The 72,089-nt window shown below is 32.2% G+C and overlaps 3 protein-coding genes, 2 long non-coding RNA genes and 1 pseudogene across 18 annotated transcripts; 3 read left to right on the top strand and 3 right to left on the bottom strand.

The window, feature by feature from the left end:
- Positions 1 to 18,742: 18,742 nt before the first annotated feature.
- LOC146909013 (uncharacterized) lies at positions 18,743 to 22,318 on the bottom strand. The gene is made up of 2 exons (XM_085729775.1): positions 19,448 to 22,318; positions 18,743 to 19,309 (listed from the first exon to the last, which is right to left on the bottom strand). The coding sequence occupies exons 1-2, from the start codon at positions 22,269 to 22,271 to the stop codon at positions 18,951 to 18,953; spliced, it is 3,183 nt and encodes a 1,060-aa protein (XP_085585901.1). The 5' UTR covers positions 22,272 to 22,318; the 3' UTR covers positions 18,743 to 18,950.
- A 13,023-nt stretch (positions 22,319 to 35,341) lies between these two features.
- On the top strand, positions 35,342 to 42,282 carry LOC146909012 (subtilisin-like protease Glyma18g48580). The gene is made up of 11 exons (XM_085729774.1): positions 35,342 to 35,490; positions 35,594 to 35,703; positions 35,808 to 35,905; positions 36,305 to 36,460; positions 38,232 to 38,355; positions 38,840 to 39,383; positions 39,521 to 39,615; positions 39,981 to 40,235; positions 40,365 to 40,491; positions 40,590 to 40,806; positions 41,314 to 42,282. Exons 1-11 carry the CDS (start codon positions 35,398 to 35,400, stop codon positions 41,937 to 41,939), a joined length of 2,445 nt encoding a protein of 814 aa, XP_085585900.1. The 5' UTR covers positions 35,342 to 35,397; the 3' UTR covers positions 41,940 to 42,282.
- A 1,405-nt stretch (positions 42,283 to 43,687) lies between these two features.
- LOC146909011 (uncharacterized) lies at positions 43,688 to 47,426 on the bottom strand. The gene is made up of 2 exons (XM_085729773.1): positions 44,533 to 47,426; positions 43,688 to 44,216 (listed from the first exon to the last, which is right to left on the bottom strand). The coding sequence occupies exons 1-2, from the start codon at positions 47,372 to 47,374 to the stop codon at positions 43,858 to 43,860; spliced, it is 3,201 nt and encodes a 1,066-aa protein (XP_085585899.1). The 5' UTR covers positions 47,375 to 47,426; the 3' UTR covers positions 43,688 to 43,857.
- Positions 47,427 to 48,980: 1,554 nt separating this feature from the next.
- Positions 48,981 to 65,682, bottom strand: LOC146909008 (uncharacterized). Of its 2 annotated transcripts, none has more exons than XR_015018163.1 (4): positions 65,474 to 65,681; positions 65,311 to 65,359; positions 65,169 to 65,209; positions 48,981 to 49,201 (listed from the first exon to the last, which is right to left on the bottom strand). It is a non-coding gene; the product is annotated as an uncharacterized LOC146909008 (long non-coding RNA). The 2 variants fall into 2 exon arrangements; XR_015018164.1 differs by lacking the exon at positions 48,981 to 49,201 and adding an exon at positions 64,680 to 64,903 and having other exon boundaries at positions 65,474 to 65,682.
- LOC146909010 (secreted RxLR effector protein 161 pseudogene) lies at positions 53,372 to 54,091 on the top strand (annotated as a pseudogene).
- Positions 60,061 to 64,658, top strand: LOC146909009 (uncharacterized). 13 transcript variants are annotated; one of them, XR_015018151.1, is made up of 9 exons: positions 60,061 to 60,575; positions 60,658 to 60,735; positions 60,878 to 60,958; positions 61,050 to 61,155; positions 61,267 to 61,333; positions 61,436 to 61,481; positions 62,711 to 62,795; positions 62,890 to 63,037; positions 63,704 to 63,816. It is a non-coding gene; the product is annotated as an uncharacterized LOC146909009 (long non-coding RNA). The 13 variants fall into 13 exon arrangements; XR_015018160.1 differs by lacking the exon at positions 60,061 to 60,575 and adding exons at positions 63,102 to 63,175; positions 64,480 to 64,658 and having other exon boundaries at positions 60,582 to 60,958; positions 62,890 to 62,944; positions 63,704 to 63,828; XR_015018159.1 differs by lacking the exon at positions 60,061 to 60,575 and adding exons at positions 63,102 to 63,175; positions 64,480 to 64,658 and having other exon boundaries at positions 60,582 to 60,958; positions 62,890 to 62,949; positions 63,704 to 63,828.
- Positions 65,683 to 72,089: the final 6,407 nt, after the last annotated feature.

The raw sequence follows: 72,089 nt of genomic DNA, 5'->3' as shown, positions 1-72,089 counted from the left end.
ATAGAACAATTAGAAGTAAAGTGCCTAAACGCGACAACACGCGCCGACAACATCACCCCCAAAATGCCTCAGCTATGTGGGATTGATCGCATAATCCAAAACACGAGGCAACCCCCGGAATGAATTGTCGATTATATCCCTCCTAAATCCTAAGTTCACTCAGCCCGGGTGCAGGACTTTTGATATTCTCACCCCACACGTTTGCAAGAAATTAAACATTTATTCACATAGGAAAGCAAGTAAAAGAAGCAAGTAAAAAGAGCGCAAGCGTGGAAATAAAGACTAGGCGTAACTCTCGAATCTCCCCAGTGAAGTCGCCAGCTGTTTTATCTTGGTTTTCGGGTGTCAAACATTGATTACGTTTGAACCTTTTAAACCGGTGATATCTTATTTTTTTCTTGGGAAGGGAAAAAATAAGCAATACCCTTGAGAATCGAGGTCCGGGAGTTGTTTTCGCTACGGGAAGGTGTTAGGCACCCATAACGACTATAGTATCCTATAGGAACCGTCTTTAATTTCTACGCGCGCGCTTTATTTTTAAATGCTATTTTAAAAGAGTTTATTTAAACCTAAGAATGTCCTAAGTGAAGAATTGGAGGGAGAAGAATGTTTTTGGATTTTTATTTTAGTTGAATTGAAGGAATTTTGTTCCTTGCCCACGTACCCGTTTAAGGGATCAAATCCACCGTAGTTCTCTTCCAAAAATGTTTTTGTTTTTGTTGGTTGATTTTAAGTTTGAAAATGAATTTTGAAGAATAGAAAGAGGCCTCAAGGGCATGAGATTATGAAATTGTGAGGTTGAATTAGTCATTTGCAAAATGTGGTCCAAGTTTGATTATTTTTCATTGAAGTTTGATTAAGGAAATAAAAGGAAAGTTCAATGGGGTTTTGACCCCAAGGTTTATTATGAAAAATGTTTGAGTGAAGTTTGTTCAAGTTTTTGGAAAATGATTTTTCTAAGTGTAGAGCCTAAACATACATCTAAGCATACAATCCTAAACATACATCTAGACATGCATATTCTAACTGTATAGTGATGTGTGTGCATGTGTCGGTGCTTGTGTCGGTGTACATTATTAGAGTCCATTGTCCTTTACATCATACCCTAGGTACATTCTATGGCCTCTTTGCCAAGAAAATTAAAAGTGCATAAAGGAAAAATATTACAAAACTCCTAAGTGTTACATTCTAACTTTGGTACAAATTAAATTGCAAGAAAGAAATAGAGATGAATATGGGATGAAATGGAGATGCTTATGAAATGATGAAACATGAAATGAAAGGAGTTAGTAGCACATGACAATATCAAAGGAAATAAAGCAAGAGAGACACTATAACATAAAGGATGGAAAACAAACCAAAGTAAGGGCAAAATGAGTGTAAACATGACTAAAAATTGTTCATAAAATGCAAGAACCAAGTGACCTATAATTCTTACATCCCGATACATTTTTAAAGGTTTAGAATCAAACCTTGGAATGGGAATTAAGGCATCATGATTTACTTGGCATTTTTAAAACAAATTTTAAGCATATTTGCATTATTTAACTACACAACTAACTTGTAAGCTAAGCAACTAACTAAATTTCACACACAAGTATCAAAATCATGTTCAAACAGTGGCTGAAAATTATAGGAACACATATTATGTATCACAAGTATGCATCAAGGACAAGAAACAAAATTGAATCAATTTTCACCACCTTTTTAACATAAAATTCAAGAAATAACACTAAAATTGTCCATATATTTTTTATCAAAATTTTCAGTGTAAAAATATTAGAGAAAAAAAACCAAGAACACATCAGGAAAACATGGAAAAATGTTTTGGAATTTTTGCAAAAGATTTCGATACACAGGAGGTGCAGGAAGCAAAGTCCAGGGGTGCACATAGCAAGAAATGAGCAAAAACGAGGAAACCAGTAAAAAGTGACCCAGGCCCAAGGTTCTTGATGGATCTTGGATTATCCAGATGCCTCAGAGGCGTTGGATTGATCCAAGTCCATCACAAACCTAGATCCAAAGGCTGGGAGTGTGCAGCGCATGGTAAGCCAAAAGAGACACACAACCAGAACGAATCAGGACCACTCATCTAATCACATAGCAAGATCAACGGCTAACATGAAGCTTAGAAGTGAACCAGACCGGTTTCCATGAACCAATCCGGTTCACATCTGTATAAAAGCAAGCAAGACCGGTTCGTTTCATTTCTAAACCTAATCTCTCTTTCTTCTCTTCAGACGCTCTCGTTCTCTCTCGTTCTCTCATGGCTTCTTTCATGATTTCTTCTCACAAAACACATGGATTCAAGCCGTAAACCACAAATTAACCATGAATCAGTATAGCTTATACACAAAACGCTTCGATTTCGCCCTTTCTTGAAAGAAGTTATTCAAACCGTTTCGTCTTTGATGTTTCTTGAAGAAATTTGTTCGAAATCGTTTCGATCTGGATGTTTTTCGAAGGAAATTGTTCGAAGCGTTTCGTTCTACACTGATTCGAACAGGTTTGGTTTTGAAACTTTATGGCTTTTAGGGTTTTCAACTTTCTTCCTAATTTCTTTTGAAACTAAACCCTAAATCTTTCTATTTCCTCCACTGATGATGATTATACACTCTGATTTGGAAAACAAACGGTGAATCTTCGTGATTTTTGAAATTAGGGTTTCGGCTTCAAAAATTTTTCAAAAGCTTTTCAGGATTTTTACTTCGATTCACCGTTTATCTTTGATTTCAAACCTTCGATGATGATTATAACAAAAACGAGAAGGTCTTACGTGTTTACCTGAATTTGTTTGGAGGTTCGAACAAATAGATCCTTGCGAGCCTTTGATTCTTCTGGTAAGCTTCGAAACCGAAAATAAATCGGTGTTTGATCTTCTTCTTCTTCGAACTGGTTTGATTCTTGCTTCAATTTCTCTTCCTCTCTCCTCTTCGAACTGTGATCGTACGAATCCTTCAAATTCGTGCTTGAATTGCAGTTTCTGAAGTTCGATGATGATGATTCAGTGGTGAATCTCTGAGAACTTTTGAAAAAATTGCTTCAATTTGAGCTTAATTGGATTCTGGTAAAGCTAGGGTTTGATGAATGTTCTTCATGTTCTTGGTTATTTCTGGATTTTTGATCTAACTGCCAAGAGAGAGAAAGTGGCTACGTGTTTGTGTGATGTGGCTTCTGATTATTGATTCCTTCTGACACTTGTGATGAGTTGGCTTGAATTTATAGGTCAACTTGTGATTTCTGATCCAATGAACATTCGACACCTGTGCTTGGACTTGAGAAACTCGGCCTTGCTGGGTTCTTGCTTTGAGGACCTTGCTGCAAATATTGAAAATTCATGGACCATTCTTGTAATTTGAGGAAAAAAGGACTGGACTGCAAATAATTAAAAAAACAATAAACTGGACAAAAAGGACTTGGTTGCAATTTGACCAAAAAGAATTAAAAAGTTTGACCTAGAAAAAATTCGAATCAAAAAAAGGACTTAAAAGAAAATAAAGTGACTTCAAGGGACTAAAATGCAATTTTAGAATTTTAGGACTTAGAAAGAAACTTAAAATAAAATTGGATTAAAACTGGTAAGATGGAAAACAACGTAAAGTGAAACGATTAAAATTGACAAAACGGACTAAAACGAACCAATGGCCTAAATGAGGTACTTTAAAGTAACCTCTCTCTGCCGAAATTTCGTGTGAAATGACCAAAACGCCCCTGGGGCTAAAACGACTGAAAATGACTCAGATACAAATTTTAAAATGGATTTTTACAAGAAATTGAAGCAAAGACTCATACAAGCAAAATTAAAAGACTCAGAGACAATTTTTAGGATTTAAACAGTGATTTAACACATGAAAAGACTAAAATGCCCCTAGGGGCAAACTGACTCAAAATGACTTCAAATGCAATTTTTAAAACGGATTTTGACATAGAATTGAAGCAAGGGCTTATTCAGACTATTTGAAAGGACTCAAACAAAATTCTGAAAGACTGAGAGAAAATTGACATAGGAAATGACTAAAATACCCTTGCATGTAAATTTTGCAAATAACATTGAAATAAAATGCAGAGGGAGATGCAATTGATCAGAGACATATCAAATGGCTTGAAATGCAAGAAAGGAAAAATTGATTAGTATTTTTAGGTCCAAAATTAGGGTATAACAACTCCGCTCCGCAAAATCCAAAATTCCATCGTTTAGACCCATTTTTCATTTTTTTAAAATTTTTCATATTCTCAGAAAAATTCGAAAAAATTTGCATTAGTTTTATTTGATTTTTAGAATTTTTTGGTGCTATTTTTATGATTTTATTTGACAGGTTTTTAGCATTTTTTACTTAGTTTTTTTTGTTGTTTTTAAAAGCAAAACTCAAAACTGCTGAAATGTGAGAGAGTTTGATGGCTGATTATACATAAGAATTGTCCGGATTATAAAATCCGAAATAGTAAACATGAATCTGAATTTTAAAATCCGGAATGCACAAGGGCATTTTTGGAAATTTTACAGGGCGCGGGAGAAGGCCATAGGGTGGGAAAAGTAATACTCTATTTTTGTAGCATTGCAATTGAGTGGCTCAAGAAAGGTTAATGGATTTGAAAAACGTGTAGAATCTGGAAAAATAGATTTGTTCTATGCATAATAGTTTTTTTTTTGTGCAACACAATTGAGTGGCTAAAGGTAGGTTTGCAGATTTGAAAAACGTGCACAATCTGGTAAAACGATTTGTTCTATGCATAATATTTTTTGAGTTGCGTAATTAAGTGGCTCAAGATAGGTTTATGGATTTGAAAAACGTAGAATAAGTAGTATCTATGAGAGAAAGTTTAAGCAGGATTAAGGTTGATAATCAAAGACATTTCAGTAAAAAAAAAGGTTAGGGTTGGTGTAGGGTTTATGAGGGAGAACAAATGAAATGGAAAATGAAAAAGACATCCAAATTGGAATCATGATCATAATTGATTTGATTTTAGTTTTGGAATGGATTCTAAGAGAGAGATAAGTGAAAAAGAAGAGCCGACCTGCGAGTGCCGAAGTGATGACTTGCTGTAATACCCCGTTTTCCCAACGTAAAAATTTCATAATTAAAAATCAGAGTAATTCAAGTTTAAACGGAATGCTACACTTCTTAAAAATTCATAAACTGAATAAATAACAATTTATTCTTCAAAATCATTGAACATAAGTAATCCAAAACTTCGCAGCGGAATTAGTTCATTCAACATAAAAAGTCTTTGGCACGCAGGCCTCATCAGAAAATCTCATAAGTCTTAGTTCAATATTTATTCATAAAAGTTCATAAACAATACGTAAGGAATAGAAGTAAAGTCAAGTCCCATCCCGTTACGTATCAGAGCACCTAGACACACATGTGAGGAGTCCACTCACGACGCCTCTAATCTTCATTACCTGCAAGTTACCCATACGAAGAGCAACATTTCCAAGCAGAGGGGTGAGATTTCTCAAAACAAAAATATTAAACATATAAATCATATAAAATACATTCAACAACTTAAACAACTTATAATTCATTAATCATATCCAACAACTTAAACTTCCTTAACTAGTGTCATTATTCTTCCTACATTAGTCATAAAACTATCTTAATACTAATCATAAACATCTTCATATATTATCAATTATTAATCTTAACATCATCATATAACATCAAATAATAGTCTCCAACAATCATCACATAGCATCAATATTAATCACAAACGTCACCACATTTCATCAAACATTATTTATAAGCATCAACACCTAATATCAAATATAATCATAAGCATCATCATAAATATATTCATAAAACATCACTTATAATTCATATCATAGTTCACGTAACATCTTATCATAAATCACATAACATCATAATCACTCATCAACATAAACGTCATAATCATTCGTCTTCATTCATCATAGCACTTCATTAATAACTTATCAACTTGACATCTTAACAACTTGACATCTTAACATCTTAAATCATCTTAGGCATCTTGCAAATGCATTTGGTACCAATACAGAGCATCAAGCTCCCAACTAACTTATATGAGCGTAAATAGGCTCTTCAGGGCATCAAGCCCCCAACATAGTGAGCAAAAGCTCCAGGGCATTAAGCCCTCACCCATCGTGTGAATGACTAAGCATTCTAGAGCATCAAGCCCCCAACCAACGTATATGAGTATGCAATGGACTCAACTTCCTACAACTTAGACAACTTCATGAACATCTATGACATCCTAACATCTTGATATCTTGACAACATAACATCTTAATAACTTGATGACTTCATAACGACTTGACGACTTAACAACTCTTATCATCTTAACGTCTTAACATCTTAACATCTTGACAACATATGGATCACACAAATAATTCATGTCATATCATAATATAACAATATCAAATGATAATAAACAACATCTTAAAACATCATATTCATCAATCATAAACAACTTCATATAACATCGTATTTAAACATCAACAATAATTCACTATGTATATTTGTAAAAACATAATAAATTATCCACAACATATTTTCATGTCAAACCAAAGCTATTGGAAAGATATCACAAATATCAACAACTTTCATGTTTACAACAAAGATCAATTCAAAACAGAAACATATGAACAAAACGCAAAAACATGAAACAGAGAAGGCTGTCACCGTACAATTTCGCTAAGACCTCCCTGTAGTATTTTCATCATAACTCAAAGAACAAACATCATTTTCACGTCAAACCAAAGCCACTGGAAAGCTAACAAAATTATCTAAAACTTTCATGTTTACGCCTAAGACCAATTCTGTACCGATCAGTACCAGTTTTTATTTTAAATTCGGAAAAGTTGTGCTGAAAGTCCATAAAAATTCACTGTGACCTACGTGCAGTAATTTGACCATAACTCAAGTTCTATAAATCGTTTTGACGTAAGACCAACATCATTAGAAAGCTAACATCCATACCTACAACTTTCATGTTTACACCTAAACCCAGTTCGGAACTTAAACTTGTCAAACTGAAACAATAAAAACGCGTTTTGCACACTGACAGTAAAATCGCAGTTCAGCTGCGATTTCGCTTTGGGAAAATCTTTCCGACTCCGTTTTCGATCCATTACTCTCCAAACTTGACCCTAATCATTACCCTATGATTACCCTATCATTAGAACACTAATTATTCATCAACCTACTGTATGCAAATTCAAAGAGTTCTCAAATCTATTAACAACCTATTACAATTCTTAAACCCTAATTCTTAAACTCACCGACATCTCATCCAATTCCATGGTTCTAACCTCAAAACTATATCCAATAATCATCCTATGGATTATCTAAGGTCTGTACACAGTTTCTACATCAATCTAACAACTTTTCATCGGTTAATCCTCAATTCTTCACTTAAAACCCTAATTCCTCAATCCTCACAAACTCTCCCCAACTTGTTAGATGTAATCTAATGATTTAACAACTTAATATTAATGCAAGATAGTCTCACCATCACCTTAGATTAATTCCTGAATCAACAGCAACGTTCTTCTTTCCTAAGGTCTTCTCCTCTTCTCTTGACTTTTCTCTTCTCTTCTCTCTTGTTCTCCTCTTTTCCAAAAAGCGGTTTAAGGTAAACTCTTTCCAACCTAAGCTTCTCTATTTATAATACTAAAATATTCTTCCCAAATCTATTTAGGCCCAACAACTTATTCTTCTTTCTATTCTAACCTCCAATTTTACTTACACTAATAATCCTCATATTCTAATGAATAATATTTCTCTACTAAATATATAATAATACACCAAATAACAAATATATATCTATAACAATTAACAAATATATTATGCTAGTAAATACAAACATATAACATAACAAAATATCACTCAACAAAATATATTAACTAAATTATAAAAAGACATCTAATCTCAACAAATCATATATCCCTCATATACATCATATAAATATATAAATATATTCTAAAACTAATTAAAATAATTAAATAAAAAGGAGGGCGTTACAACTCTCCCCAACTTAAAAGAATTTCGTCCTCGAAATTCAAGCACAATAGAAAATAAATTTAGTCATTACTTCTTCAAACAAAACACAAAAACCACATCAAGTTAGTCAGTTAAACATGATCACATAAAAACATAACTACTAACTAGAAAACACGACGACACGACACAACGACTCATCTACTTGGCCGGACGGACCGACCTGCTCTGATACCAATTGTAACACCCCGTTTTTCCAACGTAAAAATTTCATAATTAAAAATCAGAGTAATTCAACTTTAAACGGAATGTTACACTTCTTAAAAATTCATAAACTGAATAAATAACAATTTATTCTTCAAAATCATTGAACATAAGTAATTCAAAACTTCGCAGCGGAATTAGTTCATTCAACATAAAAAGTCTTTGGCACGCAGGCCTCATCAGAAAATCTCATAAGTCTTAGTTCAATATTTATTCATAAAAGTTCATAAACAATACGTAAGGAATAGAAGTAAAGTCAAGTCCCATCCCGTTACGTATCATAGCACCTAGACACACATGTGAGGAGTCCACTCACGACGCCTCTAATCTTGATTACCTGCAAGTTACCCATACGAAGAGCAACATTTCCAAGCAGAGGGGTGAGATTTCTCAAAACAAAAATATTAAACATATAAATCATATAAAATACATTCAACAGCTTAAACAACTTATAATTCATTAATCATATCCAACAACTTAAACTTCCTTAACTAGTGTCATTATTCTTCCTACATTAGTCATAAAACTATCTTAATACTAATCATAAACATCTTCATATATTATCAATTATTAATCTTAACATCATCATATAACATCAAATAATAGTCTCCAACAATCATCACATAGCATCAATATTAATCACAAACGTCACCACATTTCATCAAACATTATTTATAAGCATCAACACCTAATATCAAATATAATCATAAGCATCATCATAAATATATTCATAAAACATCACTTATAATTCATATCATAGTTCACGTAACATCTTATCATAAATCACATAACATCATAATCACTCATCAACATAAACGTCATAATCATTCGTCTTCATTCATCATAGCACTTCATTAATAACTTATCAACTTGACATCTTAACAACTTGACAACTTGACATCTTAACAACTTGACAACTTGACATCTTAACATCTTGCAAATGCATTTGGTATCAATACAGAGCATCAAGCTCCCAACTAACTTATATGAGCGTAAATAGGCTCTTCAGGGCATCAAGCCCCCAACATAGTGAGCAAAAGCTCCAGGGCATCAAGCCCTCACCCATCGTGTGAATGACTAAGCATTCTAAAGCATCAAGCCCCCAACCAACGTATATGAGTATGCAATGGACTCAACTTCCTACAACTTAGACAACTTCATGAACATCTATGACATCCTAACATCTTGATATCTTGACAACATAACATCTTAATAACTTGATGACTTCATAACGACTTGACGACTTAACAACTCTTATCATCTTAACGTCTTAACATCTTAACATCTTGACAACATATGGATCACATAAATAATTCATGTCATATCATAATATAACAATATCAAATGATAATAAATAACATCTTAAAACATCATATTCATCAATCATAAACAACTTCATATAACATCGTATTTAAACATCAACAATAATTCACTATGTATCTTTGTAAAAACATAATAAATTATCCACAACATATTTTCATGTCAAACCAAAGCTATTGGAAAGATATCAAAAATATCAACAACTTTCATGTTTACAACAAAGATCAATTCAAAACAGAAACATATGAACAAAACGCAAAAACATGAAACAGAGAAGGCTGTCACCGTACAATTTCGCTAAGACCTCCCTGTAGTATTTTTATCATAACTCAAAGAACAAACATCATTTTCACGTCAAACCAAAGCCCCGGGAAACCTAACAAAATTATCTAAAACTTTCATGTTTACGCCTAAGACCAATTCTGTACCGATCAGTACCAGTTTTTATTTTAAATTCGGAAAAGTTGTGCTGAAAGTCCATAAAAATTCACTGTGACCTACGTGCAGTAATTTGACCATAACTCAAGTTCTATAAATCGTTTTGACGTAAGACCAACATCATTAGAAAGCTAACATCCATACCTACAACTTTTATGTTTACACCTAAACCCAGTTCGGAACTTAAACTTGTCAAACTGAAACAATAAAAACGCGTTTTGCACACTGACAGTAAAATCGCAGTTCAGCTGCGATTTCGCTTTGGGGAAATCTTTTCGACTCCGTTTTCTATCCAATACTCTCCAAACTTGACCCTAATCATTACCCTATGATTACCCTATCATTAGAATACTAATTATTCATCAACCTACTGTATGCAAATTCAAAGAGTTCTCAAATCTATTAACAACCTATTACAATTCTTAAACCCTAATTCTTAAACTCACCGACATCTCATCCAATTCCATGGTTCTAACCTCAAAACTATATCCAATAATCATCCTATGGATTATCTAAGGTCTGTACACAGTTTCTACATCAATCTAACAACTTTTCATCGGTTAATCCTCAATTCTTCACTTAAAACCCTAATTCCTCAATCCTCACAAACTCTCCCCAACTTGTTAGATGTAATCTAATGATTTAACAACTTAATATTAATGCAAGATAGTCTCACCCTCACCTTAGATTAATTCCTGAATCAGCAGCAGCGTTCTTCTTTCCTAAGGTCTTCTCCTCTTCTCTTGACTTTTCTCTTCTCTTCTCTCTTGTTCTCCTCTTTTCCAAAAAGCGGTTTAAGGTAAACTCTTTCCAACCTAAGCTTCTCTATTTTGTTATACCCTAATTTTGGACCTAAAAATACCTGCTCAAAACATTTTTCCATCTTTGATATATGTCTATTACTCTTGAAAGATTGCCAATTTGCTATTGTTTTACACTGATATTTTACTCTGCTTTATCTCCCAATTTAGCTTTAAAAATCTTTTCAACTGTGTATTTGTCTATGTTTTCTTGCATTTAAAACCATCCAAAGGATTTTTCTTGCATGTCAAGTCATTTTGAAGTTGTCTCTGATCAATTGCATGTTTCTCTGCACTTCATTTCAATATTATTTGCAAAATTCATAACAAAGGGGTATTTTGGTCATTTCATGTGTCCAACTTCATTTTTGATCTCTGAAATTGCCTCTGAGTCATTTCAAGTTGTTTGTATAGGTCCTTGATCTAATTCATGTCAAAATTCATTTTAAAAATTGCATCTGAGGCATTTTGAGTCAGTTTAGTCCTTAAGGGCATTTTAGTCATTTCTAGTGTTGAAACTCTGTTTAATCTCTGAAAAATTGTCTCTGAGTCTTTTCAATTGGTCTGAATAAACTCTTGCTTCTATTCCATGTTAAAAACCATTTTAAAATTGCATCTGAGTCATTTTGAGTCAGTTTAGTCCCTAGGGGCATTTTGGTCATTTCACACAAAATTTTGACAGAGAGAGGTTACTTTAAAGTACCTCATTTATGTAGTTGGTTCATTTTAGTCCATTTTGTGTTTTTTATTGGTTTCACTTTACGTTTTTTCCAATTTACCAATTTTAATCCAATTTTATTATTAATTGCATTTCAGTCCTTCAAGATTTTAAAATTGCACTTTAGTCCTTTCTTCCATTTTATTTTCCTTTTAAAAGTCTCTTTCAATTTACGTTTTAGCCCTTTTTCTAAAAATTGCAGTCCAGTCCCATTATTTCTAACAATTGCAGAATGGTCCTTATTTTGTATCAAGTTTGTTTTTGTCTTTTTTTTAGTTTTGCAGGTTGGTCCTTTAACTTTCAAGAATTGCAAAAGAGTCCCAAGTCCCAAATTAGTCCAAGGCCGAGCCAAATGAGCCCAGTCCAGGTGTCATGAATCCATTGGTCAAGGCAATACACATGTCAGCTATAAATAGGCCACATCACCAATGCACAGAGAAGACTCATTCATTCAATGCCATTCACAAAGTGCCAACTCAACAAACACAGTTTCCCATTCTCTCTCTTCTCCCAAGGATCAAAATCCTAACTGTTTTCAGAAATTGCCAAGAACACGAAGAACGTTCACGAAACCCTAACTTTACCAGAATCAAAATTAAGCCAAATTGAAGTAAATTCATCACAGTTCTCAGAGATTCACCACTGAATCATCATCATCGAACCTTAGAAACTGCAATTCAAGCACAAATTCCAAGAATTCGTACGATCACAGTAAGAGAAGTGAGAAGAAGAGAGAATAGAAGCAAGTTCTGAACCAGTGAAGAAGAAAGAGAGAAGAACACCGATTTATTTTCGGTCCAAACTTACCAGAAGCTTTCAAGGATCTTTTTGTTCGAATCTCCAATTCAAAGTTCAGGTAATCATCAAAACTTCTTCGTTTTCATTGCAAAAGCTCAACGAAAGTTCGTAAGCACAAATAAACGGTGGATTGAAGTAGGTTAACAAGTTTTTGGACTTGTTCTTTCAAAGAACTTTGAAAAGATTCGAAAAAGTTTGAAACGAAACCCTAAAAATGTAAATCTACAAAGATTCGCCGTTTATTTTGTAAATCCAAGCTCATATTCATAATCAGTGAAAAAAATAGTTTAGATTAGGGTTTCATTTCAAGAAGTTTCGAAAAGTTTTGAAAACATAGAAACCGAAAGATTCAAGCGTAGATCTGTTCATATCTAGGCATTATTTCAAAAAACGAGTTTCAGAATCATGAAGAGGAGTCAAAGACGAACACAACGATGTAAAAATTTTCAGAAAAAGTGTCCAGGTACGGCGGGGCCACCGGCGGGCCACCGTACCTCCGTCGTTGTGTTCATCGGAGAAGGTGATAGGAGAAGAAGAGAGTTGCAGAGCTTCTCTCACTAGGAGAGAGCTTAGAGAGAGAAAGAGAAGTGAGAAGTGGACTGAACCGGTCCCTTAGCCTTTTTATAAACATCTGAACCAGACCGGTTCAGTCCTGGTTCACCTCTGCTTCGTTTTCAACCACTAGATCTGGGGTTTGATGGAGCTGGATCAATCCAACGCTCCTGATGCGTTTGGATAGTCTAGATCCATCAAAGACCTTGGGCCTGGGCTTCTTTTTACTGGATTTCGTTTTCTTGCTTTGGTTTTGCTATTTCAATATTGTTTCTTGCTGTTTGCACCCCTATGTGTTCAAAACTTTGATAAAAAAAATTCCTAAAAATTTTCTACATGTTCTTGACAATTTTCTTGACATTTTTGTGATATTGTTATATGTTAAAACCTGAGGGAAAATATATGTGGTATTTCTTGCTAAATTGTTTACTATTTTTGTTAAAATTTGTGAAGTTTTGCATGTTCTTGAGTCTAAAAATCCATTAAAATTCTAAAAAAAATTTCATGTATATTTCTTGTTAGTTTTGTGATATTTTTGTGATGATTTTGCACATTAAAAATTGAAAAAAAATAATGTGGTGCTTTTCTTGCTATTTTGTGATGTTTTATATTAAAAATTTGTGAAAAGTGCATGTTCTTGATCCCTAATCATGATACATGATATTGATTTGTGAAGTGTGAATTTGTAATGAATTTCTTGCTGTTTTGAAGTGTTTTTACTGCATGTGAATATATTGTATGTGTTTGCTTGTTTTACAAGTCATGTGAATGTTTGTTTGTGAAAATAAAGTGCCAAGTATGTCTAAAATATATCATGATTCTTGACTTGCATGTGTTCTTATAATTCTCATATCATTGATTGTAATAAAGCCTTTAGAAAATTGTCATGATGTGAGGATTATGGGTTATATACTTGTTTAGGTTTTATGATAAATTTTAGGCACATCTTTGCCACTTTTATGTTAAGATTTTGTGACCTTTTGTCAAAGTTTTTTAGTGTTTCTTCTTGCTTATAATTTCTATTCTATTATGCCTTATGCTACTAACCCTTTCATTTCATGTTTCATTCATCCACGAGCATTTCATCCTCCATCTTATATTCTTAATTCCTTGTTTCTTGCACTTTAAATTTTGCCAAGGCTTAGCATGTAAAACTTAGGGACTTTGTAATTTCTTTTATGCAATTTTAATTTCTTGCAAGACCATAGAATGTAAACTAGGGCATATGTAAAGGACAATGGACTCTAATGATGTACACCGACACATGCACCGACACATGCACACCCACATCACATGGATACTTTAGATGTATGTTTAGGGAATGTATGCCTTAGATGTATGTTTAGGAATCGCGGTACTTAGAAAAATTCTCTTTTCCCAAAAAATATGAACAACTTCACTCAAATCATTTTCTAAATAAACTTTGGATCAAAATCCCATTGATTTTCCTTTCATTTCCTTAAACAAAAACCTTAATGAATTTTAATCATACTTAGACCTTTTTTGCAAGATAACTAATTCCACCTCACATTTTCCAAATCTTATGCCCTTGAGGCCTCTCTCTCATTCTTCAAAATTCCATTTTCAAACTTAAAATCAATCAACAAAAACAAAAAAAACATTTTTGGAAGAGAACTACGGTGGATTTGATCCCTTAAAAGGGTACGTAGGCAAGGAACCAATATTCCTTCAATTCAAATAAAATAAAAGTTCAAACATCTTCTTCTCCCTCCAATTCTTGACTTAGTAAACTTTAGGTGTGAATATCATTTTTTCAAATAGCATTTAAAAATAAAGCGCGCGCGTAGAAATTAAAGACGGTTCCTATAGGATACTATAGTCGTTATGGGTGCCTAACACCTTCCCGTAGCGAAAACAACTCCCGGACCTCGATTCTCAAGGGTTTTGCTTATTTTTTCCCTTCCCAAGAAAAAATGAGATATCAAAGGTTAAAAAGGTTCAAACTTAATCAATGTTTGACACCCGAAAAACCAAGATAAAACATATTTATAATACTAAAATATTCTTCCCAAATCTATTTAGGCCCAACAACTTATTCTTCTTTCTATTCTAACCTCCAATTTTACTTACACTAATAATCCTCATATTCTAATGAATAATATTTCTCTACTAAATATATAATAATACACCAAATAACAAATATATATCTATAACAATTAACAAATATATTATGCTAGTAAATACAAACATATAACATAACAAAATATCACTCAACAAAATATATTAACTAAATTATAAAAAGACATCTAATCTCAACAAATCATATATCCCTCATATAAATCATATAAATATATAAATATATTCTAAAACTAATTAAATAAAAAGGAGGGCGTTACACTTGCTAGTGAGGAAGGAGAGATTGAGCTTTGAGATTGATAGGATTTTGAAGATTGGGAATGAAAGGAGGAGTAAGAGGAGGTTTAATGTGTGAGATTTTGCTTTGCATATGAAATTAGATATTATGTTTTACTTACCTAATGCAGAACTAATGCCACTTTTTTGGAAATAAGGTAAAAAGATTTGTTCAATGCATATTATTTTTTTGAGCAGCGCAATTGAGTTGCTTAAGATAGATTTGTGGATTTGATAAACGTGTAGAATCTAGTAAAAAGATTTGTTCTATGCATAATATTTTTTGAATAACAAAATTGTGTGGCTAAAGAAAAGTTTATGGATTTGAAAAGCGTGCACCTATTATTAAAGGACGTGCATAAAGTCGTGCACCTATTTACATATCCTAATATTGAAGTTTTTGAAAACTATGCAATTGAGTGGCTCTAGACTTGACAGGATAATTTTGATAATTCAAAGACAAATGTATTATTTTGAATGCTACGGTTGTTAGTTGGGTTAGAGTTTTGCTAGGGTTTGCTAGTAGAACTTCCTTCTTTACGCACACACATACATATATAGAGGGTTGCTAATTTACTCCCACCTAAAAATATAAAGGAGTAAGTTAACAGACCTACTCCTACTTGCTTTTGAATAAATGGCTGCTTAATACTATTCAAACTATCTCTCAATATAAGGATAATTTTGTTACTTTATTTTAATTTATTTATTAATTAAAACAAGAACAAAATCCCTTTCATCATAAAACAAAAAACAAAGCACATTATTGTTGTCGCCATGCTTAACTCCTGTGTATAATTTCTGTCAAAAACTCCACTAATCTTTGTCAAAAACAAAAACGGTTACGCTGTTTTGCAAAAAAACTTAGTTTTCGCAATCATAATGAAATCGAGACTCACAAATTCTCTATTACGTTTTTTTTCCCTGGTGTTATGTTGATTTTATTATGTTAACAACAATATAGAGTTCTCCAACAGAGTTCTTTTTGCAAAAAAGAAAGAGAATAAACAAGAACATATAGTGGTTTTTTTTTTGTTTTTAAACTAGTGATGCAAAGCATCACAAAATATTTAACCAAAAAAAAAATTATTTAACCAAAAAAAAGCATCACAAAATATCATATATAAAAAGAAAGAGAAATACAAAAAGGATAGGTTGGAGGATTATACCAAAGCCAACCTAAAAAATTTACAAATCTGTAGTTAGGAAGTCCTAACTTGTTCCTAATCATTTCACGTCTAATCTCAATTGGAGCTTCATCCCACCATGCTGTATCATTGATAGATAAGCTCATAGTAGCCAAAATATCAGGACAAGTGTTTCCCTCTCTAAAAATCTGACTAACTACGAAGTTCATTTGTCTGACCTTGATCAAACAGCAGGGCCGGCCCTAGGCATAGGCCGGGGGTGCAACGGCCTAGGGCTCATGCCATTAGGGGCCCTAATTTTTTTTAAGGTGGGGGGGGGGGTGTAAGTAGAAATATTTGGTTTTTTGAGTGTGTATATAGCAAAGTTTACTAAAAGGCCCAATCATTGTCATGATGAAAGGCTGGGCTGAAGCCTGTTAAAGTTTTTGGCCCTTTTTTTGGTAATTTACTATATATACCCCCGTATACACAAATATTTCTATATACACCCTCCCTATAATTTTTTTTTTTACTTCTTAATAATGTACCAAAAATATTATTCTCGAACAAATTGGTGATATTTTTTTTTGGCCTTTTGTACCTAATAATGTGCCTCACTAATTTTAAAAATATTGGTAATATTTATTATCCAAGAATTTGGGACAATTTTATAACTAAACAAATTATATTTTAGTTGAAAATGGGCTTACTAGAGAAATTAATCTTAATGTTGTTTTTCAAAGGTTCCAAAAAATTAAATTTTATCATTATTGTAACGTCAACTTTCTTGAATTGTTTAAAAGGATTTTTTATATGAAGTAATTGATTAAAAAGATTGCAAAATTGAATTTGATAATGCAAAATCATACGAGACATAGTAAAAAGCGGGGGAAAAAATGAACACATAAAATCACAACAATGAGCTAAAAAAAATTATAATGTATTATATAAGAGACCCTTTTCCATATTATGCCTAAGGCCCGTAATACTCTAGGAACGACCCTACCAAACAGTTAGACCATCTGTTTCTTATGTGCCAAGGAACAATGAAAAATGAAGAAAATGCAAGCATAACAATCTTTGAATCTGTTTTCTAACCAAAAATTCCTCCAACCTTTTTCACATCAAAAGTGCACTGAATTCTGCCATAATGGCTGAGCCATGCCTTAGGTTTTTTGCAAACCAACCCATACAGTCAGCATTAGAACTTCTAAAAATTCCCCCCCACAAGAAGATTGCATGTGATTGGCAATTGAGGCACCATCTGTATTACATTTAGTCCAATTTTGATGTGAGAGAGATCAAATGACTTCTTTAATCAAGGGAGCATTAGAGGGATGCACTTTAATATTGAAATGTTTCAGAATTAAAAAATCTTGCATCGGGAAATGGCCAGAAGTTTTTGAAAAGTTACCTTTACATGTGAAGTTATGTGATTAATTGAAGCTAGATATAGCGGTTAGTTTAGTACACAACCCATATAAAGAAAATAGCATGTTTTGTCTTTTTTGGGCGGATTTCATGTGTCTTTCATAAATTATTCTCTAACTTTAAATACAAATAACACATATAATAAATAGATAGTAAGTAAATTTAAATATTAAAAAAAGTGTAACAAATTCAATCTTTATAGTCCATGATATATCAATTTTTTTCCTTATCCTTTATTCTTTAAAAAAAGATAATTGATGGGAGTAAATTATAAAAAAAAATGTAACAAACACAACATGATTATATGTCCAGTTTCTTTCCCTTTTAAGCTTTAAAAAGTGTTACAAACTAGACCAACTATATGCATAAAATTTTGGACTGACTTTTTTATTATTCCAATTATACTCTAAAACAATTTTTTCTATAATAATGATTGTTGTTGGTGTCATTAAAAAGATAAAAATTTAGATTATGTTTTTTTGTTATATCGCTGGTGTCATTGAAATAGATAAACAATGTTAGTTTGATTTGTTATAATTTGAAAGCAACAATCATTTATATTTATACTTTTAATCAAAATCAATTTTTTTTTATAGAAAAACACCGTTTATAATTTTCAAACTTTAGCACAATTAAAAAGCCGAAAGACGGATACGTGAGTACCCGTCTTTTCGCCGGCATAAGATAATGTCAATTCTCATATTTATTTTGACATGATCCAAACAAAAAATCAAAATACTGAGAAGACAAAGAAAGACTAAAACAATGCTTGGCTAATGCATCCACATTCAACCATATGGTTGGCTTCTCCGAAGAGTGAAAATATGTTGCCAGCGAAACTCATCACCGCTCTCCACAATAATATGATGAAAGGCTCTTCGAAAAGCAAGCTTTAATCCAAGAATTTTCCATAGCTCAGTACTAACATCACTATCAGCATCCGTATTGAGTTTAATCTAGGAATTCGATAAAACCAAATTCACATTGAAATGTTATTTATATCAACTTGATTATATACAAAACTTACAACAGAAGAAACAATTAATATGCAAAGCTTACAACAGAAGAAACAAGAAATATTCAAAGCTTACAACAGAAGAAACAAGAAAAAGACAAGGATATTATTATATATACAATAGAGTGTTTCAATGAGTTAATGAAGAAGTTGTCCTAGTTTGATCGCGTGAAGTTGATCTTCCAAAGGTGATTTTCCTGCTCCAAGCATCTTACATACTTGATCCATGGTTGGACGAGAACGTGGCTCTGGATTTATGCAAGAAAATGCTAACTTTGCAATCAAGATAACCTCCTCATTGATTGGTTTCATAACTTTTTGAGGTCTTTGATCTAAAACATCTGCCAATAATGTATCATCAGCCAATGGCCTTGTAGATGGTGACAAATATAATGAAATGAGATCTCCAGGATGTTCTCCCTTTATGATTTCCAAAGCAAGTACTCCAAAACTGTATACATCACATTTCTCATTCACTTTCATTGTTTGTGCCAACTCTGCAAACAAATGAACTTATGTTATATTTTGCACAAATCAATGAGTTTCAATATTAAATCAAGTGGTGTATTTTATGAAAAAAAATGATATGATGATTTTAATTTCTATATAAGAGAGGAAAAGGAAATGGTTCTAACCTGGAGCTGCATACCCCAGAGTTCCTGCAAATTGGGTCCGATTAGTTTCATCAGGCTTTAGAAACTTAGCGATCCCGAAGTCGGAGACATGAGCTTCATAGTCAAGATTGATAAGAACATTTTTACTCGATATATCACGATGAACAATAGGAGGTGAGCAATCGTGATGCAAGTAGGACAAAGCATTGGCGACACCTTTGACAACATTCACCCTCTTTTCCCAATCAAATACAATGGCTTGTTTTTCATTGTTTAGTATTTGATCTAAGCTTCCACCTTCCATGAACTTGTAAACCAAAAATGAGAACTTAGAATGTTGGCAATATCCTTGAAGGTTGATGATGTTCCTGTGTTTGATTCCTCTCAATGTTTCAATCTCACTCGTAAAAGACTTTGACATTTCATCATCTGTTACTAAATGAAGCTTCTTCACAGCATAGATGGCACCAACCGAACCGCTGGACAACTCTGCCTTATAAACATTTCCTTGACTTCCAACTCCAATGAGATATTTGTCATCAAAATTCTCAGTAGCTTGAATGATACTTTCAAACGTCATTTTCCCATCATGACTCCAATTTGAAAATAGTACTGCCCTTTGTGCTTTTTCTTCAGTTTGGCTTTTTTCCTTTCGTGGTTTTCTTTGACAAAAAATATAAATTGAAATTCCAACACCACACAACACTAATATTAGGGCTCCTAAAGCAATGAATACCGATCGAATGACATTTTTTCTCTTTCGACTATTGTTTGTTGGACAAGGAACCAAACCTGTGATATTTCCGCATAAGCCTTTGTTATTTTTTAATGATTGATACGGAGCAAGAAGAAAAGCTGGAATTTTAGGAAGTGGGCCTTCTAACTGGTTGTCTGATATATTAACAAAAACCAAATTCCTTTCAAAATTTTGAGGAATGGTTCCTGAAAGCATATTGTGTGAGAGATTCAACATTGACAACTGCAGCAAGTCTTCAAGAGCTGTTGGTATTGTTCCATTCAAAAGATTGCCACTAAGATCAAGTGACTCAAGAGCTGAACCAAACAGAGATGGAATATTTCCTTCAATTTTGTTTCTGCTCAAATTCAACATTCGTAACCTCGGTAGCTCCGCAACTTCTTTCGGTATCGTGCCACTCAACTCGTTTCCTCCGAGGTCCAACTCGTTAAGTGTTTGTAGCGATCCAATTTCTGTTGGGATGTTTTCCGAGAAATGATTGTTACTAATCTTGAGTTCCATTAATGATGTCATGTTTCCTAATTCCTTTGGAAGTTTCCCAGTCAATTGATTTGAATAAAGATGAAGCCTACCTAGCTTGGTCAAACGAGTAAGTTCTAATGGTATAACACCAGAAATATTATTGTTAGATATTATAAAGTTCTGAAGATTAAGACACTTTCCCCAGTTTGGTGAAATTTGTCCATGGAATTTATTATCACTCGCCTCAAAGTATTGCAAATTTGGATACACACCAAAATCTTGTGCTATATCACCTTCTATTTGATTTGCCTCAATTCTGATCCTTCGGATGCTAGAACAGTTTTTCAAAGTTGTTGGTATTGGACCAGTGAAACGGTTATTATCAGCATTTAAGAACCTTAATTTTCCACCAGAACATATTTGAGACGGCAAATGGCCAACAAAATCATTCTCAGACACAACAAAGGAATACCAATTGGTATTGTTATTGAGTTCATTTGGAATTCTACCATGAAGTTTATTGGTAGATAGTTCAAAGACACGAAGCAGCTTCAAATTTCCAATTGTAGGTGGAATTGTTCCAGTGAGATTGTTTGCTTGGAGACTAAGGATATCCAAATTGATCAAATTTCCTATAGAGGCAGGAATTGATCCAGAAAAACGATTGAATCCCAAAAACAAACGTGTGAGACTTTTCAAGTTTCCAATTGTGGAAGGAATGGTTCCAGAAAGGCGGTTGTGATCAAGTGCAAGCTCATTCACATTAATCAAGTTTTCCACAGATTCAGGGATTGAACCAGAAAGACTCATGTTATAGAGTAAGATAATGTTCAAGTTAGACATGTTCCACAAGGAGTGTGGAATTGGACCAGAAACCTTTGTGTTATTAGAAAGGATAAGTAAATTTAATTTACTCATGTTGCCTATGGTTTCAGGGATAAAACCAGATAGAGAATTTGTTGACAAATCAATATAAGTAAGGTTTGTCAAAAACCCAATTTCTTTTGGAATAGAACCAATAAGGTTACAGTTTGGAATTGATAGAAACCATAATTTGTTCAATTTTCCAATCTCAGGAGGAATAGGAGTGCCAAAAAAATTGTTGCCTCCTAAATCTAAATACAATAGGTTGGTTAAATTTCCTATGGAATTAGGGATTGCTCCACTTAATTTACAAAACAAAAAATCAATATTTTGTAAACTTTTTAATGTGAACATTTCTTGAGGGATGGGACCATCAATAGGATTTAGAGAAAAATTCAATGTATTTATTTTTGAGATGTTACCAATTTGTGGAGGAATGGTTCCATAAAAGTGGTTATTATAGATATTTAGGGTTGTGAGGTTTGTGAATGAAGAAAATGTGAGAGAGTGAAGTGTACCTTTTAGTCCAAAACTTTCAAGGTTTATGGTAGTAATTGAATTGGACTTGTCACAGTGAATTCCTTGCCATCTGCATGGATTTGTGGTATTTTTCCAAGTTGGCAAGAGAGCTTGGCTTTGGTTGTCAAAGCTATTTTTCCATTTTAATAGAGCTGATTTTGCTTCACTGTCTTGAGCTACAGCTTGTGGCCATGAAGTGAACAAAATTATGAACAGAATCATGATGAATGTGGATAGTGCCATTATTCAAGTAGATGGATTGTTTTCTAATCAATATTGTTAGATGATTTATGAATTTTTCAGGGATCTGTATATATTTATAAGTTTGAGTTTAAAGCAAAGAATGAATATGTGGGTGTGTGTGAATAAGCATTATAAAAAAAATAACCATGTGGGTGTGTGAATATATTTTTTTTATTGGTAATAGTGGGTACAGTATGTGTGAAAATGAGATTATGTCAAAAGTCTTCCTCAAATTTTATGGTCATATTTTTCCATTGCTCTAAGGGAACATTAATGCAAATTTTATGGTCATATTTCCTAAGTCTTTCTCAAATTTTATGGTCATATTTTTCCATTGCTCTAAGTCTTCCTCAAATTTTATGGTCATATTTTTCTATTGCTCTAAGTCTTCCTCAAATTTTATGGTCATATTTTTCCATTGCTCTAAGTCTTTCTAAAATTTTATGGTCATATTTTTCTATTGCTCTAAGTCTTCCTCAAATTTTAGTGCAAACTGACTAACTGAGTGATAAGATGAAGACTATTTTTTTAGGAAATTTTTTGGTCCACTGGAATTTTGTTAAGTACGGATCTATGTCGATAAAATTAATTTTAAATTATTTTAAAATAATGAAATATCAAAAAATGGTATATATTAAATGAATGAATGATGAGTAGGTATTCAACTTATATTAGCAAATTATCTCGAGTTCGATTTCCACCTTCAACTTAAACTAACAAATTAACTTAACATACTAATGTTGATTGTTCAAACAAAAAACAAAATCCAGGGCACCAAAGTGTTCATCTTTTTTTAATTGATTAATCAAATGAACATGGCAGCAGCAACTCAATTATAAAAAGGTTAATTTCTATAACACCTATTTTGTTCAGAAAATTTTGAATTTTTTTATGTCCCTCCTCATTATATAAAGGCTCCAGCTATCATCCCGGTTCATTGTTCCCTTCTAGCAGAGCTAATGAGGGATATTTGAGCTATTGAGCTGGCTGTTCAAAAGAATTGGAATCATTTTTGGTTTGGAAACAGATTTTATTATTGTTAGGCAGGTTTTTACTAATATTCATTGGTACCTTGGAGTTTAAGGAACATATGGTTTATTGTATTCATTCGATCAGGAACATGCAATTTAAATGTTTTCTTGAAGTATCACCGATAACTTATTAACATAAGTTGAAAACAACTTATGAACATATCATAATATGTTCTCAGAAGTTTCCACAAACAATGTCACAATTGTTTATTTCAATAGATAAATACAAATAAGCCGATTTAAAGATGCCTGAATATTTATTGGACGGAGCTTAATACCACTTTCTTTTTTCTTGCCATTCAACAAAGAATTGATTATTCTTCCAAAAGAAATAAGAATTGATTATGTCATTCAACTGTTACTATATTATTATTTTTATTTAATCAAACTATCCACACCTAAAAATGGGAATTAATTTTTCCTTTCAACAAAGACTTGATTTTAATTTTCTATACGGTAAACAAAAAATTGATATCTATTAACAAATTGTATTATTTTATATGCATTGACCATCGACCAAATGATTAATATAAATCGTGTGTTAATTATCACTATAACTTTGTTCTTATTATCTTGTTCTTGCTCTACTGACTAGGGTTCTGCATAGCTTTGGCTCTGAGGATTGAACTCGGCAAGAATCATGAAGAACGCAGAAAATCTATCGCAAACTTAGATAGCTCAGCTTATTTGGGTTATAAATTAGAAGAAGAAACACTATTAGACTGATCAAGAGTGTAGAAACAGAAACCGATAGATATTTCTTCTGTGTAGGCTTTGTTTGTGAGTTTGGAGGGGAAATAAATGAAATATTTGAAAAAAAAAGGAAGGAGTGAGTGGAAGAAATAGAAGACATTGAATTGGAAGTATGGGCTTTGGGGGTCTTATTTTTCTTTAAAATATAAAACTCTCCTCGTTTGAGGACTAAAAAATTGTATTGGAGGAGAGTTTTGGGAGGGATCGTATGAATTTTCAAATTTAATATATGTTTTTTTAGGAATATATATATATATATATATATATATATATATATATATATATATTGTTATATGTTGTTATAATATTCTTAAAATTAAAAATAAATTAATCATAAGTATTAATTTATCACTTTTTAAAAAAATACTCTTTTAAAAAAATGTGAAAGATTTATCAATTATCTTTTATATTTCTCTCCCCCAAAGCCTTTTCTTCCCCTCCCTCCAAACTCCCAAACAAAATATTAGATTAAAAATCGTTTTTTTGTCCATTAATCATCTAACTTATTTTTGGGAACATTGGTCATCTAACTACTCTTATCAAACGAACAAAAATAATCCAGTGACTGCTATTTTTGTTTGTTTCTTCTTATTCGTATTCCTCTTACATTAACGTAGTTTAATTGACTCTGTTAGAATATGTTATTTGTTGGAAAATATGCCTGCCTCGTGATTATAAAACTGTCACTAGATTTATGAAGAAAGATGCCTGCCAATTTTTTTAATAGACCAAATTATTAATTTTTAATAAAGCCTTATTAAAAATTAGGATAAGAGGTTCCAGTGTTGACATCTATTGTATTCTATACCAACGTATAAAATAAATATATTAATTTTGGATTGACTTTTTATCTTTTAATTATCTCCTTTAAATACACTGTTTTTTACACATCTACTATATATATAAACTATATATAAAGAGAATAGGGGATTTTGGGTCAACATTTTTGCAATTCTAATTATCCTATAATTTTTTTTTAATAATGTTATAGTGTTGGTGTTATTAAAAAAGATAAGAATTTTTGTCATATTTTTATATTATTGTTGTCATTAAAAAAGATAAATATGATTTATTGAGTTTGTTACATATGAAAGTTATAAATATTTATATTTATAATTTCAATCTATATAATTTTTTTTATATAAAATATCGTTTCTAGTTTCCATGCAATTTTTTTTATAAAATATTGATGATAATCTACTCACGTTTAATTCTTTCTATCTCAATTGAATAAGTGATTTCACATATTTTCTGTTTTCTTGCGTTTGTTTTTGTGATTTCGTCGTCTCTGAAAAACTCTGTTTATTTTGATTTCCCGTCTTTGTGCGGTGTGTTTTTGAAAAACTCTGTTTATTTTGATTTCCCGTCTTTGTGCGGTGTGTTTTTGATTTCCCATCTTAGTGCGGTGTTTATTTGATTCAGGTTGAAAGATTAGCTTTGAGCAAGTGCAGATCCGATCAATGACAATGACTTTGGCGTCGTCAACGTTGCAGATCCAGAGACATGAGTATTCCGGAGACTTGAATATAGTCATATTAGTCATATTTGTAGGCATAGATACTTTGTCGTTTTATGCTATTAACATGGATGCTGTGAGTTTGTTCATAGATTCATCCCTTTTGTTTTTAGCGACTTTGGATTTGTATTGTATCGATGTATTCTATCAATTTGAATGAATGAATATCGTTTACTTTTGTCAAATAAAAAAAAAGAACGGAAAGACAGACACGTAAGTGTCCGTCTTTCCGCTAGTGTATATAAAGGGGATAAGAAAGTTTGGGATGACTTTTTATCTTTCAATTATATCATTTATTTAAACTATTCTAACTAGTGAAAAGACGGGCACATGAAAATTATATTTTTTATTGCGCTAACGTTTGAAAATTATTAACGGTATTTATATTTATGAAATTTTGATTTTGATTAAAACTAAAAATATAAATGTTTTTCTTTTGAACCTAAAAATATAAATGTTTGTTGCTTTCAAGTATAACAAATCAAACTAAACATGATTATTTATTTCAATGACGCCAACAATATAACAAAAAAATATAATCTAAATTTTTGTTTTTAATGACACCAACAACGATCTTTATTATAGAAAAAATTGTTTAAGGGTATATTTGGGATAATGAAAAAATAAGTATTAAATACTCATCTAATTTGTTACACTTTTTAAATGATAAAGGAAAAAAAGATCGTTGTTGGTGTCATTAAAAACAAAAATTTAGAATCCATGCCAGTAGCACCCGAATACCGACCCACTCCAGCTGAATTCGAAGATCCAATCGAATACATTTTCAAGATCGAAAACCAAGCTTCCAAATTCGGACTCTGCAAAATCATCCCTCATTTTCCACCTTCCAAATTCAAGGGCCAAAAGGTCTTTGTTAAGGTTTATGAAGGAGGAGATACCGGGAGTTACTTCGCCTATGGTTTATCTTGCCATGCTTTTTAGTTGGTTTGCTTGACATGTGGAGGATCATGATTTGCATAGCTCGAATTATCTTCATATGGGTGCTTCTAAGACCTGGTATGGTGTTCCTAGAGATGCTGCTGTTGCTTTTGAGGATGTTGTTAGAGTTCATGGTTATGGTGGAGAGATTAACCCTCTTGGTTAGAGTTCATGGATTTTGAATGATGGTAGTGGTATTAATTATAAATTTAAATGTTTGATTTTGTGGTTTTTGTTGAAGTTGAAATGATGAATTATTGGAAGAACAAAAAAAAGTTGAAGATGATGAAGATTGATGAAGGTTGTATGAAGATGAAGATGAGGGAAGAAGATGAAGAAAAGTAAAATAAATCAGGTGTTGGTGATATATAGTTAGATCTGATAGACCTCCTTTATCCGACGGTCTCCTTTTTTTGGGAGTTAAAATGAATAAAATAGGACCATATTGAAAGATAGAAAGAAGATAAAGGATCAATTTGGAACGGTTTAATAGTTAGGGGACCAAATTGAAAACTGAAAATAAGTTAAGGGACCAAAGGATGTATTATGCCTTAAAAAAATCAGTTAAACTCATTATAATATAGGAGCAATTCCACTACAATAGAAACAATAAGTTAACTAGTTTTTTTTAGTTAGATAAGTTAAATTTTTAATCGACTGTGGTATGTTCGTAAAAAAATTATAACCAAATACGATGAAACAAAAATACACTTAAGCTCAATAGAAAAGCAGAAAGACAGGCACATAAGTGTCTGTCTTAACGCTAGTAAAAGATAAAAAGAAGAGCTGTCAATTATTGTATATACATATTACTCGTTAACTCGTTAAAGGTCACATACCAATAATCAACTCAGCCAAAATATAAGGTTTATTGGTGGATCAGATGAGTTATTGGTCGATCCGTATAACTATAAACCGTATAACTCTTGATGCATCAATAAGAAGCATTATGAATTTGTCAAACAAAATAGGTCAAATACCACTTTTGGTCCTTTTAGTTTGACAGAATTCCCAAGTTAGTCCTTTAAGTTTCAAAAGTTTCAAATAGGTCCTTTTAGTTGATAATCTATTTCACTATTACCCCTGTTGTAAGTCTCCGTTTAACTGATACTAATGAAGCCGTTAAGTTGTTGACTTGGATCAAAATGCTGCCTTTTAAAAGCTCGAGGGTGTCAAAACGTTACGTTTATGGTCACAAATGATCATTTATAGTGTTAGAAAGACAGTCATGTACAACAACAAATGCCTTTCTAGCATTATTAAACGATATTTATAGTGCTAGAATGATCATTTGTGGTGATTAAACGTAACTTTTTGACACCATGGAGCTTTTAAAAGGCAACACTTTGATCCAAATCAACAACTTAACGACTACATCAGCATCAGTTAATTATTAACTGGCAGCAGGGGTAACGGTGAAATAATTTATCAACTAAAAGGACCTATTTGAAACTTTTGAAACTTAAAGGACTAACTTGGGAATTATATCAAACTAAAAAGATCTAATTGAAACTTTCGAAACTTAAAGGACCAACTTGGGAATTATGTCAAACAAAAAGGACCAAACGTGGTATTTGGCCAACAAAATAATATAAAGTTCTAACATTGTTCCTCAAGTTAAAGTTTACTAAGCTTTATGCTTGTTACAAATTAACCCAAAAAATAAATCAAATCAGCTAATAGCATAACTAATGAAGAGCAACAACCAAATCTAGTTATGAGCAGCAAGAACCATCACCATGAACCAGCCAAATACAGTAACCATCCAAACAGAAGAACCAAGTCATATAAAACCAAACAAAAGAACCGAGAGGGAGAAGCAACCATACATAAGAACTAATAGAGAGAGAGAAGAAACCAAACAAAAGAATCAAAAGGGAGAGAAGCAATCAATAAGAAGTATCAATAGAGAGAAAGACAATCAAATAGAAGAATCAAATAGGGAGAGAATCAATCATAGAGAAGAACCAAATAGAGAGACAGAGACAATCAAACAGAGGAATCAACAGGGAGAGAAGCAATCAATCAAAAGAATCAAAAGGGGGAGAAACAATTAATGAGAAGAATCAACGAAGGAGAAGCAATCAATCAAAAGAATCAAAATGAGGGGCGAAACAATCAATCAGAAGGATCAAACGAGGGAGAAACAATCGATCAGAAGAATCAAAATATGAGAAACAATCAATCAGAAGAATCAAAGGAGGGAACAAAATCATAGAGAAGAATCAAAAGGGAGGAGAAGACAATCAAACAATGAATCAATAGAGAGAACCAATCAAAGAAAGAAGAGTCAACATATGGAGAATCAAATAAAAGGAAGCAACCAAAGACCAAAGAGTGGAATCAAACCAACAATTGGTTAAACCGAACAATGATTGACCAATGAGTGGATGGAATGAACACTTGAAGCCACAAATACAAACTAGAAGCAATCCTCCAATTTTACTTCCAATCACATTTCCAACACGTTGAATCAAGGTTTTAAACTCGAGAGTTTACCTCAACTCGTTTTACCTAGGTAAAATCGATTCGTAAATTCGTAGGAGTTAATCTAAAATGAAAATTATATAAAATTTATTATATACATGACATATGTAACCTAATATAAATATTGTAAATAGTTCAATCGTGTAAAATATGATTTAGTTATAATAAAGGCAAAGTGCACCCAACCACCATAAGAAAGTGTTATCCTCAATTAAGCATCAAAATACAAAATCAACTCGCTCAATCATAAAAATGGTGTGTTGTGTTGTTTGTTTAAGGTTTCATAAGAAAGAAAGGTAAGACAAGGCAAGAAAGTGTTAACAGTAAAGGCAATATACACACTTTGCGCTACTGAGTTAAAAAAAAGGAATATGATTTTAACAGTCCCGGAAAAAATGGCCCAAAACTAGAAAAGTGTGTTTTTTAAGTATTAAGTTGTAAACTCGGACGATTTTACCCGAGTTTACCAAGTTTACCACGTGTTAACTCACTCAAAATTGTCAAACATTCCGATTTCAACAAAAAACTATTTTACCTCCGAATTAACATGATTTTGACACCTAAAAATGTAAACTCATCTGAATTTATGAGTAACACTCAATTTATGAGTTAAATGAAGGCCTCCGAGTTAGCAAACAGAACAACTATCGACCATTGAGTGGATGCGGGGGCGAATGCTTGTATGGCAAAGGGGTAGCTATGGCTACCCCAAAAAAGATAAAATTATTGAAAGAGGAGGTATATTTTTATATTTAGCTACCCCTAATAATATATACTTGGCTACCCCAAATTTGATTTTTAATCGGTTACTATTCGTCAAAACATATATCGCTTACCCTTTAATTTTTAATCGGTTACTTGGTTATGGCTTGGGACCTAGGAGTGTGCTCCTCCTTGAGGTCTTAGGTTCGATTCTCCTCGGTACCAATTTGAGTGGGCTAATTGTACTTCTTAAAAAAAAAAAATTTAATCAGTTACTATTCGTCCAAACATATAACACATCGCGGAACAACCTCCCCCATTATTATTGTTATATTAAAATAAAAATATTGTAATTAATTTATTAGTAAATAAATTAGGCAAAGGAAACGAAACGACACTTTATTTACACTGAAAAGAACACTGGAAGTCAGTTTAGCTCATAGACAATTATCAATGAATTTGAGTCTTTGAAAGGTCGTCGAGTTCAACTTTCATAAATAGCTAATATTAGTTTTTATTTCCTTTGTTGTTGCTTTTTAGGTACAATCCTCAGTTATGTTAATATTTTTTTGGTACAATCCGTTGTTGTTTTTTCGGTATAATCTATTCTTGTTGTTTTAAGTGTATTTTATGAAGTACATTTTATACAAGTAATAGTTATTGTGAATTTTTTTTTCTTATTGATTAAATTTACTGTCAATTTTTTCAAACAAAATTATACATGGCCAACTCATAAAAATATTGTTAGCTTCAGCGCCGAGTGGATGAAATGAATACATAAAGCCACAAATTCAAAGTAGCAACAGTCCTCCAAATTTACTTCCAAACACATTTTCAACACGTTGAATTGCTTCAACAACAACACGTGATACACAAATCCAAAAGCCACACAAATTCAAACTAGCAACAGTCCTCCAAATTTACTTCCAAACACATTTTCAACACGTTGAATTGCTTCAACAACAACACGTGATACACAAATCCAAGAAGTCCAAGGAGGTGTATCAACATGTGATGCACAAAAGGCTTTTTTTTTTTTTTTTTGAAGAAATGCACAAAAGGCTTATCAACAAATTAAACTCACCTAATAAATAAAAAAAAATCAAACTCACAAAACAAAAGAAAGAATCAACGAGCACTTTTTATATTATAAATAAAAAATCATCACTATACATTTTAGCAAGATACTCTAGGATTTTGATTCGTACCCTTATTTTAAAAGGAAAAAAAAAATACTAATAAGCAAACTCATACACATATTTAGAGTCTCGGTGAGAACTCATATTTATTGTAAGAAATGAAATTTAGGCGAGAAATTATAGGGTGCGTTTGTTTCAGCTTTAAAAAAAAATAAATTTTATGTTAAAAGAATCTAGAGATTTTATTTTAAAGATTTTAAAAATAATCTGAAATTATTTTTGTTTGTCTACTACCCATAAAAATCCATTTTGAGTTTTAACACATTAAAAGTCAAAATGGATCAAAATAGATTTTTTTTGATAAAATAATTTTTCTAAAAATCCTAAACAAACACAAAAAAAGAAAAAAAGTGATTTTATAAGGAAAAAAATAGATTTTTTATGAAAAGAATCTTAAACAAACGGGGCCATAATACACTTTAAAATCAAGGGCTAATGATATTTCATTTACTACTAACTTTAGGGCCCGTTTGATGGTCATGATATGATAAAGACATGATATGATATAAAACTAGATAGAGATATGATATGATAAGAATATGATAAACATGAATCATTTCTCGTGTTTGATTTGCACATGATAACAAACATGATATCATTATAATTAAATGAAAAAATTGCTCTCATAATTAATTAAATATTGTAAAAATGGCATGTTATTAATAATAATAGAAAATACATGCTATCATTATTTTAAAAATGACAATATTTTAAAAATGGCAAAATATCAAGATAATAAATAAGGAATGATCTCCAATCCCATCAGGATAATTTCTAACCCAACTTATACTCAAGATAGAAGTTACAAAGGAAAGTAGGATAGGATAGGAAAATGGTTTATTTTATCATATCCCTTTGGTGCATCAAACATGTGATTTAAGCAGGATATGATTAATGTATCATATCCTGTCTCCCTATCTTGTCCATCAAACGGAAGCATTAGCATGTAATGTAATCAGCGGTTGTTTTCTATGCCATTCATTTTCTGATGCGAAGTTTTTCCATCATTTTTACATGATTTTGAATAACTCTTTTTTTACTGGTAATTTTAAATTGGATTAAATAAGTAAATGGTCCCCTTAAATATACAAACATTTGATTTTAGCCCCCCTAAAATATTCTTTAGGTTTTTGGTCCCTCTAAAAATTTTCATTTACAAAATTAGACCTTGCCCTACATTGAGTTATATTACACTAGAGCATGGACTAATTTCATAAATGAAAAACTTTAGAGGGACCAAAAACCTAAAAAATATTTTATGAGACTAAAATCAAATATTGGTATATTTAGAGAGATTATTTACTTATTTAACCCTTTTAAATAACTCTGGTATCATACAGTTTTGGCATAATTTTATGAAGATGCTAAATATCCATTTTGTGACAGAAGGTCTATAGTATTTTTTTTAGGGTTTAAGGTCAAAAGTCTTTGTTAACCGATTATTACGATTATATGTCACTGGATATAGTTTCTAATATATTATATGCTGTCATTTGATTAACATCAAAACAAACTACTTATTTATCAATCAAAAAGAAGACTAACAGTCCCAGTTGGTTTAGTAAAAGATAAATAAACGGTAGTTGTTGTGGATAAGACAATAGAGATAGAAACAAAAAGAATATATTTAAAGAGACTGTGGTTTTTAGTAAAAGAAAAAAGAGACTGTGTGTTTAAACTAATAAATACAGACAAATTCATGCTTAAATTATTTAGTATATTATTACAATTAGGGTAAAATTCACATTTTGTCCTTGTAATATAGTTTTTTTTTCCTTAGTCCATACATTTTTTTTTTTAAATTATGTTCTTGTAATTCAAAAGCTCCCACTATTTTAATATCTATGTCAGCTTTCCATCCATTTTTATGATGTGGACAATAGAAAGTGGTTTTTTCTAGATTACCCCTTAATGATTTAGGGGTAATTTGCCCATATCAAAGAAAAATCTATTTTTTTTTTTTATCTTTTAATTTTCTTGCAATCAAATACCATTTTCATCTTCAGAAACATCAATCTTCTACATCTGATTCATTCAACATGTGATCTCCATATCTTTCGTTTCATATATAATCGAATCCTACTTGTTATTAGAGGTAAATTACCCCCAATTCATCAAGTGATAATGTAGACTTCATCATTTTGGTTTTTTCTTACAACCAATTACCATTTTCATCTTAAAAACATCAATGTTCTTCATTTCTTTCGTTCAACATCTAATTTCATCTTCTTCATTCTATAATCAAACCAGACTTGTCATTAGGGATCAATTACCCCCAATTCATGAAGGGGTAACGTAGGCCTCACCATTTAAAGAGATAAAAAAACTAGCCAACTATAACTTACAAGGATAAAATAAAATTTTAATTTCGTTTTTCAACTTCAACTATCATATACGCAAGTTTATAATCAATGTAAAATAATCAATATTTTGTATCTCTTCTATCATTTTTCTTATTTTCTTTTTAATAGTAAAAGTTGTCTTTAAACCATTTTCTCTCTTTTTTTATTGTCAAAACCACTCCCAAAGCATGATTTTGGGTATACATTTTCTTATAGTTCATAAATAACAAAGCATCATAGCACCATTTCAAGAAATAGAGCCCTCACTTTCAGATACGACAATTATTAGGGTCACCGTAGGTACTATACCACTTGCCTTCATACACCAAGGTTTTCTAAAAGATTAGAATATGCACAATAATACACACATTTAGGCTTTGTTTGCGAGTTTAGAGGAGAAAGGAGGAGATGGTTTTGAAAAAAAGGAAGGAACAAGTGGAAAAAATAAAAGACATTAAAAAGGGAGGACTTTGGAAGTTAATTTTTTCTTCATATATAACTGCTTTGGAAGGGGAGAGCAAGTGGAAAAAATTAATAATATTTTATTTGCTACTATCTTTAAGAATGTAATGTATGTAATCAACTGCTGCTGCTGGTATCCTCGTGAGCTTAGCTCAGTTGATAGAGATAATACATAATATATGTAAGGTTTGGATTCGAATCCTGGACACCACCAAGAAAAACTGCTGCTGCTGGTATGAAAGGGTGTTGGTATTGATTTGAAATTTTCCACGTTACGTTGGTATTGATTTGAAATTTTCCACTTTACCTCAGATTAAGAATATGTGGCAAGGAGTCCAATTCTGTTTTGTCCTTTGACTCTGTTTGTATTCCCTTCATTGTTTGATGTGGAGGTTTTACATAATTTTTTCCTAGATTTTGAATAAGTGTATGTTTCGAACTACATTTAACTTGCAATTCTCGCGTTCCAAGATTATTTTCACCGTGGTTTCTAAAAGATACAAGTTGTAGCTTCTAATAAAACGCATGTCTTGAGTACTAAAGAGGCTCTAACTCTTGTATCACACAATATTTTGGCATTATTTTGTGAAAGGTACCAAACATCCATTGTTGTTAATGGTGGTTCTTCAAAGGAAAACTTGTAGCACACAAGATGAATAGTGTTTACTAACCAAATTGTTGTGAATTTGAATTTAAAATCACACCAATAAATTTAGATGTGTGGTGCAAAAGAAAATAGTAACCAAATCAAAGTAGCTTCAGAAAACAACAAAAACAATAGACCTAGATTTAAGTGTAAAGTAAAACCACAAGAATAACAAAAACAACAAAGATAAGAGGGTAGAGAAAACCAACACACCAACATTTGTTTACCCAGATCAATATGTTCTATGACTGGAGGAGAGAGAAACTCTCCAGTCTATTACGAAAGATGATTTATACAAAGAGGTTATAAGAATTTAGATCCCAAACTATGAAAGAACAAATCCTAATATTTATCCATTTTCCAAGTCACTCAAACTCACTATGAATCATAACAAGAAAACAAGAGATAAAGCTTTTGGATCTTTCCTCTAATGAAATCTCACTACCCAATGTGTTTGCGAAGTGTTTCCCAACCCAAGAATCTAACACAAAGACACTTAACCCTTAGCCTCTAAGTTCCATCCCTTGGTTTGACAAAAATATTTCTCTTAAAGCCTCTCCAAAAATTGATTAATGAAGGCTTATGTAGTGCCCATACTCAGCGACCCAGACAATATCACACCGTAATTTTCTTGGATTGCATCGCGATCTTCAACACAATATCATTGCCAACCTTATCCACAATCGCGCCATGATTGCATGAAATCGTGCCGCGATTTTCAACAAGCCAAACAAATCTTCAAGAACCCAAACTGCAATTCTCAACACAGATTTTTTCATCTTAAGGAGCCAAGATGACAAATCTATTGTCACAATTTTTAGATAAATTATGATATGATATGATCTTTCTTTTATTGATTTATGATATAATATCTTATTCAGCTTACCAAAAGCTCAGAATAAAAATACTCTTGAACTGTCCAACACAACAAAACAAAAACTATTGAGCTGTCTTTAAACCCATATAAATATTTGTTCCTTTCATTACATAAGGAGATGAATTAGCATAGATCCTCTAAGCTAAGCTAACCTCTTTCCATAGACGGAAAAATGGGTCGCTCCATTTTATCTCTTCATCATCTTCTTTTCTCATCACTTCTTATTTTCATCTTGATGCTGAATCATGTTCACGCAAGCAAAAAGGTAAGCTAGTTTTGCTTCTTAATTGCATATATACTTTGTAATTAAGATCATGATTTCATTAATTTCATAAGCTATTGGTTTTTGGTTTCCTATTTATTTACAGTGCTACATTGTATACTTGGGAGCACATGTACATGGTCCAACTCCTTCCTCTGTTGACCTTGAAACTGCTACATCTTCTCATTATGATCTACTGGGTTCAATCTTGGGAAGGTATATATATAATAATGAGAAAAAACTATTAATTACAATATTCAGCTTAAGCTTTTCTCTAGAGGACATTGATCGATTAACTAATATATATTGATCATTCACAGCCACGAGGACGCAGAAGAGGCAATAATTTATTCATATAATAAACAGATCAATGGCTTTGCAGCTATACTTGAAGAGGAAGAAGCTGCACAACTTGCAAGTCAGAAACATAATTATCATGCTTCCACTGTCATAATTAATTAGCATATTTGATGTTTTTTAAATGACATAAACACTTAATAAAATATTTGAGAGAGCTTATGAAAATAACTTATGATATATTTATAACCCACTTTTAGCGTATTTCCATAACCTTTCTAAGATAAGTTATGGAAACAACTATTTGAAAATAATTTGTCAAAAAAAAAAAAACAATTTGAAAATAATTAATTATACTTTATTTTATCTTTTGTTATAATAATAGCTTATACATAAGAGCTTACATAATAAATGGTTATTTAAATTGTTTATCCTAAGTGGCCAAGTGTTTTACATTAAATCATAAACATCATTTTATGTTTGGTTTTAAATTAGCTAAACAATGTTCCAACATATGCAGAAAATCCAAAGGTGGTATCTGTGTTCTTGAGCAAATCTCATAAACTGCACACTACACGTTCATGGGAATTTCTTGGACTAAGTACAAATGATGTCAACACAGCTTGGCAAAAGGGAAGGTTTGGTGAAAATACCATTATAGCTAACGTTGATACAGGTACACACCTTTATAATTTTACCACATTCTATATATGTTATATAATCCAATAAAAATCGTTTATTTAGTTATAAGAACAATATTCAGTGTTTCCCTCAAAAAATTAATATTCAGTGTTGAAATTTGGGGCATAACTCATCTTTACAAAATCGCAAAATTGGTTTGTAAGGTGAGAAGTGCATCCTCTTTATAAACTCTTATCAAGAGTCCTATCTATCCGATGTAGGACTAAATCCACCCCTCAAAACAAACACGAAGCAACTCAAATGTAGCAATTAGGCGACTAGGGACAGACCATAGTGAAAGCTGAATTTCCAACATTTAGAACAACATTCTTTGTTAGACAAAATAAACGTACTTTTTAAGGTTGGAGAGAATAGTCAACATGACACATCATTAGTTGTTTACATGGGTTCGTGGTATAGCTGTGTACTTTTTGTCCTAGTTCTCATCAAATGTCAATTATAAAGGCATCTTGTGTACCTTGCATATATTTGTTTTTATATACTTTTGGATTTATGTCTTATGCAGTATAGTCTTTTTTTTACTCGGGGTTTAGAGTCTTTCTTTATTTCTGATAAATACAACTTGGTTCTGCTTATAAAATAGAATAAAATTCATTCATTTTCATTCACTGTTATGTTTTGGTGCCTTATTGTGTAGTGTTTTTCATATCTGCCACTTTTTCTTCTATTCAAACTGTGTACTTTTGTTTAACGTATACTTGTGAAAAAGTGTTCCCATTTCTTTTAATATCTTTTCTTATATAAAAAACATTTGCAACTTAGTTTGGATATTTTTATTAATAGCACAACCAAGCTTGGTATTCCAGATTTACAACACATACACGCACGCATCAACCACTTGAACTAGGTCTAGACCCTAGTGCTACATTATTTTGTACTTGATTGGAGTTGTTATGTTACAATCATGAAGTAAAATATAGATAACTTTACTATTGGTCCCCTAAAAAAACGAGTCAATCTCTATCACTAGCAAAAATAAATAACAACATGATATTTATGGTCCTGTGTATTATTATTTAATATTTATGGTCTGTTTTTTTTTTTTATGTGAATATTAATATTTATGGTCTTGTCATCTTGTGCATAGAAGTCTTTGCAAATAGTATAGTCTTAGTGACTTGATAGACCGCCAAAATTGACATAATGTTTTTCTTTTAAAAAATTGGTGAAGAGGAAATTTTATTAACAATTGTGGTTATAGAGTTAAGCTTTAAGACACCTCTTGGACAAAAAATTATGATATAATGTGGAAAAAAAATTGACATAATGTTGGTTATAGAACAACCGGATGATCAGCCTTTTTTCTTAGATATAATGAACCTACATGGAGACAAAAACTACATACTTTCTTTGAATTGGTAACATGTTTTCTTGAGTTCCCTTTTCTTTTCTTTTGTTTTCTTTTTTGACACCTTGAGTTCTTAATTAATATGAAAAAAAAATTATTTAATTTGCCACAATATCTCGTGCTTTGTTCCTTATTTGGAAATTGAAAAAAGGGAGGATTACACAGAGGTAATAATTAAGTCAAGTAGGTCACAAGTAACAAGAATTTCAACTATTTTATGAGAAAGTGAAGATAACATTTACAGATTCAAGTTCAATATTATAATCTTCATGTGAAAGGTCTATTTCTTTTTTAATTAATTAAACCTAGATGACTAATCCCTTAAAATAAACACCTAGAATAGATGACTAAATAACTCAAAAGATAATTATCCTATTTTTTGTTTTGTTTGTATTAGGTGTTTGGCCGGAATCGGAGAGTTTTAACGACAGAGGAATAGGTCCAATTCCAGCAAAATGGCGTGGGGGTAACATTTGTCAACTTGACAAACTCAATACTTCTAAGAAAGTTCCATGTAACAGGTTCTCTTTCAACTTGCTTCACTGTCACTTTATTTTGTATATTGCACAATATAATTTAAGTAATATTGAAAATCATAATTCTACTTGAAGTTAGTAATTAATATTGCAAAATTTTGGAAAAACCGACGGTCAGAGTCTCAAAACGTGAAGAATCAAATGACTCAGGCAGTTTGGGGCCGCCAGAAATTATCACGAAGGAATCAGATTACTATAATGATTTTGGCGGTTTGGGGCCGTCAGAAATTATCATGAAGTAATCAGATGACTAATAAATAAGTGTTAAAAATTGTTTTAAGAATGCAAAAAATAAAATAAAATAACCAGTTTAACTAACAACAGGTGAACCATGGTTGAACCAATCTGTCAATTAATAGAGTAACCGATTTCTGGTTTAATCAAATAAACAAACCGGTCAAGTCCAGTTTTACAACATTGATGACATAAACTCTAACAGTCATTTTGTTTATTTGTTTGGACTACCTAGAAAGCTAATCGGAGCAAGATTTTTCAACAAAGCTTATGAGGCATTTCACGGTAGACTCCCAAGTTCACAACAAACAGCACGAGACTTTGTAGGCCATGGGACACACACACTATCAACAGCAGGTGGAAACTTCGTACAAAACGCAACCATATTTGGTATTGGCAACGGTACCATAAAAGGTGGTTCACCAAGATCAAGAGTTGCAACCTACAAAGCGTGTTGGTCTCTAACAGATGTTGTAGACTGCATTGGTGCCGATCTATTAGCTGCTATTGATCAAGCAATTTACGACGGTGCTGATTTGATTTCTGTTTCGGCTGGAGGCCAACCTAATACAAATCCTGAAGTTATTTTTACTGATGAGATTTCAATAGGTGCATTTCATGCACTTGCTAGAAATATATTATTAGTTGCATCGGCTGGAAATGAAGGACCTACCCCTGGAAGTGTTACTAATGTTGCTCCTTGGGTGTTCACTGTTGCTGCTAGTACATTAGACAGAGACTTCAGCAGTGTCATGACCATTAATAACAAAACACTCGCGGTATCATCCTTAACTTATAGTTTTTTTATCATATTCCCCTTATTGTTTATATTTGTTACAAATTATTGTTATTGTTATTAATTTATACTTATTGTAGCATTGAAATTAATTGTGTTATGTTTTTCTTATCTTACTAGGGAGCCAGTCTTTTTGTAAACTTGCCACCTAACCAAGACTTTCTTATAATAATTTCTACTGATGCTAAATTTGCCAATGTGACAGATGTAGATGCGTAAGTGTGAATTCCAAAACTTTTTTTTCTTGTATATTGATGAAAAAGTTAATTGTATTTTTGATTGACTATTTTTTAAAATTTATGATTTTGGTGCTCCTTTTATTGCAAATTTGGTCCCCACACTTTTATAATGTAGTTTTGATCTCTCAAAATCGTGGACTTTAAAAACTATTTGATTGCAAAAATAAAACCGTCCAATTTTGGGAAAGGGAAGACTAAAACTTCAAACACTCACGATTTTGAGAGATCAAAACTTCAATAACAGAGTAGATAGTTGCGAGAAATAATTTGCATAGAGATTAAATTTGTGAAAAATAAAGGATGCTAAGATTGTCAATTTTTTTATATGCATATTTTTGCAGCCAATTTTGTAGACCACGAACACTTGATCCCTCAAAAGTGAATGGTAAAGTAGTGGCGTGTGATCGAGAAGGGAGAACAAGTTCAGTTGCTGAAGGTCAGGAAGCTTTATCTGCAGGCGCAGTAGGAGTGATTATGAGAAATCAACCAGAAGTTGATGGAAAAACACTTCTTTCTGAGCCTCATGTTGTGTCTACTATCAACTATTATAGTGGACGTTCAGACACAACCGTAAAGACTTCAGAGATAACTCCTCAGTAATAATTCCTTATACATATCTTTCTTGTAACAAGCTTTGAAAAATTTGGACATTATTATTAATTAAATTACATGTTACAAATGAAGGGTACCATTTATACATAATCTTATATATTTTTATTTTGCAGAGATATAAAGACGAATGCTACAATAAGAATGTCACCAGCAAATGCTTTGAATGGAAGGAAGCCAGCTCCAGTTATGGCTTCATTCTCATCTAGAGGACCAAATCAAGTTCAACCATATATACTCAAGGTGTTTATACTACACTTGAATTTGTTTGTTATTATGTAATACTCCTCATTAATTTTTGTTGATATATTAACGGGATTGCTTTTGTTTTTTGTTTTCAGCCTGATGTAACTGCGCCGGGTGTGAACATACTTGCTGCCTATTCATTGTTTGCAAGTGTGTCTAATTTAGTAACAGACGACCGTCGAGGCTTTCCATTCAATATACAACAAGGAACTTCTATGGCTTGTCCTCATGTTGCTGGCACTGCTGGACTTATCAAAACACTTCATCCTAATTGGAGTCCTGCAGCTATTAAATCAGCTATCATGACCACTGGTATTTTTTCTCTCAACCCCAACACAAACTATATATGGAGCAAATCCTAATCACATATACATTCATAGTTGATAGTGGATTTAAGTTGAAGTTAATAATTTTGCATATTCATGTATGATTATTTATCAAGATAATATATGATTAGTTTAGTGAAATCCTAGTCATACATATAACTAAAATCATAACTAAGTACATATAACAACTTAATCATCAAAGGAAATTAGAGACATAAAAAAATGAGTTACATGATGCACTCCTTTTGCTTGCGTGAACTCAATAGGTGCTATATAAATATAAGTGACTTTTATAGGTGATAAGTAACATTCTAATAAATTTTATAAATAACATCTTTAAATGATTATAGAACTCAGTATATAGCTAGAATTTTTTTCCCAATGAAATCACATACTTATAAGATATATCACTAGATTTGATTATAGAAAAATCATATATATTTGTCTAATACTTAAGATGAGTACTTACTTGCGAAGAAATGTGACCTTGCAGCAACTACAATAGATAACACCAACGAGCCGATAGAAGATGCATTCGAAAACACAACTGCAAATCCATTTGCTTATGGTTCAGGACATATTCAACCCAACAGTGCAATAGATCCAGGACTTGTTTATGATCTAGGGATTAAGGATTACTTAAACTTCTTATGTGCTGCTGGATACAATCAAAAACTCATCTCATCACTTATTTTCAACATGACATTTACTTGTTATGGATCTCATAGCATAAATGACTTGAATTACCCTTCAATCACATTACCAAATCTTGGATTAAATTCTGTTACAGTCATTCGCACAGTCACCAATGTTGGACCACCAAGTACATATACTGCAAAAGCCCAATTGCCTGGATATAAAATTGCTGTTGCACCAAGTTCCTTGAAATTCAAGAAAATAGGTGAAAAGAAGACATTTAAAGTTACTGTCCAAGCAACAAGTGTGACTCCACAGGGGAAATACGAATTTGGAGAACTGCGATGGTCAAATGGAAAACATATGGTAAGGAGTCCCATTACTCTTCGAAGGGAAAATACGAATTTGGAGAACTGTGATGGACAAATGGAAAACATATTGTGCGAAGTCCCGTTACTGTTAGACGCAGATGAAATGATTTAAAGTGTTATTATTGGTTTATACTAGTATGCTTTTGTTATTTCATCGATTTCGTTGTTGTTGTTTCGCTATTGTAGTGTAATAAGTTTTGTGATAATTAAAGTATCTGTGTTGTAATAATTGATAAATGGGAGTCCTGTGACAACTACATCTTGTGCACAACCATAAAATGTGCCACATTTTGATGGCTCCATTTAATACTCAAATCCTAGTAAAAGATGATATCAAATTATATACACGATCAATGTAAATGTGTTCTTGTAATGTATCACATTTTGTCAGTACAGTGAAGGGTAAAGGAAATGTAGTAAGAATAAAGCTGGTCTATCTCTAAACTGCTAACAAACTATCTTCTTTGAATGCTGTTTTCTGCTTAATTCCCATATTTCATGGTTACATATATAGCACTCAAGAAACCATTCATAAAAACTTATTCAAAAATTTGGTAGAATCCTAAAACTAACTATGACGCATCATAAGACAGAAGAAACATATAGAATATTTTCATGATGAATCATGCAAATAAACTCAAGGGCTCATAGAACTTTGGCTTAGTATTTGGGTCCAACATCCATTCATCCTTGTAGAAACACTTTGTTAGCAAGGATGATTGTTGTTTTTTGCATCCGAGCATAACTTCCGATCAGCTTATTTATTTTGTTACGGTGAAATGAATGATACTCAATGATCAAATGTTACTAAATCAAATTAGTGACAATTGTAAAGTGTTACTAACTCCAGTCTCTGTTGTTGTACCAGATGGAGATTGAGTCAAACAAATTTATAACATGTCATAACTGTGTATGGACTATACAGTGAATCACAAACAAATTTCATCTTTTTACATGAATAAATGATTGTTGAACCTTAACATCAAAAACTTATTTAACATTTAATAAATTTGAAAACATGGAATACTACACCTTCTTTACCTTTATCCCTAACTCTCAGCAAAACCACAGAATCTACGCGTGGACTACCACTCGCCAAACCTTGTCTCCAAGAAGGTAAGAAACTCTTCTCTGTGTGATCAATTTTATTCGCTCATTCTTTAGATATGTTTTGTAAATTTAAATTTCTTCATTAATATTTCTCCATTGCTATAATTTTCTCATTGAGAAATTTCATCAATTACATTGTTGTCTCCTACTTTTCTCATTTTATTTTGAATTTAGTATATACTCAGGTCCGGGTCTGGTTGAGTAACTCAGGATAGAGAGAATCCTTCATTTCTAATATAAAGTATGAATAAATAGTAGATATGTATCTGCCTTTTAGGTATTGAATCCCTGGTCGGGAAGCGTGAATGATAACATGCGTCTTTAAGAACAGAGTGACCCCGTGGATTGTCCATTCTTTCGGGTATTCACTCAAAAATCATTGAATTGAATAAGGCTATTCGACTTAGGACTCCCTTACTAAGCTTTCAGGAAAGTCTGAGATCTCATTGTCTTCCTAAAGCCTTTTTAATCCTAAATGAACAGATATAAGATAGATGCAGAGACTCATCCTTGATTCCTATGGAAAGAGCAAAGAAATTTATTGACAGTATTGTGCAAGAAAAATACACGGTTTTTGTTGTTGTTAACCCTTCGGTTTTTAGAGGAAGGGACGATGATAATCCAGAGTTCGGTCGTGAGGTAAGTATAGTCTGCCTAAGAAAAAGACAGATGTTATTGTTATATACTCCCTTCGTCTCAAAATAACTAACGCAGTTGACCTACTCAAATGATCTAAGAAAAATGTATAAATAAAAGAGAAATAACAATAGTATTAATAAAGTACTGTTATCATATACACACGTTCACCATAAATGCAAAGTGATTTTTTTTGTTACAAATGTGAAAGATATTGAAAAGGATAATTGATTTTGGGGTCATTTTGGGATGGAGCAAATAGCACAATAAGTTATTATATTGAGTTAGTTAAGTTGGCCTAGTCTGATCATGTGAAGTTGCATTCCCACCAAAGGTGATTTTCCTATTGCAAGCATTTTAGATACTTGATCCATGGTTGGTCGAGAACGTGGATTTTGATTCAAGCAAGCAAATGCCAACCTTGCAATCAAGATAACCTCCTCATCAACTGGTTTCACAACATGTTGAGGTCTTTGATCTAAAACATCTATCAACAACATATTATTGGCCATTGGCCTTGTAGATGGTGACAAAAATAATGAAATGAGATCTCCTGGATGTTTTCCGACTATGATTTCCAAAGCAAGTACTCCAAAACTATATACATCACATTTCTCATTCACCTCCATTGTTTGAGCCAACTCTGCAACAAAACAAATGTACTTATATAAGTTATATTTTGCTCAACTCAATATGAGTTTCAATATCATATGAAGGGATTTAATTTGTATTATACAACACTGTAATTTTTTTTTACGCTTGCATCCAGTTAAATCACACTATGATGCCACTTTTTAATGTTAATTCCTAAATTATCTATAAAATATCATCTACTTGGAGTGATTTGATTGGATGCACGTATAAACAAGTTTTACACTATCAGTGCATGGAAATTACTCTCTATAAGAAAAGTGATATAATCATTTCAATTTTAATATGAGAGGGGAAATGGATCTAACCTGGAGCTGCATACCCAAAAGTGCCTGCAAATTGGGTCCAACTAAGTAAACCTGGCTTTAGAAACTTAGCCGTTCCAAAGTCGGAGACTTGAGCTTCATAGTCAAGATTAAGAAGGACATTCTTGCTCGATATATCACGATGAATAATAGGAGGAGAACAATCATGATGCAAGTAGGACAAAGCATTGGCCACACCTTTAACAACATTCACCCTCTTTTCCCAATCAAATGCAGTGGCTTGTGTATCACTGTTTAGTATTTGACCTAAGCTTCCACCTTCCAAGAACTGGTAAACCAAAAATGAGAATTTAGAATGTGAGCAAAATCCATGAAGCTTTATGATGTTCCTGTGTCTGATTCCTGACAAGGTTTCAATCTCACTCATAAAAGACTTCGAACTGAAATGTGAGATTTCTTCATCTGTTATTAGATGTAGCTTCTTCACAGCAACAACCATACCTGAAGACAACTCTGCCTTATAAACATTTCCTTGACTTCCAACTCCAATGAGATATTTGTCATCAAAATTCTCAGTAGCTTCAATGATATTTTCAAACATCATTTTCCCATCATGACTCCAAATGGAAAATAGTACTCCCCTTTGTGTTTGTTCTTCAGTTTGGTTTTCTTCATTTGGTTTTTTTCTTTGACACAAGATATACATTGAAATTCCAACACCACACAATACTAGTACCAGCGCTCCTAAAGCAATGAATACCGATCGAATGACACTTTTTCTCTTTCTATGATGGTTTGTTGCACAAGGATCCAAACCTTTGATATTTCCACACAAGTCTTTGTTATTTTTTAATGATTCAAATGAAGCATTAAGAAAAGCCGGAATTTTAGGAAGTGGACCTTCTAAGTTGTTGTCTGATATATTAACAAAAACCAAACTTCTTTTAAAATTTTGAGGAATGGTTCCTGAAAGCATATTATGTGAGAGATCCAACATTGACAACTGCACCAAGTCTTCAAGAGCTGTTGGTATTTTTCCATTCAAAAAATTGCCATTAAGATCAAGTGACTCAAGAGCTGAACCAAACTGAGAGGGAATACTTCCTTCAATTTTGTTTCTGCTTAAATTCAATTTTTGTAACCTCGGTAGCTTCATAACTTCTTTCGGTATCCTGCCACTCAATTTGTTTCCTCCGAGATCCAACTCATTAAGTGTTTGCATCAATCCAATTTCTGTTGGGATGTTATTTGATAAATGATTGTTATTAATCTTGAGCTCAACTAATGATGTTATTTTTCCTAATTCCTTTGGAAGTTTCCCAGTAAATTGATTTGAAGAAAGATGAAGCCTACCTAGCTTGGTTAAACCAATAAGTTCTAATGGTATAACCCCAGAAACATTATTGTTGGATATCTGGAAAGTATCAAGATTAAGACACTTTCCCCAGTTTGGTGAAATGTGTCCATGAAATTTATTATCACTGACATTAAAGTGTTGCAAATTTGGATACACACCAAAATCTTGTGATATATCACCTTCTATTTGATTACCCTGAAGTGTGATTCTTTCAATGCTAGAGCAGTTTTTTAAACTAGTTGGTACCGGACCGGTGAAACGGTTGCGATCAGCATTTAAGACCACTAAGTTTCCACCAGAGCATATTTGAGACGGCAAATGGCCAACAAAATCATTTTCAGACACAATAAAGCCTTCCAAGTTAGTAATGTTATTAAGTTCATTTGGAATTCTACCATGAAGTTTATTGGTAGCTACTTCAAAGATAGTGAGCCACTTCAAATTTCCAATTGAAGCTGGAATAGTTCCTGAGAGATTGTTTTCTTGGAGACTAAGGGTTTCCAAATTGATCGAATTTCCTATAGATGCAGGAATCGATCCAGAAAGATTATTAGTTGACAAAAACAAATTTATGAGGTTTTTCAAGTTTCCAATAGTGGAAGGAATGGATCCAGAAAGGTGATTGATATCAAGTGCAAGATCTTTCAAATTGACCAAGTTTTGTATAGAATCAGAGATTGATCCATAAAGACTCATGTTACTAAAGTAGATCGTGGTCAAGCTAGAAATGTTCCACAAGGAGTGTGGAATTGGTCCAGACAACTTGGTATTATTAGCAAGCATAAGTTGATCTAATTTGCTCATGTTGCCTATGGTTTCAGGAATAACACCTGATAGAAGGTTGATTGACAAATCTAAATAAGTTAGGCTTGTCAACAAACCAATTTCTTTTGGAATGGAACCAATTAAGTTACTTTCTGAAATTCCTAGAAACCTTAATTTGTTCAATTTTCCAATCTCAGGAGGAATAGTACCACCAGAAAAATGATTTCTTCCTAAATCTAGATGTGATAGGTTGGTTAAATTTCCTATGGAATTAGGAATTGCTCCATTTAGTTTACAAACGGAAAGATCAAGGCCTTTTAAACTCTTTAATGTCCACATTTCTTGAGGGATGGAACCAATAATAGGATTTTCTGAAAAGTTCAATGTATTTATTCTTGACAAATTACCTATTTGTGGAGGAATGGTTCCATAAAAGTTATTGTTATAGATATTTAAGGTTATAAGGTTTGGGAATGAAGAGAAGGTGAGAGACTGAAGTGTACCTTTTAGTCCTAAATTTTCAAGAATTATGGTAGTAATGGAATTTGAGTTGTCACAATGAATTCCTTTCCATTTTTTGCATGGATTTGTGGTATTTTTCCAAGTTGACAAGAGACTTTGGCTTTGGTTGTCAAAGCTATCTTTCCACTTCAACAGAGCTTTTTTTGCTTCAATGTCTTCAGCTGCAGCTTGTGGCCATGAAAGTGTTGGAATTAGGACAGAGAGTATGAACAAAATTTGCCAGCTTGATAGTACCACCATTATTATTCAATTCAAGTAGCTAAATTTTCTTTTAATCAAGAATTGTTAGAATGATTTACGAATTTTTCATGGATCTATATATATAATTTGAGTTAGAAGCATAGAATAGCCACGTGGTTATATGTGTGAATATTTTATTAATATTGGTGATAGTGGGTGGGTGGGTATGTGTGAATATATGTGATTAGTGCTTGAAAAAATGATTGTGATTAAACTTTTTGTGGTCAAATTAAGTCTTCTTCAAAGTCTTCAAAGATGCCACAGTCTTTCTTTAATCAAACTGTCCCCACGCGTTAATATAGGGATCAACTTGGGTTCGGACTGTTTGGCTATAAGAAACGACGGTTTGTTGGTTAATGAAACTACTCTTGTTGCTGGATGTTAGATTCACGAAAATTGCTTTTCTGACTTAAAAATCATCCTAATAACACATGGAAATTTCGAAAAAAGCTCCCAACAGTAGTTAACCACCGTTCAGGAAACCGGCAGCAGTTAACTACCGCTGAGATCAGTGATAGTTAACTACCGTTCACACCAGTAAAAAAACCAGTGCAGTCTGCACTGTGAGTTCCAGCCAGTTTGGCTTGTTTTTACATGTAATTTCAAACGGCAATTCCGCATAAAATCAAACCGAAACAACAACATCTAGCAATTATAAACATCAACATTTCATAGTTTATCAATTATTCGGTAACATTACACAAAATCGATAGTACGTTAACGTAACACAATTGTTTGAAATTCGCCAAATTTTCTACATTATACAAGACATTACACTAAAAGTACATTAATTTATAATAAATGTGAAACTCAAATATATATATATATATATATATATATATATATATATATATATATATATATATATATACTAGTTTTTCCACCCGTGCAACGCACGGGCTAGAAAAGATTTATTGTGGCTTAGATCAAATACTTATAGCCGCCCATGTTTTTTGAGGAATTTGAAACTGTAGACTTAATTAAATAGTAACTTAATTGAAACACATGTAATTCGATGTTTTAGAGGAATATGAAACTTTGGACATTTAATAAAAATTTAAATCAAATACTTTATAGCCTCCCTGATGCATAAATTGATAAGTAAAAAGTGGCAAAATATTTAGTTAGTTAACAGTATACAATAACGTAAGATATGACGGTAGACTCGTGTTAATAGAGACCATCTATTATTCATATATTATTTTTCATTGATGAAAGAAAGACATACAATTTTAGAAACTTCCAGTTTCTTCGCTCAGTCATCTAAAACCAAATTGCATGATTTTAAAGGAGTACTCAGCCTATGATGTATATAATGATGGATAAAAACAAATAGGATTTCTCATGCTACTAAAGACTCGTGGCTAATTGGAAATAGTCAAGAGAGGAACCTTGATAATGCACCAAACTTAGAAACATTTTTAAAGTTTTGTAGTGATTTTTCTCATCCTTTTCAATTCTTCCCTTTTATTTTCTTTTGTTTAAACTTTCGTTCATCTTCTGGATTTGAAACATGTTTGTGTACAATAGGTTCATATAACATTCATAAATGGTCTAAAATAATTAAGTACATAAAAATGATAATTTACCTAAAAGAAAAGGAACGAAAGTAACATCTTCCAAATTTTATAGTCCTTATTGATACATAGAGACATACATGTTGAGTATAGAGACATTGCATATGTAATCTAAACTTAAATAAAAGCATATTCTCAAGCAATGATGCGCTTTGAACTTGGTCCTCCATAGATAAACTCCCTCCATGCACATAACTCCACATGTACATTAATTAATTAATATACAAAGCCTTCCTAGAATATCTTATTCCTATTACTGTTGAACCAAAATCTCTTTTAATGTTTTAAGGATTACAAACATATATTAAATAAATCATCTTGTTATTACTAATGACTTTTGTGAGAATTATTTCATCAAAGAATACTCTCAAGATCGATCTTGTACTGTAAGCAAGCTCATAAGCAAGAAACGCAAGAGGACAAGGTTGAACTTTTTATTTAAGAAGAATAAATCATGAGGATCAAGAAATAAATGTTGTTTCACCATTTTAAGGAATATCTCATGTATTGATTAGGACACATTTATGGGCTTTAAAGGCTTTTTGATCCATTAAGGATAAAGACCCATAAAAAGAAATATCTCTTATGACATACACATGATATCATGCCATTACATCACTCAAGATACTTCTCATGGGCTGTACAATGCAAGGCAAACACTCACATCTTGCAAAGCATGTGATCTTTCTTTGTTGCACATGCTGAATTGTTTCAAGATCAATCTGGACAAAGCAAGATCAATCTGGTAGTGCAAATGCTCATGGTTTCTCTCAAGCAAAAAGTTTGGAGCGCAAATGGGATTTGAATTAAAGCAAAGACAGCTGTTTCTTCAAGTGTGGGCAGCAAGCATTTTACTTCTATAAATAGAGGAAGGCTTTGATGTTTAAGACCAAGAGTTTGAAATACAAAGCATACAACTTTCTCAAAGCAAGAAAAACTATCAATCTCTTCATCATCTTTAGTTCTACATCTTTAGTTCTACAATCACAAAGCAAACTCCATAAGCTTTCACTATATTTATTTTCCTTATCTCTTTGAGATAACACTTTGAGTTTGTGTTTGTAAAAGTCTCTTTTGTTTGAGACATTTAGTTCTAAATCATCATCCTACAAAAGTGTAACTTAGATCTCAAGTCTATTGGGCTTAATAGTTTGAGATAGGTGTTCTGGACTGATCTGGTGTGATCAAGACCTTATAGTGTTGGTTAGAAGTTTCTACCAACTGTATACTATAGTGGATAATCTCACACGAGGTGTGTGGGGACTGGAAGTAGCCGGATTTGGTGAACCAGGATAACTCTCATGTGTTATTCTTCTTCTTTCTATCTCTTTTAATTTACACAATATACACACACTATCACACGTATTTATTTTTAACTATCTCCAGAACATTCTGGTCCTAATTAACTATAATCATATTAATCCAGAGTTCTCTGGTCCTAACTTAATTCGTACTTTACAAATTAAACTGCCTCCAGAACATTCTGGTCCAAGATAAAACAACTGCTTAAATACTTAACTAAAGTTTAAATTCAGTCTATTATATTGTTTTATCATTCTCCAGAACAATCTGGTCCTAACTAAATCAACTTTATAATTCAGCTTAATATCATTTTTCTCATTCTGCTTATATTATCACTCTCCAGAACATTCTGGTCCCTTATATAAAATCAATTAATTATCTATCTATTAAACTAATATTCACCAAGAATTTTTTCTTGAGTATAACTTAAAGTTTCAGGAATAAATTAAAAAGGGTCACAATTCAAACCCCCCTTTCTTGTGACGTTCATTGCTACTTCAATTGGTATCAGAGCCCGGTCTCTGAAAGAAGAAAAGCATTTAACACGTGCTAGAGGAAAAGATTCAGGAAGAAGCAATGTCTTACATACCATAAGGTCTTTCATGCACAAAACCACCATTGTTCAATGGAAAGAATTATTACTTCTGGAAAGGGAAAATGGAATTATTCCTAAAGTCTCAAGATGTAGATATGTGGAAAGTTATTACTGAAGAAATCAGCACTAATCACATGGGATGACCTTGAAGATTCACAAGCAGAGGAAGAAGGAGAAGCAAATGTTTGTCTCATGGCAAACTCAGAAAATGAAGAGGAATCATCACAAAATGCAAGGAGAAAGCCATGGTATTTAGACAGTGGCTGCTCTAGACACATGACAGGTGACAAACACTGCTTTATTTCCTTCATAAAAAAAGAAGGAGGAGCAGTAACCTTTGGTAACAATGACAAAGGTCAAATCAAAGGTAAAGGAATTATAGGTAAAAATGATTCTGCTAAAATAGAAGATGTTCAATATGTTGAAGGATTAAAACACAACCTACTAAGCATAAGTCAATTATGCGACAGTGGTTTTGAAGTAATCTTTAAACCCAACATATGTGAAGTCAAACAAGTTTCTACAGGAAACGTTTTCTTCACTGGATCTCGAAAGAAAAATCTTTATGTTTTATACTTAGATGACATTCCAGCTGAAACTTGTTTCATGTCCATTGACAAAGATAAATGGATTTGGCATAAAAGAGCTGGACATGTTAGTATGAAAACTATTTCAAAAATTTCACAACTAGACTTGGTAAGAGGTCTTCCAAAAATTAATTTTGATAAAGATAAAATATGTGAAGCATGTGTTAGAGGAAAACAAGTCAAAAGTAGTTTTAAATCAAATAACATTGTCTCCACTAAAAAACCTCTTGAGCTTCTTCACATAGATTTATTTGGACCTGTTAGAACTGCAAGTCTTGCTGGAAAACAATATGGTTTTGTTATAGTCGATGACTTTTCCAGATACACATGGGTTTTGTTTTTGAAACACAAAGATGAAGCGTTTGAAGCTTTTGAAAATTTTTGCAATCTTGTTCAAAATGAAAAAGAGTCAAACATCATCTCCGTGAGAAGTGATCATGGAGGAGAATTTGAAAACTTATCATTCAAAACATTTTTTGATAAAAAGGGAATTTCACACAACTTTTCATGTGCAAGAACTCCTCAACAAAATGGAGTTGTTGAAAGAAAAAATCGAACTTTACAAGAAATGGCAAGAACAATGATAAATGAATCAAATGTTGAAAAATATTTTTGGGCTGAAGCCATTAACACATCTTGCTATATTATAAATCGAGTTTCAATCAGAAAAATTCTCAACAAAACCCCCTATGAACTCTGGAAAAACAGAAAACCAAACATTTCTTATTTTCACATTTTTGGTTGTTTTTGTTACATTTTAAATGATAAAGAAAATCTAGGAAAGTTTGACTCAAAATCAGACAAAGGAATATTTCTAGGTTATGCAACAAATTCTAAAGGATATAGAATCTATAACTTAAAAAATCAAACTATGGAAATAAGCATGCATGTTGTATTTGATGAGTTTGATGATTTAGTTGTCAACAAAGAAGATGATGAGGATATTTTGAAAAATCAAGAAATTGTAAGTAATACAGATCAAGTTTCTCCATCCCAAACTCCTCCAAAAAGTTGGAAGATTGTTGGAGATCATCCTCCAGAACAGATCATTGGAAATACCTTTGATGGAATCAGGACAAGATTGTCCTTCAAAGAAAATGACAACAACATGGCTATGATATCACATATTGAACCAAAAAATATACATGAAGCTATGTGTGAAGAATCATGGGTAAAAGCCATGGAAGAAGAACTTTCTCAATTTGAAAGAAACGAGGTATGGAATCTTGTTTCAAAACCTCAAGGTCAATCTATAATTGGAACCATATGGGTTTTTAGAAACAAATTAGATGAAGAAGGGAAAGTCATCAGAAACAAAGCGAGATTAGTTGCACAAGGCTATAATCAACAAGAAGGTATTGACTATGATGAAACATTTGCTCCAGTGGCAAGGTTAGAAGCAATACGTATTCTTCTTGCATATGCATCTCATAAAAATATTAAACTTTTTCAAATGGATGTAAAAAGTGCCTTTTTAAATGGATTCTTAAATGAAGAAGTTTATGTGCACCAGCCACCAGGCTTTGAAAACTCTACCAAACCTAATCATGTGTTTAAACTTACAAAAGCACTGTATGGTCTTAAACAAGCTCCAAGAGCTTGGTATGATAGGTTAAGTACATTCCTACTCAAAAATAATTTCTCTAGAGGAAAAATTGACACAACACTTTTTAGAAAAAATGATAAATCAAATTTTTTGATTGTTCAAATATATGTTGATGATATCATCTTTGGATCAACAAATGAAAAAATGTGTGATGAATTTTCCGGACTTATGCAAAGTGAATTTGAAATGAGTATGATGGGAGAATTAAGATTTTTTCTTGGTTTACAAATTAAACAAGAATCAAATGGAATATTTATTTGTCAAGAAAAATATATTAGAGATCTTCTCAAAAAATATAAAATGAATGAAGCCAAAATAATGGCAACTCCCATGCATCCATCTACCAGTTTAGATAAAGATGAAAATGGGAAAATTATTTCTGAAAAAGAATACAGAGGTATGATTGGATCTCTGTTATACTTAACTGCCAGCAGACCTGACATTGTTTTTGCTGTTGGTTTGTGTGCACGTTTTCAAACTTCTCCAAGAGAATCTCATTTAATTGCAGTAAAAAGAATTTTCAGATATCTAGTTGGTACTACTGATCTTGGCCTTTGGTATAGCAAGGGTTCTTGTTTTGATTTGATAGCTTACTGTGACGCTGACTATGCTGGAGACAAAATTGAAAGAAAAAGTACCAGTGGAACATGTCAGTTTCTCGGGAATGCTCTAATCAGTTGGTCATGTAGAAAGCAAAATACTATCGCTTTGTCTACTACTGAAGCTGAATATGTAGCAGCTGCCAACTGTTGCTCTCAGGTATTGTGGGTAAAAAATCAACTTGAGGATTTCTCAATAAGGTACGAAAATATTCCCATATTTTGTGATAATACAAGTGCAATCAATTTATCAAAAAATCCCATCCAGCATTCAAGATCAAAACATATTGAAATTAAACATCATTTTATTAGGGATCACGTAAATAAAAAGGAAATTGAATTAATTTTTGTTGATACTGAAAATCAACTAGCTGATATTTTTACTAAACCTTTAGTTGAAGATCGTTTTAATTTTATTAAAAATAAACTACATATTATTCGAAAACCTTGAATATTTATTAATCTTTAGATCAATCTAGAAATTTCATAAGATCACTTGTCTAAGCTTGATCTTCATGTTTCTTTAATACAATGGTAATTACCATTTTATTTTTGAAATTCAAATTAAGAGACAAAATCTCTTCAGCTTCTGCGCATATCTTTGGTATAATACAACTAATTAATGAAAAAGCATCATTAGTCTGGAAAACCACCCATCAAAAATAAACCTCTATCAATCAAATCAAAAAAACCTCTCCTCTTTCTCTATTTTCGTTTCTCTCTCTCTCTCTCTCTGTACTCAGACTTTTCATTTTCTCTATAAACTCCATTGTTCTTTCTCTAAGTTAACCACAAAACCCACAAACATGGCTAGAACAAAAGGCAAAGGTTCCAAAGCCACCTTTCATCGCTATTCATCTCCTTCCCTATCACCTCCGCCGCAGCGCTCGCCGTCACCACCATCTCCACCATCCAAACCAAACTCTCCTTCATCTTCACTCTCTGCACCGTTGTTGACTCCTCCTTCATCATTCATGAATGGTAGTCCAGAAGCATCTCCAAAATCGGCACATGCATCATCTCCAGAACACTCTTCAGTGTTAAAAGACTCCAGGTTGGTCAAGGTGAATCAAAGTTTACTGAAGCTGTTAATGAAGAAACTCAGGAGCATTATGTTGAAGGTCAAGATGTTATTATGGAAAAAACTCAAGAGGTCTCTGCTGAAAAACAATCGAAACCTAAAAAACAAAAAGTCTCAAAGTCTGATCCTTCTCTGTCAAAATCGAAGGTTAGGGTTAAAACAAAAAGGTCTCAATCTTGTCAAAACCGTAGAAGATCTACAAGACTTATGTTTGGATTTGGAAAGAAGAAGAAACCTGTCATAGACACCACTGTGTATGATATTTCTGACTCTGACAGTAGTGAAAACTCTGATAGTGAAGATTCCACCTTCATACCTGAAGAATCACCAAAGAGTGATCCAGAGATTGTTCCTCAAAAGGTTCCTATAAAATCTCCTCCAAAGAAGGAAGTTCCTAAAAAGGCTCCAACAAAACAGGAAAAAGGAAAGGGAAAAGCTGATTCCTCAAAGATTCCTGTTGAAAAGGAAAACTCTCCTCCAAAGAAGAACAGAAACATCTCTGGAAACCTATCTCTCTCAAAGCACATCCCATTGATGGATCCTGTTCATTACAAAATTTTCAAAGAAAAATGGAGCAGTCGCCCAATCGTTCCTGGCAGATATTATGATTTCGAAGCCCTCAAGACAGATAAGATCGTTCTTCAAAAGTACACAGATGCAATGGGCTGGACAAAATTTCTTCAGATACGTGAGAAGCATTATCCAAAGCTTGTTCGAGCATTCTTCTGTCGTGCCAAGGCATACCCTGATAAGGCTCTTATTGTTTCTAAAATCAAAGACATAGAAATTTCCCTCACTCCGGAGGAATTAGGAACAATTCTTTCATTACCTACTGATGGAAACTGTCTGTTTGGTGATAACTGGAATGAGAAATCAGGAATAGACATAGAATTTATAAACAACAATGTTTTTGAACCAAACTCCTCTGAACTCAATTCAGCCAATCTCCAAAAAATTCCAAAGATGCTTAACATCATAACTCAGTATAACATCCTCCCTAGGAAAGGCAGTTTCGATATAGTTACCAAAAATGATCTTATGGTCCTATATCACATTTTGTTTGGAGAAAGACTAAACCTTCCTTTTGTACTCATCCAACACATGATTGCCACTGCTCAAAACACAAATAGGCAGAGTTGTGTACCTTATGGAATGATGCTAACCAAGGTGTTTCAGAAATTCTTAGTGCCTTTACATGATGAAGAATCTCTTCTCATAATTAAGAAATTCTGCCCTAAGAATGTTAAGCACATGAAAGACTCTGAAGATGTGTCTAAAAAGAGAAAAAGGAATGATGATGATACTGGAAAACCGAAACCAGAAAAGTCTAAACTGCCAGATCATCCTTCAGATCAATCTCCTGTCTTGGAAGAACATGGAGTTTTTCTTTCAAATTTTCAAACTCAGGCTTCTTCTATGATTAAGGCTACTGATGTGCTACAAAGCTTTACATCAAATGCTGTCAAAGCCACCAAAGTGTCCAAATTCTCTCATCTTTTTATTTCACCACCAAAAACTGATTTCTCTGCTCTTTTTAAATCTGATGATGTTAGCAAATTTTTCCATCCACCTGCATTTGAGTCATCTGTGCCCATGAGCTCTTTACATTCTTTCCAGTCTACGTGTCCCTCAAAATTCTCAAACAAACCATCTTCTGATCCTAAAAGCGGGTCCAAAGAAGAAAGGCCACCAAAGAAATCAAGGTTGGAGAAAAGTTCAGACAAAACCCGTGATGCTATGCGCAAACTCTTTGAAAATCAAGTCTACATCATGAATCATCTCTCTTACTATACTCATCACAATCAGGTTCACCAAACTTGGCAAACAAGTGCCTTGAGCATTAGTCTCAACTTGCCTCCACCAACTGACCTTCCAGTCCAGCCACCAATATACAATCTTCATGTTCCTGACATTTCATCTTCATCAGATGCTTCCTCCCCAACCGCACCTTCTGGAACGCCTCCTAGAGAGTAGATGCTGGTTCCTTTTTGCGATGACAAAGGGGGAGAAGAAAAGAAGAAACTTATTTTGCTATTATCTTGCTACGTTTAACTTATTTTGCTATTATTATGTTTTTTTTCTGTTAAGAACTTGCTTATGAATTCTGCTGCTACTGCTACTATTTGTGCTGCTGATATGCGCACCTTATTTTGCTAACTGCTAGGTACTATTTGCAAAATTGCCTAAATGCAAATCTTTTGTATAATGCTACTGCTGATGCTTTGCTATTTCTAAGTTTATGAAATATTATGTTTCCTTTTTCTAATCAATGCAGGGTTATAAAAAACACATAAATTGTGTTGTGTTTTTAAAACATGAATCATGTTGATATTTGTTTTTGATATACTCAATCATTTTCAATTAAAGATATTGAATGCTGTGATTGAGGGGGAGTATTTATAAAATTATTGACTTATAAAAATAAAAATTTTCGTATGCTTAAATTGAGGGGGAGCAAATCATCAAAAAGATTATTTTCTCAAAAATCAAAGGCAAAATATTTTAAATGTTTGTCATCCTCAAAAGGGGGGAGAATGTTGAACCAAAATCTCTTTTAATGTTTTAAGGATTACAAACATATATTAAATAAATCATCTTGTTATTACTAATGACTTTTGTGAGAATTATTTCATCAAAGAATACTCTCAAGATCGATCTTGTACTGTAAGCAAGCTCATAAGCAAGAAACGCAAGAGGACAAGGTTGAACTTTTTATTTAAGAAGAATAAATCATGAGGATCAAGAAATAAATGTTGTTTCACCATTTTAAGGAATATCTCATGTATTGATTAGGACACATTTATGGGCTTTAAAGGCTTTTTGATCCATTAAGGATAAAGACCCATAAAAAGAAATATCTCTTATGACATACACATGATATCATGCCATTACATCACTCAAGATACTTCTCATGAGCTGTACAATGCAAGGCAAACACTCACAACTTGCAAAGCGTGTGATCTTTCTTTGTTGCACATGCTGAATTGTTTCAAGATCAATTTGGACAAAGCAAGATCAATCTGGTAGTGCAAATGCTCATGGTTTCTCTCAAGCAAAAATTTTGGAGCGCAAATGGGATTTGAATTAAAGCAAAGACAGTTGTTTCTTCAAGTGTGGGCAGCAAGCATTTTACTTCTATAAATAGAGGAAGGCTTTGATGTTTAAGACCAAGAGTTTGAAATACAAAGCATACAACTTTCTCAAAGCAAGAAAAACTATCAATCTCTTCATCATCTTTAGTTCTACATCTTTAGTTCTACAATCACAAAGCAAACTCCATAAGCTTTCACTATATTTATTTTCCTTATCTCTTTGAGATAACACTTTGAGTTTGTGTTTGTAAAAGTCTCTTTTGTTTGAGACATTTAGTTCTAAATCATCATCCTACAAAAGTGTAACTTAGATCTCAAGTCTATTGGGCTTAATAGTTTGAGATAGGTGTTCTGGACTGATCTGGTGTGATCAATACCTTATAGTGTTGGTTAGAAGTTTCTACCAACTGTATACTATAGTGGATAATCTCACACGAGGTGTGTGGGGACTGGAAGTAGCCGGGTTTGGTGAACCAGGATAACTCTCCTGTGTTATTCTTCTTCTCTCTATCTCTTTTAATTTACACAATATACACACACTATCACACGTATTTATTTTTAACTATCTCCAGAACATTCTGGTCCTAATTAACTATAATCATATTAATCCAGAGTTCTCTGGTCCTAACTTAATTCGTACTTTACAAATTAAACTGTCTCCAGAACATTCTGGTCCAAGATAAAACAACTGCTTAAATATTTAACTAAAGTTTAAATTCAGTCTATTATATTGTTTTATCATTCTCCAGAACAATCTGGTCCTAACTAAATTAACTTTATAATTCAGCTTAATATCATTTTTCTCATTCTGCTTATATTATCACTCTCCAGAACATTCTGGTCCCTTATATAAAATCAATTAATTATCTATCTATTAAACTAATATTCACCAAGAATTTTTTCTTGAGTATAACTTAAAGTTTCAGGAATAAATTAAAAAGGGTCACAATTCAAACCCCCCTTTCTTGTGACGTTCATTGCTACTTCAGTTACACCATGGATTTATGTGTGTTTTAATCCAAATAAGTTTCATCTTTGTAAACCCCTAAGATACTATTAAGAAAAATCACATACAAATTGGCCTAAATAAAGGTTAAAAAGTGAATACCTAAGTTAAGTTCAAGTGTACACCTAACATATCATGTGTATATCCACAAATTATCAAAGTAAAATATGTCAATAACTTAGTCAAGCAACAAATGTATCTATATAATTCTGAAACAAAGTAACCAAGAAATACAGCTTAATCTGTTAGTCATTTCCTAATTAGATAAACGTAGCTTCTTTGATTCAAATTCATGCAATTCTCTAATGTACAGACATCTTTAATTGAAAGACGAAGAAGAAAAAAATCTATCAAAGTCAAAAAAGTCATAAAACAGGTAAAGAGTAAAAATACACATGATAAGTACCACAACTCACCATCTTTAGTGACACCAAAAACTCCGGCAAATCGATTAGCTACTTCAAGTATAGTTGAATAAAACTCAATTAGGTATAAACTCTATCACAAAAAGAGTGAGTGATAAAAGATTAAAAATATAATCATAAGAATAGAAGTGGAAACATAAAAGAGAGAAAAATCTTTAAAACTACGTGAAAAACAATTACTCTTGTTTCAAACCAAGCAACAAAAATAGCTTCAAGAAATAAAGGAAAAAAAAACAATTTGAACCAATGAGTTGTAGAAAATTGAAGGAAGTCGAACAACATAACTGAAACAAAAAGATTTTTCAATCACCTATTCCATGTTCAATTGAATTTAAAACTCTAATCATAAAAGTTCAATCCAATACAATGTAAAACAAAATCAAAAGGAGAAACAAATAGAGATCATTTAATTCCCACCGACCATATATAAGTTGAACTAAAAAAATGTATTCATTTTCTCTCCTTAAACTATCAAAGCAAAAAAAAAAAAAAAAAAAAGGAACTTACCAATATTACTGATACACAAAGTGATGAACAATTTTTGGGGATTTTTTAATCCTTTTTTCAAACTTTTATAGAATGTCATGATGCTTAGTCCTAAAATGAACGAAAAGTCAAGTAAGTTGAAGGAAAAAAGATATTAATATTTGTTGAGTTTGAAATCATAAAAGCACATGACAAAATTAATTTTTAAATAATAGCAATCAGTCAAGAGGAGAGAAGACTTTCATTTAATAGCAATGTTTTGTAGAAATTAGGTTGGGGATAAGATTGTAAAAAAAAAAAATGTTAGCAAGCAATATCCAATATCTTTTTTTTTTTTTTGACAGTGTAAAGATGACTTTCATTTAATAGACAAAGATTCATTACAAATGATATGTAAATTTTATCAATTTATAAATTTTATTATTGTGCATGTATATAACTTCCTAATAAATTAAAGAGAAAATTTCCACCTTTGTGCATGTTTAAAACCACCTTTGAAATCAGCCGCAGTACAGGACAATCAATAAATCTTACAAAAGAGAATAGTCTCTCTCTTTACTGTTGAATTCTGATTATGGTGATAGCGTCTTCGTTTAAAATTTTTGGTCTGCTTTTGTCACGTTTGTCTCATTCTTTTTGCTTAAAGGGTTCTTCTAATTTGTCTTTTTCCCATTTCATGGATCGTAGAAGATGTATTTGGTTCAGTCAGCGTTCCAAAATCCATTAATTGCCGACAGGAAATTCAAATTTTTTGTTTGTTTGTGGTGTTGTCCTTGATAAATAGCAGGTTTGTTTCAAACTTTTAAGGATTTGGTGCATTCATCGCAGAAATTGTCGAGGGGAGGGTATAATTTTATTTAATATCTCTATTTTACCCCTCTGTTTTGAGGACTATATAAGGACGTGTTTGTGATCCGAGCTGAGCAGGTTTCAATTTGTCACTGGAAAAAACCTAAAGCTGGTTGCTGTGTTCGTTGTTTGGTTTCATCGTCAATTGAGTTTTAGGTTCATTCTGTGAGATTTTGGTGGATTGAATTTCTGAGCTCAAGTATCAAAACCTCACTGATATCATTTTGGTTCTGATTTTGAATTTGCGATGGAAAAATCCATTGATTGTTTGTTGAAACTCTGATGTGGTTCATGGTAGAGAGACATGGAGGATTAAGTCCCAACCTTTTTGAAACCTGATCAACCAAAATCTGTTCAAGTTTTGCTGATTGATGAGAAGGTAATTACTTTCATTTTGTTATTCATACTTGGTAGTGATTTTCCTCTTTGAATTATGTAATTGTGAATCGTACCCTCTGTTATTGTTATAGGGTGCCACAAAAACAATTGATGTATGTTTTCCAGAAGGATTAGGACCTAAATATGGAAAGTAATCTAAATACAGTATTGTATACTAATGGAGCTACTGTATTGCAGGTAAGTTTCTTGCTGTCAAAGAAGGTGGGTTTAGGGATTGGGTTTGTTCAAGTCATTATCATTTTTTATATTTGATTTTATGCTCATAACATGTTTGTGAAATTGCATCAGGATAAGAAGCTAATGTTGAATCTACACAAATAATTTTTGCAAATTTTTCATTTCTCTAGATTATCATGTAAGTGCTGATCTTCTTACAATGGACTGTCATTTGCATTGCTTAATCCTTTGTTTTTATTTGGTTAGTATTTTTAAGCTCCTCAAACTTTACATATGACAGGTGGAGCAGTTCCTAAAAGCATTCAAGTTGAAGAATTTTTATTTAGGTGTGGTTTTGTCAACTTATGAATTTATAGCTACTCTACATATGAAAAATGGAGAATAATTTATGCAATTCAAGAAGGCTGGTTTGAGTTATGCCGTAGAACCTCTTATTATTTGTTTATGTCATTTTTTAAAGGCTTTGAAGTTAAAAAGTTGTCTCAATGTTTCGTTGTTTATTTAAGTTAATAGTACTTTGACTTTTTACTTAACACCAATTTTGTTTGACACAATCAAATATGTAAATGAGACAAGAAATATGAAAGATGACTTTTACAATTGTTGATCTTAATAGAGGAACAGGCTTAAGTTCACCTGTCTTCCTTTTTTCTTCTTCTTTTTAGTATGAGGAGCTTTTCACCATTTTTTTGCATGTACAAATGACATGTCTATTTCCTCATAGAAACAAAAATAAAATTCCAATTATGAATTTCAGAGGTCTTTTACACTTCTCCTTGAGTTAGTACCGCATATACTTTTTAGCATTAAAATTTATTGATCCCTTTGTTTTGAAGCAGACAACCAAACTCAAGAGCTTTACAAACAAGTGTGATGAAGTATTATAACTAGCTTATTTGATAAACACAAGTGATTTCTCTAAAGTGATGACTTCAGCTTATTTGATTTATCTATTTATTTATAATTTATAACTAGCATTGAATTTCATGGAGACTTATTATATCTTTATTTTCATTTTCTACCTTCTAGATAATGAGTTTGAATAACACAAGATAGAAATCGAGGTTGGGGATTAGTACAAATCAAAGGGAATTCACAGATTTTGTTCTCTGCCCATTTGTGTTGAGAGACTTCATTTTGGCAAAACTAATCCACGTCATGTATTTTAAATTTCATATTTGTTAGTGTAGATAAGTGATAAAATAATGCTGCTTTTTAGATTTTGAATTTCAATAACTCTTTCAAAAGAGAATAACCAAATTGTTAACTATTGAAACACCAATTTAGTGAGTTTGGTTTTCACTTAATTGTTTAACTTGGTTTTGTCATATTCAATTGCCTTTTTTTTTGCAAAAATCTGTTGTACTTCTGCTGTTGCATTTTGTCAGAATGATATCAATTTGATTTTGTTGTTTGTTATTGTATGAGTTGCAGATAAGGCATTTGTTATTGTTGTTAATTACTATAAATATTTGCATCTGGGATGGATCTGCTCAAGTATCAAAACCTCACTGATATTACTTTTGTTATGCGTTTGTTATTGTCTGAGTTGCAGATAAGGCATTTGTGCAGAATGCGATGAATATAACTAGGCTCTTGATCAATCCTGACATTCTACAGTCTCTTCAACTGAAGAATGGGTATGTTTTTTATTGTATATCTATATAACTTCGGAATTTTCTGATGTAGATGTCATTGTATATCAATTGTTGTGACATGAGTGCTATATTTCAGGGTGGGCTTTGATGGAGTTGAAACATCCAGGATTGTTCCCAAACTTGGTCCCCGTGTAAGGTCGTCTTTTGATGAAGTGTTTTTGCGATTGTATGCAAAGAAAACCATTGCTCAGCTGACTGATATAGCTGACGATGGAACTTTTATTGTAAGTGCAACTGTTAATGAGAGTTATGAATATGACTGTGGTTGGGTGGTTGATCGAATTGCAGGGTAATTTGGAATGGGAAGTGATTGTGTACATCTAAAGGGTGATGGGATTATTGTGGTAGTATGAGTTGTTGAGGTTGTTGTCATTGTCTATTCTTTTTACTATGAAGCCATTTCTTGTGTGTGTAGATTCAGTTGAGTTTTTTTGGTAGAAGTAGATTCTTTTTTCCTCCTATTTTGGTATTTTTATGTTGCATGTCTGTATTTCTTTTTACCTGCAGTATCTAAGTATCTAATTACTTTGCTTTTTCTTTGTTGTTTTGACTCACAATGCTTAGTGACCATGCATAAATTTCTTAACCAACAGCACACTTATTGTCCTTTTCTTTTTCTTTTACTTATGCAAAAATATAAATTACCTTGATTAATATGAATTCTGAACTATTTTTGATGAAATTATTATTATTATTATTATTATTATTATTATTATTATTATTATTATTATTATTATTATTATTATTATTATTATTTAATAAAATAACTTTTTTTTGTTAAAAAATGAAACAAGAATCAAATAACACTTTTAAGATTCACTTGGTTTCAGTATTTTGCTTTCTTTTCTCATGTGCTTAAATTTCATTTGCCATGTGTTGTTGCAGTGCAGTGTCTCTGTCTTTGTAAACTCAAGATCTTGAAGGGCAATGCTGTCTCTGAGAAGTGAGAAAATCTACACCATGCAGGGGATGATTTCAAAGGCTTAAGATACCAATGCTATTTGTACAACCATAGGTAAATAAATGATCATTCACTTTGCTATATCAATAACTTAACAAATCAAAATGGTTTTCAAATTTCAACCCTTCAGTTATGGATAATATTTGTCTGCACCAACAAAATATAAATCAAATTCATATTCATGGTTGTATATTGTCTATGAAGCACAAACACCTTTAGGACTTGGCGTGTCGCGGTGTCTAACACGCGTCGATGTCTGCGGCACACCTATGACATTCGTACGACACGTGTCGGACAACTCAAACAAGTGTCCTAAAAAACTGTTTTGTTTTCATTTTTTTTGAACAAAAAAACTGTGTTTTTTTCTATTCTTCTTTACTTATTGGACCGGTGTCCAACACCTATATAACACTCATACGAGCTGTGTCAGACAACTCAGTCAAATGTATGATTTTTTTTATCTGCTTCCACACACCGTAGATTCAAGGTTGAGCATGAAATATTGATCAACAAGGGGTGGGGTTACAGATATTTAAATTGATTACACCATTTTTAGCTTTTTTGATAGTAGATGGATAAATTGGAGTTCTTTGCTACTGTAATGTGTCCACAGTGCAAATATTTTGGAAATATAGAATCTTGGTTCATATACATTTTGTCCTAATTTTTCTAATTAAATCAACGATTGAAAATGTAATTTTAAAGGTTGGAACTGTGTGAGTTGATATAGAATGGCATCTTCATGGGAACAATTTGGAGAGATTGCAAATGTAGCCCAATTAATAGGCTTAGATGCAGTAAAGTTGATTAGGATGATTGCGAAAGCAGCAAATACAGCAAGGATGCATAAGAAGAACTGCAGACAGTTTGCACAACATCTTAAGTTTATTGGGAACTTGCTTGATCAGCTCAAGATCTCAGAGCTTAAGAAGTACCCTGAAACCCGAGAGCCCCTAGAACAACTAGAAGATGCTTTGAGAAGGTCTTCTATTTTGGTCAATAGTTGTCAGGATCGCATCTATCTTTATTTGCTCGCCATGGGATGGAACATTGTTTATCAATTTAGGAAGGCTCAATAAACTTGGTGGAATAAACATTGTTTTTAACCATCTTCCTTATCCTTTCCATCCTAAGAAACCAAAAAAGACAAAGTTTAATCAATCAATTACTACAAACGAAATGAATAAAAAGTTTAAAAAACCACCCAGATTTTTCCTCAAATTAACAAACATCCTGGATCCTCAAAACTCCACCTCTAGTTTCAAATTAACATACCACCAGGATTTTTGTCTCTTTTTCAAAATTTAGAAGTTGAACAAAATTAACAAACAGTTAAGGTTAAGCAAACAACAAAGATTTTTAAAGTTGAATATGAATGTTGGTTTTTAACATACTCTGAAACAGAATTTCAATTCTTCTTGGTTTCTCCTTACACCTGCAACTAAAAAAGGCACAAATCAGAACTTACAAACAAAAATCCAAAACCTTTCACAACTCAAATTCAAACTAAAAAGGATGAATCAGAATATACATCACCTTGGGGTCTGAAACAAAACCTCTTCTTATAATATTTTCAAGTGAAATCCTTTAACATTCTTATCCCAAAAGAAAAATTCAGATGGAAGGCAACAATACAGGGGAAAAACAGAAAATCGCAAAAATTAACATAAAAAATGGTGAATGGAAGCAGAAATCAAACCTGTCACAGCTAGGGTTCAAGGGTTTCTATGAAAATCAAATAGAGAAGAGTGAAATGGATTCTTTCTCTTTGTGTGGTGAGTGGGTTGATAACGATTGTAAGAAGGGCGTGATTGATTTGAAGAGTGAAATAGAAAAAGAAGTGATTCAGGAAGAGAGAAAGAGAGATGAAGAGAGGGGTGAGGAGGAAACGGTTCTAAGGTATTGTTTGGTTCAATTGATTGTGTAAGGAAAGATACTCCTTAGGAAAGAAAGGTTTTTGAAAATTCTGCTTCAGTCGTTTGGTTCCAACAAGAAGGGGGAAGGAAAGATAGCTTTTTGATGGGCCCCACATCAAAAAACCTTCCGCCCAAAATTGCAAAGAAAGTGGAAAGAAGAGTCATTATAGCAAAAGACCTTTACATCCTTGCCTTGGATTATGCACATTATGTTTATATCATAATTTATTTAATTTATTTTTCTTAACATAATGTTTTTTACTCCTTCAAAAAAAAGCTTTTTATTTGGTCTGCTGCGTATTGCATACGTAATTTGTAATCCCTAGTATGTATGTGATTTTTTTTCTTCATAATTTGCTCTTCTTTCTTTTTTCTTCTCTTACCTAACATATTTTTGGTTACCAGAGTCAAAATTGAGGGCGATATCCGGTAAAAAAATTCGATTCACAATCTTTTTTAAATACTAGTACATTATTAGTGCGAGTAGCATCTCTTGATGAAAAATAAATCAGTTAAATACAAAAGTTTATTAAAAAATAAATGTAGGAATATTCTATTTTCAATTTTAAAATACAAAGGTAGGAATGTCATTTTTTAAATACACATCATTCTTTCATCTCACTTTCTTTTCACTTTCACTTCTACCAAACAACCATAAAAATCATCTCACTTTCCACTAACTTTCTACTCACTTTCATTCCTTTAACAATCTTTCCTATTACTTTCTTTCTGTATCCTTTCTTTTGTCATCCAAACGAACCCTAAAAGATGAAGAGAAGAGAGAGAAATGAAAAATTAAAATGAGGTAAATAAATGTTATTTTAATGTTGAATAGGAATAAAGGAGAAAAAGTAGGAGGGAAAAAAGGGTTTGAGAAAAATTTGAATTTTGAATTTTGAATTGAAGAGGGAAAATTTGTGATAATAATATTTTATTGTTTGTATTGTGTAATGCTTAAAATAGCAAAAATAAAAATAGTTTTTATTGATGATGTGACATTAGGGGGATTGGGAGCTTGACACATTGGATTGATGCAAAAAAATTTGCTATTTGTTGTTTCATGTTTGTATATTATTAAGATTAAGACTAGTATGTGGACCCGTGCCAAGCACGGGCTAGAATTTCTCCGTACTTGAGGCGAGAATATGTTGTGATTTATCAAGTGTCAGTTACGGTCTAACATTGAATAGAACAGTGGAAGTTGAACAAACTCTTACACTTGCATGGTTGCTCTTTATCCAATGAGTCGACCCATACCAATGTTGATTCCCTTAGAAGGTTCGACGATGATATCATAACCCGATTCAACTTTGTGGGGAAGTAGCATTGGTTCATGATGGTAGACCGCAGATGCAGAGAGTCTCGTACTTAATGAATAAATGTTAATGTGTTAAGTGTGAGTTAAGTTTCGCATTGGCCGCAAGAGTAACCGTTGAATTCATATACCTAATGCCTTAAGGTTTAGTGTGGAGATGTGATGTCAATCTAACTTTTGTGGTATCTGTTCGTCTAATGTGATGATCAAATTCAATGTAGAATCAACCAGAAGTCACAACATTACGATGAACTGTTTTTTTAGTTTTTGGATTTATTATTTCAAATTCCTTTATTTTTTTGTCTTTAGTGCATGTGACAATGGAAAATTGCATGAATGTTATGTTGAGTTGACAAAATACATGTTTATTAGACATTTACAATTATGTAATGTTTTTTTTAAATGAGTATAATTTTTCTTTTCATTTCTTTCTTCTTAAAATTCTTTTTTCATCTTCATTCTATTTATAATTTGTTTTCTCTCCTTTCTTGTAAGAAAGAAACATAAACCTTCATCCATGAAACCACCATCAACCCACATGTTTTACCATGTAGTGATCCAATATGATATTACTTGTCTATGTCAACAAATCACAAATGCGAAGAGTCCCACACTTGAGAGAGATATGTTAATGTGTCATATGTGAGTTTATATTCTATATTGGATTCAAGATTAGATGGTGAGAAAAATATAAGTGAGAAGACTCATATACATAATGCCTTAAGATTTTTTGGTGAATTAGAGTGGTGTCAATTTATGTCTTAAATTTTATTTCTTGGATGTGCTATTTTTTTTATTCAACCTCTATTATTTCAAAACATTTCAATTTTGATCTTTGGCGGGATCTGGAAATAGAAAACTGTAGATGTTTTATGCTGAGTTGAACAATAAATGCTTATTTGACATTTTAAGTTAAGATATGATGTCAATGTCACTTGCGTGATTGCCTTTAACCTAATATGATGATCCAACTCAGTGTATGCTACATATGTAGTCTCCCTTTGTAGTCTAAGTCTTAGCATTATGATGAACTGTTTTAGTAATGTTCGGATGCCATTTGTTTGGTTTTTTTATCTAAAAATTTAGTTTTTGCATGTCTTTCTCTTTAATGCTATTTTTAATTCAATTTTGGTCTTTGGTGGCATGTGACAATGAAAAAATGTTTATGTTGTTATACTAAGTTGACAAAATACATATTTAGTAAATATTTTAAAATGATGTGACATTTTTTTAATTAAGTATAATTTTTTGGTAAAATAGTTACCAAGAAATCTCTCACTCCTTTAACAATCTCATAGAAAAAGTACACACTACATTTTTTCTTTATCATTTCTCTCATGTTCAAATTTCTTTTTTGTATTCATTATGTGAACCGTCAATACTTTCCTAAAGACTTGGTGCCCTCCAGAAAGGGCAGTCCCATATTTTCATCACTTCGCCTTGTCCCAAGATTCGTGCTTGGGGGGCTGTGAACCGTCAATACTTTCCTAAAGACTTGGTGCCCTCCAGAAGGGTCTGTCCCATATTTTCATCACTTGGCCTTGTCCCAAGACTCGTGCTTGGGGGACTGTGAACCGTCATAATATTCCTAAAGACTTAAAAACCTTCCAGAAAGGCTCTAAGCCCTCTAGAATGGCTCAGGCGCCCTCCAGAAGGGCTCTTGAGGCCTAAGCGCGCTCACCTTAGGGCGCCACCCTTCTTAGCTTCTAGAAACCTCTAGAAAATGCGTAAAATACACAAATACCACTGTTGCTTGGGAACCAAGCAACTGAAACCGAAGCTCATAGTAGGCTATAAATACCACCTTGAGAGCATTCTCAAAGCATCCAATAATCAGTCTAAACCCTAGAATACGATACTTAACCCTAGTATCCCTTGTATTGTGTTTTTTGCAAGTACTTTATGTTTCTTCTAATTTCCGGTCTCTATTCTCATGAAATAAAGGTACATAAACCTCCTCTATGAAATCAACATCAACTCACCTTTTTGAACACGTGGTGTCTCTGTTTGACTTTATATGATTATGTCACATAATAAGAGGATGCATATAGTCACATACTTAATTAAATGATTTTAATGTGTGAAGTATAAGTTAACGTTCTACATAGTTGATGCAAGAGTATACTTTGGATAACATATTAGTGTGATATCTCATATACCCAGTGCCTTCAGGCTTTGGATGAATATTTGGTGTCAATCTCACTTGTGTGGTTGCTATTGGTCTAATATGACTATCCAACCTCATTTAGGCTTCTATGGAAGTCCCAAAAATATGATAAACTGTTTTGTTAAATTTTGGATGTAATTTGTTTGATTTTTTATCTTGAATTTTCGTCATTGGAAGTCATTCGCTTCCATACCATTTGTAATGTTCATATTGTTCATTTTCATACCAATTTTTCTTTGTTCGTTTTCATCATCCATATATCTAATGCCTTAATTTTAGGGTGAAAATGTGGTGTCAAAATCATTTGTGTTGATTCTCTTAGTCTAATATGATGATCAAACTTAACGTAGGATCTCTCGAAAGTCACGAACTTATGATGAACTGTTTTTTCTTTAATTTTTAGATGTCATTTGTTTAATTTGTTTGCTTAAAATATAGTTTTGCATATCATTCTCTTCCACGTGAATCTTTTCATTCAACCACTCTTATTTCAAATTCATTTACTTTCGGTCTTTGGTCGCAAGTGATAATGGAAAACTGATTTTTTTAATCGGATGGAAATCTGAGTTGACAAAATATATGTTCATTAGACATTTAAAATTATGTGGATTTTTTTTAATTGAATCTATTTTTTTTGTAAAATAATTACCTAGAAATATCCAACTTCTTCAACAAACTTGTAATATTACAAACAACTCCCATTATTCCATATACCTAGAATAAAACACATTTGTTTCCTCATCTTCTCTCATGTTCGAATTCCTTTTTCATATATGTTTCTTCCTTTTAAATTTCTTTCTTTCTTCTTAAGAAATAAACGAACATAAATCGCCTTATATAAAACCACCACCAACCAACCTGTTAGAACATAATGTCTCTATGTTTGACCTTATTTTTTAACATGCATTTAAGCATTGTTTTTTAGTTTCACATATGTTTTCTCAACCAGAGGTTACCATATTTGAGGTGTATATCAACAATAAATGTGAAAGTCTAATTGATAGTAGTTTATAGCCTTATGTAATTCAACAGCAATGAATACGAATGAAAGTGAAAGTCATTTGGATTTGAGGAAATCATTCTAATTAGAAGATATAAGGATTTTTTTTGCCCTAATTTTTAATTTTATTTTTTCATAAGTGAATATGCGCACTTAATTAAAAATATACTAACATTGAATTGTAAATATTTTTAGGTCCTCCAAAAGTTAACTACGCTGGAAGAAATTATATTCAAAGCACTAAATGTGAATACTTCTTATATAAAGAATTCAAATATTAGTTCAACACCAAATTAGAGTATACACTATATGAAAGGAAACATTATCGGTAACTAAAATTAAGTTTCGCTTTCTTCAAAAAAAAAATAAGTTTCGCTAGAGGTTTATGAGTAGTTTGTCCAATTGGTTTTGAAATATGTTCCAAAATTTGCCAGGATAGATATTACAGTCAAAGTCTAAATTACGAATGGTGGAGTGCACATTAATATTTTGGTATTTTTTGTTAAAAATATATCGGTATTTGGTATATGTATTTTGATGCAAAAAAAAAAAAAAAAGATATTTTATTTATTTGAAATCCATAAATTTCTCACACATAGCTTCCCAAATATCACAAATATTCTTGTTATTGTCGTTGACAAACAATTTACATGAGAATGGAAATGGATCCAATACCTTTTGCCTTATATGTTTTGATAATAAGACCCGTAATTATTTACTTTCCTTATGAAAAATGGCACAATGAATATCATTGTAGACAATTAAAAAATTTATGTCCGTGTAATCGTTTGTGGATCATGCCTAATTTATAAATAGATTGACATGTATATTCATTTTAAGAGCTATTCATTTGAATATTTCTCAAGTAAACAGGTGTGTCATGATTGACATCATGAACGAATTACGAACAATTTGAACGAATATGCTCTATGATTCCTTCACTGGATTGATCTCAGAGATGTTATCAGATCTTGATGTCATTACAACACTCTATGAAAGAGAAATATGCAAATGAAATGATTGAAGAAACATGAGGTACATATGGTTAATAGTATAAGTAAAATATTATTTGAAGCAAATTGAAAAAAAATGATGTAATAAAACCAAAATGAGGCACTATGATTGGCTCAACAACATAAAAATGACACATGTTAATTTGTCACAGTTTAATGATTGCCTAATCAAAATTAAAACAAATTGATGCAAATCAAAACATTGCCTAATTAAAATAAAAGCAAAATTTGTCAATTTTTTTTTGTCCGATAAGATCCAAGATTTGCAGCAACACCAAAGTTACTCAGAATAGACCTTTTCCTTCTTTAACTCCTTAAATATGTAGATTCAGAGTTCTTTGAACACCCAAAAAAAATTAATGCCAAAGGCATTCAATATTTTGTTGTCCGATTAGATATATACAACTCTACAACGTATGCATTCATTATAATATACAACTTTGTATGTATACATATACATATACAAATATTTCTGAGATGTTATACAACTTAAATTAGTTTCGTAAAACATACAACTCTAAAATATTTGCGGTGCCTTTAAAAAGAATATTATTTATAGTGTTGAACTTCAATCCTTATAGTCCTGTGCTTCTATTTTTGAATGAATCTACATAACTGGAAAAAAAAAATAGAACAAATCAATAAAATTTAGTCAAAACTAAAAAATAATTTGTCGAAGAACAACCAACATATTTCACTCCTTGCTAAAAAAGAAGAAAATTAAACAAAAAAGAGACATAGTCTGAAAAAATAGAGAGATGATTGAATATAAAATTATGGTTTTTAATATAATGGAAACTCGTAGGAATTAAGAACAAAAAAAAATGCAATATTTAAAGAATTCAGTTGTAGCATTATTTATAGGCACCATGAGGAAAAATAGGGTGGAACCAATTAACTTTGA

The sequence above is a fragment of the Medicago sativa genome, chromosome 7, assembly GCF_051527215.1.
Source record: "Medicago sativa cultivar Bolivia chromosome 7, Bolivia_mono, whole genome shotgun sequence".
Taxonomy (NCBI): domain Eukaryota; kingdom Viridiplantae; phylum Streptophyta; class Magnoliopsida; order Fabales; family Fabaceae; genus Medicago; species Medicago sativa.
Note: the sequence above shows the minus strand (reverse complement) of the source record. Positions and strands in the feature narration are given on the sequence as shown.

What these genes read in the sequence shown, in the direction of transcription:
- LOC146909012 (XM_085729774.1), top strand. Translation starts at nt 35,398, where the DNA reads ATGGGTCGCTCCATTTTATCTCTTCATCATCTTCTTTTCTCATCACTT. An exon ending in AGAAGCTGCACAACTTGCAA is followed by an intron (nt 35,906 to 36,304) that starts GTCAGAAACATA and finishes CAACATATGCAG; the next exon opens with AAAATCCAAAGGTGGTATCT. An exon ending in TATAGCTAACGTTGATACAG is followed by an intron (nt 36,461 to 38,231) that starts GTACACACCTTT and finishes TGTTTGTATTAG; the next exon opens with GTGTTTGGCCGGAATCGGAG.
- LOC146909011 (XM_085729773.1), bottom strand. Translation starts at nt 47,374, where the DNA reads ATGGTGGTACTATCAAGCTGGCAAATTTTGTTCATACTCTCTGTCCTA. An exon ending in TTTTGGGTATGCAGCTCCAG is followed by an intron (nt 44,217 to 44,532) that starts GTTAGATCCATT and finishes GTTTTGTTGCAG; the next exon opens with AGTTGGCTCAAACAATGGAG.
- LOC146909013 (XM_085729775.1), bottom strand. Translation starts at nt 22,271, where the DNA reads ATGGCACTATCCACATTCATCATGATTCTGTTCATAATTTTGTTCACT. An exon ending in TCTGGGGTATGCAGCTCCAG is followed by an intron (nt 19,310 to 19,447) that starts GTTAGAACCATT and finishes ATTTGTTTGCAG; the next exon opens with AGTTGGCACAAACAATGAAA.